A 67,376-nucleotide genomic window follows, 5' to 3' on the forward strand; every position below is an offset into this window, starting at 1 on the left:
AGAAACACACACCGGAAAACTGAGGTGGGATCGGGTGGCCCTTCTCCCGAAGGAGCCGCATGGCTGAAGCCCAGTGAGGGGAACGGGGTCAAGAAGGGGCTCGGCCGCCCCTTCCCGGCACAGTGACACGCTGTAAGGACGGGGATGTGGGGCTCGGGGCTGCCCCCGGAGCTGGGGGGGGCTGCAGGGAGGGCTCCGCTTTCCCCGTCCCCCTCGAAAGACAGCTACAAACACACAAAGAGAAAGGAAACCCTAACCTTAGAAAAGACACCGAACGCAGACGCCTGCGTGCTGGGGGGCGGCCCCGGCCCCACCGCCGGCTCGGCTCCCCCCGCGCCCCCTGCAAGCGGCCGTGGGGCCCCCCGGGCGCCTAGGAGCCGATGATCTGGCCGGACCACGTCTCGTGCTTCGTGTGGGGCGCCAGGTTGGTGAGCACCACCTCCACTGCCTGGAACTTCTGGTTCTTGGGAGGGATGGGGCACACCTTGTACGTCACCTCGTCCCCCTCCACCGGGACGTACTCCCCCTCGATGCTGCGGGAGAGGAGAGGGGAGGCGGTGGGACCGGGGCCGCGAGCCGGACCCCATCCCCAGATCCCCCAGCACCGAGGAGGGCACCCAACCCGTGACCTGCACCGGGGGGGAAAAACCCAGCTGCACCTTCAGGGACAGAGCGTCACCTACAGAGACAGCACCGCCCCAGCCCGTGGGTGTCCCCCAGGCACCCCCGGGGTGACCCGGCGCCGCTTGGACTCACTCAGACACGTGGACGAAGATGTCCTCTGTGCCGTTCTCCGGCGTGATGAACCCGTGGCCCTGGGAGCGCGAGAACTGCTTGCAGACGCCCTTGAAGACGGGCCCAGCGGAGGCTCGCGCCGTGCTGCGGGAGGGAAGGGACGGAGGCGCCTTGGTGCCAGCTCCTGGCCGTGGGTCGGCCGGGAACGGCTTCCCCGGGGGGAGCAGGCACCGCGCGCCCGGTACTTACGCGGAGTAGGTCCTGGTCCTCTTGGTGGGCAGCGGGCTGGGCAGGTCCCGCAGCAGGAGGTTGCCCCGCTCCCAGACGCGGCTGCCCTCGCGCTGGAAGGGGAAGGTGGGCCACACCGGGGACTTGGGCGAGTGCAGGGGTGGCACCGCCGGCGGGGCGCCGGGCTCCGACGACATGGTGGGAGCAGGGGGCTCCTCCGTCCTGCGGGCGGGCGGCGGCGGGGAGGGGGCTGCTGCCTGCGGCCTGGAGGGTGAGGGGGGGGCGGTTACAGGCGGCTGCTGAAAGGGCAAAGGGAACCCAAAGCCGGGTGCCTCTGCCCCGGGGCTCACCCGTGTCCCTCGCCCCGAGCTGGGGACCCCGGCACCCCCGTCCCCACCACTCCTCCAGCCCCACCGGGGTGTATTTGGGACTACGCCTGCGGGCACTTCACGCGCCGGGGAAGCCGGTGAGGTTTCGCTCTGCTTTCTGAGACGCAGCAGCCTCGGGGGGCCGTGCAGAATGGGGTCACCTCCGCTCCAAAATAAGCAGGTGGCAAGGACACGGGAGAAGGTTTGTGGAGCAGCTGCCGTGCTGGGGAGGGAGCGGGCGGCCCCCGTTCCCCTCACCCCGTTTGCTTTCCCAGCCGGCCTCGGCTCCGCTGCCCCTGGGAGCCCTGCAGAGCCCCACCACGGGGTGGCTTTCACGCCGCGGTCCCACTTGGAGCCCCCGCTGTCCCGCTGCCCTCCCAGCCCCCGTGGCACCGGGGCCGCCTCCTGCTGCGCGTTATCGCTGCCGGGTCCTTGCGGCTTCCCCAGCAGCTCAGGGACAATGGCGGGTCCTTAACCCGCACCCCGTGCCCTGAGCCAGCTGGCAGCACGCGCGGGGGCTGCCTCCCACCCCATCCCAATCCCTGCAGCAAACAAAGGGATGGAGGAAACCAAACGCACGGCAAAAAGCGCAGTGGGGACACAGGCACGGCCTCCCCACGCCTGCCCCACACAGGGAGGAAATGGGGGCACTGCAGGAGGCCAGCGCTCCGCGTACCCCTGCGCTGCCTTCGGGTTTCACCGAGGGCAGGTTTCCGGGCGGCACTGCCAGCCGTGCCAGCACACAGACCCCAGGCCACGTACAGCAGACAGGCAGGAGACGCACCGGCTTTTATCTGCAGACCCAAGGGCCCCCTTCGTCACCGTCTCCCTCCCTCCCGTGACCCCGTTTAACTCCGCACCCACCCCGAAGCCGGGCAGGAGCCCTTTGAAGAGGCCCCGGCCTCGCCACTCCCCGTTCATTAGCAGCAGCGAAGAACCCCCCTCCCCGCCTCACCCCCGATACAGATTTAATTGCTTTAATCACCCTCAGCCCGTCGGCCCTCCCACACGGCTCCTCTTTGTGCTCCTTCTCCTCACCAGGACCCACGGGACAGACGGACGGGCTCTGGGACGTGATGCCTCTGCCACCCGGCTGGGCCACTGCGTGTCCCCCTGCCATCGCCTGGCCCCTGTCCCCCTGCCATCCCCACTCCCCACCCATGTGGGTCATTTTCTCCCCCGTATGCTCCAGCGACACCTCACGCGGACTGTTCCCTGCCTCTCCCTACCACGTTTTCCCCATCCCTGGGGACTGCTGATGCCTCTGGTTCAGCACCCGGTGAGTTTGTAGGTCCATCTCCCCTGTCGAGAGCAAAAACCCGCATTTCTGAAAGAAAGCCCGGCCCCGCAGCTGGCTGCTGGCAGCCACCTCCCCGCTCCTGCCAGGGCACCCGGTGGCCGACGCGATTTTCTGGCCCGCCACCACCCCGGGGGAGCTGCCTCCCAGGTGCTCCACCAACACAAAATGCCAGGTTTTAGCATTGGGGCTTAATTCACGCGCTGGAGAACTCCAAGGACCCGGCAAGGGCTTCTCCCGGGGGCTGCAGTGAGGGGCAGGAGCCAGCAGGCTGCCTACGGACAGAGGTGAGCGTTCCGTTTAGCCATCCTCCCGTCCTCAGAGGAGGATGGCAGCCCCGGCGTCTCGCAGGTTTTTATAAACGCCGTCTCTGCCCGATGCTAATGAAAGCCTCGCTGCCCCCTCCCTTCTTTTTTGGTTACCGGATCGTGCCGTTATGAGCTACATTACAAGGCAAGCCATCTCCTTCACGTCCCCGGCACGCTGAAATCCCCTCCGCTGAGATGGATTGCTACAGGAAAAAGAGCCCAGGCATTTTCTGGGGATACACATGGAAAGCTTCCCCTCCCCATCTAAGCCAATCACACTCCCAACTCCGGGGATCTTTGCTGAGATAAGTCTCGCCTACGATACAGCCTGGTTAGCGCTAAAATATGAATGTCACCTTTCCGGATTGCTTATAAAAAGCTCCCTCAGTCAGTGCTCTGCAGCCGGGTTCTTGGGGAGGCCACGGGGAGAGCAAGGCGGCTGCTGGAAGCCAAGGGGAAGCCAGAGGAGAAGCCATCATGGAGGCTTGGGTTACCTTTGAGGCATACATGCATAATCATCGCTCCCAAAGACCACGTTTGGGGGATTTGGTCGTTTGTGGCTTGGCCGATTTTCAGATGAGAGCAGGGTCTGTTCAAAGACCTCATGCAAATGTCCTCATCCGCGTCCTTCCTCCCTCCTTTGTGGCTCTAACTTGCTGTCTGCAGGAATGAATAGTGCAGCCAGCCCCACAGAAGCACCCATTCAAGCCCCCACCGGCAGCAGCCCGCTTTAATAAGACAGCTTTTCGCCCGCCGCTTCCCCCCCACTCTCCCAAAGGGAGAGCTGCCCCCAGCTGATCCCAGCCCTGCGTGGCAAAGCCCCGGCTCTTTGCCCCCGGCAGCAGCGGCCACGCAGCGCTGCCACCCCCGGCGGAGTTATTGTCTCGGAGGCTGGTGGGGAATAAACAACACGGAGCAGGGAGGGAAGCGGCACTTCACCCTCGCACCTTTATCCGCCACCTAAGGAGAGAAAGCAAAGAGCGACACGAAACAAAACAAAGCAGCCTGGAAAGCAAACGCCGTGCGGGAAGTTCAACCTCCGGCTCCAACAGCCTGGGCGAGCCGGGCGGCCGTCGTGCCTGCCCTTACCTCCTCAGCAATCCGGGGCTCCCTGCAGCCGGGGCGTGCAGCGCATCAGCGCTCGGCGGGGACGAGCGAGCGCTCCTCGGCTGCCCGGCGATGAGCAGCGCTCTCGCATGTAGCCCGGCTCCGGGGGCTTTTCTCTCGCCGGCTGCCTGCCTGCCGGCCGCCTCCCGACGTCTCCGCGGTGCCTGATGTGCGGATGATGTGCAGCCCGCACACACGCATCCGCACGCCTTCCCTGACGTCAGGGCCAGGCCAGGGGGAGCGGGCAGGTGGGAGGGATCAGGCCGGGCAGCCCCGCGCCAGGCTCAGCGGAGAGGCCGCAGGGGGGCCGGAGGGGCTGGGGGTCAGCGTGGAGGGCCAGCATCGCGCCACCCGTGCCACCCGACACGTGCCCACGGCGGTGGCACGGCCGCACACGGCCATGGGGCAGCCCCACAGGCTGCAGGGACAAGGCGATGGGGGACAGGAGGCCCCAGAGAGGGGTCGAGCCTCTCCCCACATCTCCCCGAGTCGTGCTGCGGGCGTTTCTGCCTTTAAATCATCGCATCCCAGACAAAAAAGCATCGTGTCACCAGACAGCGAGCCCCCCGGACCGAAAGATCCTTTCTTTCCCTTCTGCCCTGTACCTACAGGGCTGTGCCTCAGAGGGTTATCTCTGCAGGCAGAGGCGGCGCAACGAATCGGCCCGAGACTTTCTCCCCTGGGGGCACGGCGCGGTGCGACCGCTGGCTGCAGCGGGGACGGGAATCAATTGTTCGCTGCGTCCGCTGGGGATAGGGCAGGGAGTAATGGGGCTTAAATCTCAAGGAGCAAGATTGATGCTAGACATTAGGAAACGCTTTCTAACGGGGCAGACAGTTAATTACTTGGATAGATTGCCTGGGGAAGCACTGGAGTCTCCATCGCTAGAGATTTTTCAAACCAGGCTGGGCAAACATCCATCAGGGATTTGGGGTGCTATCGGCCTCATTTTGGAGCAGGAAGGTGGCGTCTGTGGGTTCCACCACTGCTCATCACACTGGCTGGGGCTTTTCAAGCAGCTTTCCACGACAAAACACGAGTCCCATTCACTGCCTACGGATGCCACAAGGCTCGCCTGCCCAGTCTGCCCTCAAAACCCTGCAAAAGAAGTGGAGGAGAAACACAGCCACCTGCTTCAGCCTCTGGTCTGGGTTCCTCCTGAGCTCCTCTCCTGGGGCAGCTCTACCTCCCAGACACAACCAGCCCCGGAGGGCGTGGAGCTGGAAGCAGCTGGAGGCTGGAGGAGTGCTGGGGATGTGCACATGGGCTTGCCCTCTTCTTCCCCTGGTGTTTCTTTCGTATTTGTACAGCGAGTATCATAAATGCCTCGTCTTCCCCGCCCTATTTGTACACCGGGGCTAGCTGTGTGCCCAGCTGCGTGCGTCAGCCTGACCCCCCCGTGGAGTCCCCAGGGGCTCCTGCGGGGAGCTGGAGGTGCGCTGGGCTGGCAGGTGGCTCTGGGCATGCGCTGCAGCGGCGGAGGCAGGAAGTCTCGAGCATGTCACAGTGATAAAAGGAGACGAGGGGAAGCTTTGATCACGGAGTGGGGGTGCTGGAGACGCCTGCGGAGACAGAAGCAAAGGCAGGAGTGCTGAGGTCTTTGTACGTGAGAGGATGCGTAATTCCTTTGGAGTCAATCAAAGCCGGGCCGAAACAGCCTCGATGCAAATTGCTGCTCACCCCCTCCAGCGTCCCTGAGCCAGTTTTCCCCCAAAGCCCTGGGAACGTGGAGGCAGAGGAGAGCGTAAGCAAAATAATCTGGGGGTTCCTTGCGCTTTCCTCCCAGTTTCTGAGCCTTCAGGTAACTTCAGATTGTGTTTTCAAGTCTTCCTCTACAGTGGTGAGGATAAGAAATGCCTAGGGTTTTCCCTCAGCAGCAGAAAGATCCTTCTGTGATCTCTCGATTCAAGCAGCTGAGGCTTCAAAAAACAGCCACTGGGATCCCTGCTCCCAGATGTTGGAAAAGCCCCAGCACAGGGGCTTGGCCCTGCTGAGAGGCCCTGGAGACTTCACAGCTCTGTACAGAAACGTGTGAGCAGGCCCTGTGGGGTCGTGGCCATTTCTCGTGTCAGTGCTACTCGGACAGAAAGAAACCCCTCAGCAGGACGGGGCTGTTCACACCACCTCCAACACCAGGGCACCTCAGCTGCAGTGTGAGACCCAGTGTGCTGCTGAGTGCTACCTGCAACGGAGTTGAGACAACACCAATGTGTTATGGGGCAAAGTTTGGCTTTGGTTTGTACTTTTGTATCAGAGACAGTGCTTATGGCAAGGGCTGCTGGAAATACAGAATTCCTCTGAGGAGAAAACCTAGCTTGTAGCAGCCCAACATCCGTCACGTCAGCGAAGTCCCGGGCATGCACTGGCGTGGGGTCAGAGAGGTTACCTGAGGAGCCGAAGGCATTTCCTGCAGTGTTTGACTTTGCTGGTGGAGGCTGAGAAATTGCCAAAACGGCTCAGCTCTGGTGGTGTTGTAGCCTGGTGTCCTAAGGCAATGCAGCTCCTCTGACTGCGCCGCCGCCAGCTTTCTCTCCACACATTTGTTTCCCCGGGGCAGTATCAAAAATAATACCTGCAGTATCGAAAATATCACCAAAATACGTAATTGTGTAGAGAGGGATCCTGTTGCCCTTGCTGAGGAACAGCCTGCAGAGCCCAGCCCTTGTTTGCAATCAGAGAGCTGATACAGGATGGATCATGCTCATCCCAGCCCTAGAAGGGATGGCTCACTTGATGAGACACTAAGGAGCTAAGCACGAGACACACCAGCAGGAAGGGAGGCCGCATGGACCTACAGCTCTCACAGCTTGGATTCGGGGCTGTGGATCAGGCTGAAGGGAAACGCATTTGCTTTGTATGGGGCACCCATCAGACCCTGACAGGGCATGGCTGATGGAGACAAGAAAAACGTTAGCTGAAGGGTGGGTTAGAAATGCATGCAGGATATGGCTTTGTCCTAATCCATCCCATTCAGTCTCCCATGTTCTCCCAGGAATTCACCTTGCTATTCCCCTGAAGCCTTGCCCCTATTTAACCTTATAGCTCTTACATAGAAAATCATCCAGGGGGATCACCTTGCCAATAACAACACATTATCTAACTTCTGCCTCCTGCTGTGATCCCAAGGCTATTTCTTACCCTGCTGTCAGTTGAGGGGCATGCTCAGGACCTGATCTCTGTTCTGAAGACGTAGCTGCAGACACTTGCAAAAACTGCACTTCGGCCAAAGGTCAAACCTAGCACCGACTGCCCTGCGTGGGGCCAGGATGGAACAGCAAGGGATGCGGCACATGTGCCAGAGAAACTGTGCCGTGCTCAGCTGCCACCACGGCGCAGGAGAAAGGAGCCTTTGTGCAGCTCCTGAAGGAGGCCGAGCAGAGCGAGGCGCCACAGATCTGGGTTGAGGTGTCCTGACACCCCATACGCAGACCGGCCATTTAACAACAAAACCTTTAACGTCCTTGTGAGGCAGCAGTAATTGCAGAGAGATCAGGAACTCCTCAGCCGAGACAGGCGTCTCGTTAATAAGGCCTAGATGCAACATCGCACCCTCATTTTCCCCTTCCCGCTCATAACATTTCATGAGGATCCTCTCCCCAACGCTCATTACTGCCCCGCTCCGCGCTGCTGGGGGGCGCGGGGGCTGACACGCGTCGTGGCGCCATCAAAGCCTGCGTGCTGACAGGGCACTTCTCCCTTGTCAAGCGCAGCCGCGCTCGCTTCGCCTCGCCAGCCTATTAAATAAATACATAAATAAATAAATAATGCTTCGAGCAGCCTCCTTTCATGTCTCAGCCGCGGGCACTGCCCCTCATTTTCCACAGCCGCCCCCCCGGCTGCAGGGCGGTTGCCCAAAGGCGGAGGGCTCCGTGTGGTAACCGCGACGCCCGTTAACGGCGCCCAACGGCCACTAACGGCCGCCCTGAGGGGGGCACAAAATGGCCGCCGCTCCAGGCGGGCCGGGGGCGGGGCTCCCCGCTCCTCGCCGCGCGATTGGCTGTTCCCCACGTCAATCAGAGCTCAGTGAGCGTTGATTGGCTCCGGTAGGGAATCGCCTCAGAGGCGCTGCGGCGGGCGGCTGTGAGGCGGAGCGGGGCTGCTCCCCATGGTCGCTGTGTGGCCGCCTCCGTCCCCTCCTCCGTCCCCTCCTTCCCTTCCCCTCCTTCCCTTCCTTCTCCCCCCCGAGCTCCTGAGGTGCCGCCCCTGTTCCTCGCGTGGTCCCGGCGAGGCCGGGCTGTCGCCCCGTGTCCCCTCAGGGGCGCTGCCCGCCGGCCACCATGTTTGTGCTGGTGGAGATGACTGACACGGTGAGGATCCCCCCCTGGCAGTTTGAAAGGCAGCTGAACGAGTCCATTGCTGAAGAGCTAAACAAGAAATTGGCCAACAAGGTAATCTGCAGCGTGGTGTAGGCTTCGTGGCATCCCTCTAACAACTTAATTTTTTTTTCTTTTTCTGCATTTTTATTTCTACACGTGCACTGTTATAAAAGCTTTGGTATGAAGGCCGTCCCCACAGACTGAAATAAAAGACACCGGGACCAGAGACAGCCAGGTATCACCTCAAGGGAGGCTGCTGCTCTAAGGCCTCGTGCTGGAAGGGGAAGATACCGAGTAGCAGACAGGGCAGAGCATCATAGAGAAGTCACCGCTGTCTTGTGTGTAGGGCAACAGTATGAAACACAGCCTGAAAAACAAACACAAACCCATCTTGGGGCAATTAAGAAAGCCAGTGTAAATAAATTCAGAACGTTAATACTGGAAGAGAAATGACAGTGGCGGTACATGACTTGCTCAGTGCTGAGCACGGAGTGGAGGCAGGATCTTGGCGTTTGGCGCAGGCTGTAAGAAGCGTTGTGTCATGGGCCAGGAGCTCGCCCTTTCCCCGTGTGGCCCGTGGGACTGTGGTTAGCGTGCAGCTTTCAGCACGAGGCAGGTGCAGATGTCAAAATGCAGCTTGTCAGTGTGCAGGGAGCGCCAAAGAGCAGCCCCAAGCGATCTAGGGTTGAGGGTGGCAGATCAGAGGGACAGGTTATGAAATAACTCTTTCATCTGCTGATGACTAGTAGGTGCCCCAAATGTTGTAGGCTATGAAGCCGTGTTAGAAGTGGCAGAGAAACCAGGAGCTCTCATTTCTCCCCAGAGCCATTATAATTTAAGACAAAGGGAAGTCTAGAGGCCTTTGAGAACACAACCCTAGAGAGAAGCATGTTTGGCCTTTGGACAAGCACTGGGGCTGCTGAATTTTCTTTCTTTCTTTTGTCTTTTCTTTCCTGTGGGCAATTGTTTACTCTCATGGCAGGTCAAGTTTTTTAACCACTGAAAAAAAAACACTGAAAAATTCCAAGGATTTCTGTTTGTAGCAGTGCTTTTTCCAGTGCCAATAAAAACACACGCTCTTATAACACTCAAAGAAGATAGCAGGTCCTCCAAAATGCAGCATGGTTTGGGCTGGGGCTTTTGAAGGATTTTATTAAACCAGCCTCCCTCCCACCTTGCCACCTTTTTCTGCCTTCTTTTGAAGAGATGAATGCAGTGTATAAGCTTGAAGGGAGTTTACCTGGTAACTGATTTATTGCTTTTTTAATATTTTTTTCTTTGAACAGGTTGTATACAATGTTGGTCTTTGCATCTGTTTGTACGATATTACAAAACTGGAAGATTCGTACATATTCCCTGGAGACGGGGCATCACACACCAAAGGTATGCTCTTGTCCCGAGTGTAAACTAAATTCCCTTGTTAGATAACTTCAGCAAGCTCCTTTAAACTTAATTTCAGTCTTAACTCTATTCCTACTAGGAGGGCAAGAGGAACATGGCAGAAGTCTCTTTGCCTTTCTTTGGTTACAAATACAGATTTCAAGAGCCAGTCCTGCCTGCCTTCTCCTGCAGTCCGTATCTGCTCTGCAATTAGAGCCATAGGTGTTGGATAAGGAAGGCGTTAATTTAATTTTAAATGATTGGAGATCTCCAAATAGAAAATAATTTATATTAATCGTTCTACTTTTGTCAAATATTTTGTCTTTTTGAAGCTTATTTTGCCTGTCCAGAATTTTGAAACGTGTTTCTAATTATAGCATCCACACAACAGTTGATGCTGTTTTTCTAGCTGGAAGTTTTGCTGCTTTTTTGTTTGAGACTTAGACAGATCTGGTTCAGCATACATTTTAGGTGACTTTTTTTTGGTAATAATAAATGATTCATCTCTTTACTTTCGTCTTTTAGCAAATGTGAATGGAAAATGGAAGCAAACGCATAAAAACAAATTTATGTTTTTAAAGTTTGTTTCTTTAAATAAAATAGAAAGATGCATTTTTCTAGATCTAATTTTCAGTGTGGAAGTATTGCTTGAGTAAATGAAGTGTTTCCTTTTAGAAGGGAACTGGACTGATGGTGTGTGGCTCCCCTCATGTAAATTTAATGCCAGCAGAACTCACTCCCTACAAATAAAAGCTTCTCGAACACTGAGGAGGATGGCAGACTCTCCTGCTTGCTTTAATCTCCGTTCACTTTCTTAACTTTGAAATACTCCTTGAACTGAAACAGGATAATATGTTCTCTGCGAGTTTGCAAAGAAGTCTCCTGCTTTCAGAAGCTGAGATAGCCTTTATTATTACCAGGCAGCAGGATTTATTACCCTTTTTCTACTTTTATGTAGAAGAGAGGCACTGAGCATGGACAGCTAAAATGATGTTAAATAGCTCTTAAGTTTTCTTCTTTGTCTTAGTATAGCTTCCTTGTAATTATAAATACTTGGTTAGAACCATAACTGGATTTTTCACTGAGGTTAAATAAGATTGTTAGGGAATCTGATTGACTTTGATAATACTGTGTACCACATAATTTAATTGGAAGAAGATGTATCTTTGCTGACAAAGATAAATGGAGCAGAGGTAGTACAAGAAGTATCATTTCAGCTGATATTCTTGGCCTCCAAAGAATGCTAATATCATAAGTAAAGCAGAGGCCTGCTGCACATCCATTATTTTATAGTTTTATTCTGTGAAATTGAATTCTTGCAAGCTTGAAAAGTGGAGAACAAGATACTGATGATCAGCTGCTGTTATAATTTGTACAAATCAGAGCTCTGATTCCTGTTTTCCTGAACAAACTGGTGTCTGTAAGGAAGGTGTAAAAGATGCTCGATGCAGCGTTTTAGAGGGCATGTAGGATGTGGGATTTTGCTCTAATGGCTGCCACCCTGTGGAAGGAGAACGGTTCGCTTGCGTGGTCGTAACGTTACCGATCTGTTTTCTTTCAAGTGCATTTCCGCTACGTGGTCTTCCATCCCTTCCTGGATGAGATCCTGATCGGGGAGATTAAAAGCTGCAGTCAGGATGGCGTTCACGGTGAGCTGCAACTCGGAACGTTAGGGATGGAAGAGCTGCAGAGCACCTGGAGCTGCGACGATTTCAGGCAGCATAACGCTCTGTGTAGGCTGGCTGAAGACATGAGCAGCCTCTGGTGCTGCTCCCGTCGGAGGGTGCTTGGTAGGCTGAGCCTGGCAGCTTCCCCTGCGCCTGATGGTTCTGCCTGCAGCTCCCCTTCCCTTTTGTCACTCGTGTGCGTGCCCAAGAATAGGCAGGCCCATCTGGAGCTAGACTGGATTTATTTTCTCGCTTCAATTAACAACATTTTTTTTAAGGTGGTAGTATCGGATCGTGTTGGTCTGAAATACCTTCCATATAGTTCCATGAAAACTGACGAGTATTTCCTGTATCTGAAAACACAGCAGGGAAACATCTTTCTATCACAGATGATGAACTGTGTACTGTATGAAGTGCTCAGTTGATGAGTTGCCTTCTGTTATCGTAGGAGTTTTCCATGCAAGCTCCTCTCTGTGCTCATTTGTTAAGTCAGGACAAAGAGATTATCGTGGGTATGTTTATTGCTGAATTTAGGCAGATCTGGTCTCTAATAAGCCTCAATATCATAAAATCTAACAGGGGAGGTGGGATTGATCTGACTTTCCTTTGGTCTTCATTTGACGTGTTACTTCTCTGATTTTTGAGCCCTTTTCTTTCAGGGACCTCTGTAGCATCTGACTCATTTCTTGGAACCCTGACACTTCCAGCCCTGCTCCAGGCAGCCTTTTTCTTTCCCAGCGGGCAGGCAGACCGTGCCCTCTGTTGCTGCATGTGCTTCAGCTGGGCGGTTGCTTCACTGCCAACTGAAATGGAGCATTGTGACTCGAAGAATAATTCCTGCATAATCTCAGCTGTCCTTCCCAGGAGAGAATAAGTCTAGAAATGCATTGTAGGAATTGCTGCGGTATTGCATTGTTGCGAAGAGTCATTTCAGTCTTAATCAGATTCTTTTCCCCACAGTTTCTATTGGGTTCTTTGATGATATTATCATCCCACCGGAATCCCTGCAGCAGCCAGCTAAGTTGTATCCTTTGATCACCCGGCTAACTTCACGGCTTCACCTGAAAAGATAGTGCAGTGCTGGCCCAGCAGCCATTCACTGCCGCAACAATGCAGGTGCTCAGTGGCAGAGGCTGGGCTGCTGTGTCGGGCAAGTCCCGCAGGCTGTTATCACAGCCAGACAGGCCTCACGCCTATTAGGGTCTGTGGGATCACTCTGCCAGCTGATAGGAATGAACAGCAGCATCCCACAAACAGCCGCGCTATAATCCCTGCCTCGGCTCTTGGCTGCTGCTGAAGACAGGGCACAGGTTTTCCCACGTGGTGCAGTGTCTAGGTACATGACGTGTCTGATGTCCTTGCCTGTGGTAGGCAGTGTCTTCCTGGGGTTTGTTTGTTTGTTTTTGGGGTGGGGAGAAAAACCCCAGCTGTGTGCAGGAAAATCGGAGGTGAGGCCCTGGAATGTGCAGGGGGTGACCTAGGACAGTGCGTTGAAGCTCGAGAAGGGATTGGGGAAAGGCTTTGAATCGAGAGGATTCTCAGAACTGTAAGGAGGTGTTCTGCCAGGGGAAATCGTTCCCATCCTTAGCCCTTGGCGTGGCCAGCGACGAGGCAGAGCAGGTGTGGGTGTGGGAATATGAGACCGAAGAAGGGGCCCACGACCTTTACATGGACATCGGGGAGGAGATCCGCTTCCGAGTTGTGGATGAGACGTTCGTCGATACATCTCCCACGGGTCCGAGCTCTGCAGAGGCTTCCACCTCAAGCGCCACAGAAGAAGTGCAGAAGAAGGAGGCACCCTACACTCTTGTGGTAACAATGTGCTTAATTTGTAGAGCCGTGGAAACAGTGTGGTTTGTTCTAGGGCTAAAATAGCATCCCTTTCCCAAGGAACTGATGGTGTTAAGCTGACCACGAAGCAAAGAAAGTCACAAAATCAAAGGAGTGGGAAAGGGGAAGAAGGAGATCATTCTTGCGGTCGCTCTGTGCTTGCAGCGAGCTTTCACTGAACCACTGTGCTTGGTGGTTGAGCTCCCGTCGGGGAGGCTGAGTTAGGACGGAGTGTAGGTGCCAGCCCTGCAGGTAGGGCTGAGCACGCAGGGACCCGGGGCTGGGAAAACCACACCAAGGTTTGCACAGCAGCTGAGCGGCCCTTCCCAGGCCGTGCTCTGGTGTCAGACCTCCCCGAGTACAGTGCAGTGGAGAGGTGGGTGGAGGCCAGTGCGAGCTGTGTTTTCTCACGGTTGGGGTATGTCGGGGCACAGCCAGGAGATGGAACAGGGAAGTGCTTGATTCTGCAGGTGCTGCAGGTTTGGTGTAGCATTGATGAGGATTAAGGAAATTTGGATATTTGCAGGGCTGGGCTCTGACAGCGAGAAGGGGAATACTTCTGTAGCTCATAGGGGAGACTTTTTGTATTTTTATACATTTCTCCTGTATTCCCTGTGCAGTTTCCAATTGCTCACTCTTTTTTGCTCTGTGTGACCAGGGGTCCATCAGCGAGCCAGGCCTGGGCCTCCTGTCATGGTGGACGAACAGCTAGCTGCAGCCAGCCTGCTCCGCAGCGAGGCTTCCCGCTGGGGATTTGGGGGTTACGGGATCCTGCTGCTGCTCCTGGGAAGCTGAAAGAGAAACCAGAGCTGCCATCCTCTGCTTCCCCGTCAGCTTCCAGCCTGCCAGATCAAGACAGTCGCTTTCAAGAAACGCCTTCACTGAGCGGGAGAAATGAATTTGCAGGGACAAAAAGGCCTGAGCCCAGCTGGGGCTTTGGTCTCCTGCCCTGGAGGGAAAACTGGGGAGGTCTTTACTCGCCTGAGCTACGAAGGGAGTTGGACGTCAGTGAGTGAAAGCGGGAGAGAATGCTTGTCTAGAAGCATCGCTTCCTCGGGCTGACAGCTTGATCCCAGAGGGGCAGAATCCTGCCCTTTTCACAGGAGCTGGAGGAGAAACCCCAAAAGACTGGCGCTGAGAGGTGTGCTGCTGTGGAGGCTGGAAAGTGCTGCTGCTGGGGGAGAGGGGAAGCTGTGGTATCATTCTGCTGAGTGGGAACTCAATGCATGGGTGAAGTCCACCAAAGAGAACTGGAATGAGATCAGTTTACCCCAAAGCAACTCAGGCTTTATGAAGAGGACCACTGCAGAAAGCTGCAGGCTGCTTGTGGTGACGGGAAATACTGTACCAGGCGGGCTGTATTTGTGTAGGAGGGGCTCAACCATGCTGGAGTTTGAAAATTCATAATTATGAACTGAAATGGACCAGTGTTACTTGAAGCAAGTTAAATGTGTTTGTGGGAGTGGGTTAATACCAGAAATGGAATAAATAGTAGTAAAAACCCCACAGCCTGCCTTCCTCTACAATTCCTGGAGAAACTGTTCGCTTCCTGCCTAGCAGGAAGGGAAAAAAGTTGCCTCCTGCAGTCCAGCTACTTGGATTTCAAGGCAGACCGCGTTGAGTGTCAGGACTAATGCTTTGCTCCGCTCTAACAGCCAGTAACAAACAATTGCCATCAGCCTCTCTGACAGCAATGAAAGGAAAGAGGGGAACAAAACAGGGAGTAAAATCTATGCAGGGCCCCGTGCCAAGCGGGTGATGGTGCACATAATTACAAAGCCAGCCACGTTTGGCAGGAAGGGGCTGTAATTCCCTGGGATAGCGGCTCTGCTAACCTCCAACTGCGAAAAAAAAGCCTGAGTCACCAGCGCCCTCCCAGCAGCGCAGTTATAACCCCCTAATTCGGAACTGTTATTCCTGGTGCACTGCTCTAATTAAAAGGGAGCCTAGGATTCTTTAGGTTCACATAGTAACTGAGGTCCAGCTGCGGGGACAATGAGCTTACTGAGTGCTGGCTGTGCAGCAGTGCTCAGACACGCAGTCAACTAGACATGCTAGAAACAAACTTGGCAAAAAATCCCCACCCATTTGTAGGTAGAAATTTGGGTGAAGCAGGTTAGCACCTCAACAGCCAGAGGCTCCCATGCAGATGTTTTTTTTCCGCTTAACCATGTGGTCTTTGCATAACAATACAAAGCGGGCAGGTAGCATTGAACCTTCAAGTTCTTTCCCACCCTCTCAGCCACAGTGAGGGGGAAAGCAGGAGCTGAAGAACCGGATTACGAAGACAATCACACGAGGCAGAAGAGATGGTCACAGTCTTTATTTCCATTTTAAATCTTTAGCCATCAGTAAAGTGAATGGGCAGAAAACAACCAACCGAGCAGACAAACCCACTTTAGCTGGTTATTTCCAAGTATAAATAACTGTGGGACAACTGAAATTGAGCCAAAATAGAAAAAGGGAGCTGGGGAATTTAAAAGACAAAAGTAAGCCTGGTTGCACTCCCTTTTCATAGTGTCAGTGAAGAGGAAGTACCATAACAAAAAGGAAGCTATGGTTACATTTGATCAGACATTTATTCCAACAGTAGGCATGGAATTGCACTTTCATGAAAAATGCCAAAGCTGAATCGAGTCCAGTGCACTGGGGGCATTGTGCGCACTTAGCTTGATTTCTGCTGCAGCTCCTTCATTCTGTTCAGGGCACTGCCAGCTTGAAACCACTCGATCTGTGACTCGTTGAAGGTGTGGTTCAACATGATTGTTTCTTGGCTCCCGTTGGGGTGCTTGATGATGCATTTCAGAGGCTAAGGGAAGAAGACAGCTTTTATTTTCCCCCTTCTTTTTCAAGGGAGCAAGTTAACTGAAACTTCTCACAGGAAAATCCCCACATGTTTTTAAAGGGCTGAAAACAAACTGGTAGCTCAGGGGTGGTCTTAAGAGAGAAGTGTGCTTGCAGTTCCTTCTAGGGAGCGCTCCTGCCTTAGGTAGCAAGCCCAAGGATTCAGAATATTGTACAAGGACTTCCCCAAGCAGAACATGATCTGATTTTGACCATAGGCATCATGGAGCATCTCCTCTGGCTTCCAGGCCACATGGCCCATCAGTGCTGGTGCTGCTCCAGGCCTTCGCACATAACCACGCTGCTCCCTGCCATGGGCACATCCCTGACCCTGAGAGCCGTGACGAGAGGTGCAGGCACTTACCTTTCCAGGAGCAAAGTCTGCCAGCCCCACGATGCTCAGCTTGTCCACAGGATGAATCTTGTTGTAGTCCGCCGGATCCGCGAAAGTGAGCGGCAGCAGGCCTTGCTTCTTCAGGTTGGTTTCTGCAGAGAACAAACGGTCAGGTGTACTCGTAACAACTTGCTGCAGGGATGAGGATTACTTCCCAGCTACTCAGTGCTCCTCCAAGCAGTATTCCAACAGTAATTACAACCTTTGTAACAAAATCAGTGTACCCGCTGTTTGTGGCATATCTAAGTGGGTATCTAACAGGATTCCTGACAAGAACAACCACGCTATCTGTCAGCAGATAGTTCCTTCCCGTAGGTGTTGAGCCCCGGGGCAAGGTGAACATCCCTGCCGCCCCGCCAAACACGTCCTGTTTATGCACACCGTGGGGGAAGCGCAGCTCACCGTGGATCCTGGCAAAGCTCTTGGTGATGATGACCCTGCCCCCCAAGTGACGAGGTTCCAACGCTGCGTGCTCCCGGCTTGATCCCTCACCGTAATTTTCATCTCCAATAACTGCCCATTTGACACCCATTTTCTGTGACAAAAGAAGATTGAGACTTCTGCAGCCACTCAGGTGAGGAATTAATGAACACAACCCCAACACATCTGATGTCAAAGCAACACTGCTGACGTTGCTGTGCTATGATATGTTCTGCCACGAGGCTCCCCTTGGTTTTAAGGAAGGACAGAACTGGAGGAACTAAGTGCTTCAGAGCAGCTCGGTAGTGCTGTTCTGGCTAACACGGGCTGAAGAGGGTCGCTCTTGGGCTCCAGAACAAATCCTTGCTGCCACCTTTCCTTCTATGGTCTTGTGCCAGGTCAGCATTCACACCACCACGATCCCTGCTCTACTTCTGGAAGTCAGAGAGGAAACTAACTTCTGTCTACCAGAAGAACCAATCTGAGACCGCTGCCAAGCTGTTCTGAGAGTGAAAGGACATTTCTTGGTGTTCCAGCCCAAGCTTTAAAGAACAAAGGGGACAAGAATAGAATCTAGACTAGCCGTAGGTGAATTCTTTAGCTTCACACAGTAACTGAGGTCCATCTGCTCAGATAAGGAAGTGAGATTTAGACATAGCCTGGTGACACCAGTGCCTTGCAAGTTGTGCAGTGTCTAGAGGTGTTCTGCTCCCTTCACCTAGGGTTACTGGTCCCCTTTGGTCACAATATCCTCTGCCCCGCAGCAGGCAGGGACAGAATCCCCTATAAACTGCCACAAAGTACGTCCCAAGGAAAAGGCTCAGTGCTGAATGAATTCACAGCTGCTGTTACTTGAGCAGGAGGGTGAGATCCTCGGTCTTGGCACAGAGCACAAAGTACAAACACCCTCCCAAAATAGATGCTCCAGGAGACAGCCTCACCTTGTAGTAACGGGCTGTGTCCGGGACCGGCCCAAACTCCTGGGTTAAGGCGTTCCGCACGGAGTTGGCTTTGCCATTTTCAATGTTGATGGCGCCAATGAGCAGGTTGTTGGAGATGTTGTCCAGGTGGCCACGGAATTTCAGCCACGGCCCAGCAGCAGAAATATGGTCAGTGGTGCACTTCCCTTTTACCTAAGGGGTAGTAGAAGAGATCAGTCTCTTAGGATGAATCAATGATTTGACCATTCCTCAGCACTTTTTATTCTGAAGGACCTTTGCATCTCTTTTTTAAAAGCACAAACCCAAGACAGCTGCGTCTGTCATAGAATCAAGACACTTAAAGGCAGGTTTTGCAGGTACCAACAGCCATTAAGTTCTTCCTGGTACAGCTCAACCTCTCTGTTGGAGGAGCTCAGCAAGACACCAAAAGTGTTCCCTCAGAGTTCCCAGTCTGCATGGAAGCCCCCTCAACCTGTAAGAGCAGAATTCCCAGCCATAGAGAACAAACAGCCTTCCAACTGGCTCCCACAGCGTTTCCAAAGGAGTTGTGCGTGTCAAACAAGCACAGCTCAGTATGGAAGCGCAGCCCTTGGGAATACCTGCGGCTCTCTGCTGCTGAGAATCAACAATTCTCCTGAAGGACAATTCCTAAGGGACTGCATCTCAGCACCTATCACTCTGTTAGCTGAAGCTTTCGTCCTGTTAAGTCACCATGGAGAGTGAAACGAAACATGTCTTCAGTAGGAGACTGAAATGTGATGTTTAACTATTGTGAAGTAACTATTTCTTTCTGTAAAATGGGAAGATTACACAAATACTGGTGGATGAGAAGATCCTAACGACCTAATTTCAGACAAAATGCATCTTAGAACAGTCAGATATTAGAGATGCTGATTAGTGGCTATAGCTGGGACAAATTCTCCAAACTGTGTGGTATGGGTAGGATCATATTACAGGGTGTGACAAACTTCATTTTTCATGGTATTAGCTAACGACTAGCCCCAAATACAAAAGTCTCTTAGTCATAATATGTAAAGTATCAGAAGGAAACACCACCACAAGGGAAGCAAGACCCTTGCTTCCCTTCCCACAGCAAGGCAGGTGTAGGGGAAGGAATCTGTCAGCTCAAGGCATACCCAAAGCTTCTATCAAAGCTTCAGTCCATGTGCAAATCCCTGTTTGCCCAGCCCTGTCACAGTTGGTGTTCCCCTGCTTTGCTGCTGACCTTGATGAGGATCAGCATGTCTTCTAGATCCTTGCCATCCCACTTATCGAAGGGCTCGAGGAGCTGGAGGCGCTGGCTGGTGGGGCTCACATCCACGTGCTGCCCGCTGCCATCCTTGGGAGGGTACTGATAGGTGTCCTGGCCTGGGTCAAATTCCTTCAAAAGGATAAAAAAGGAAAGGAAAATCATCAGTCTCAGCCATCCCCAACAGCATGTGAAGAGAACAAGCCAATTTTAACATTAAAGGCAGTGCACGGGAGTTCCCCTGCGACATGTGAAACACTGACAGCGACAGGCCTCCCCTCCCTCCATCTCCAGGGTGAGCAGTTACCAGCTTGGGCAGCTCGTCTGCATCAGGTGCTTCAAGTTTAAACTTCTTCCCATCTGTTCCTGTCAGGTAATCTGTCTCAGGGTTAAATTTCAGAGTGCCAGCAATGGACAGGGCTGTGACAATCTGAAAGAAAAACATCGATTTAAAGGCTTAGTCTTCCTCCCATCTCTTCATTTGAAAGTCCTGTGCCTAACAAAGCAGCCAGAAGGCTCTCGAAGTTACACACCTGAACTTCTCCCCATGCCCCCTCCGGCTGTCTCTTACCTCTGGGGAGGTCACAAATGCATGAGTCTCTGGGTTGGCATCATTGCGACCTGTGAAATTCCGGTTGTACGACGTAACTATTGTGTTTTTCTCTCCTTTCTTTATGTCCTTCCTGTGAAAGAAGGAAACGCTCGTCAAATCCAGAGGGAATATTGCTTCTAGATAACTGGCTGCCAAAATCCCCAGGCTTGGTTGTGGCAGCAATCACTATCTTTGGAAACATGAATCAGCGCACACATGTTTTCCTCCCCTAAGCACAGCCTCAAAACCAAGGACAGTGCAATGCCAAGTCAGACACTGATTCCTGGAGTAGTTTGTAGCCCATGCTGTGCACTGCTGAACTGTCTGAACAATAATCAAGTACATGCCCTTGGACATGCCACCATCAGTAATGACAGAGCCAAATGAGCAAGTCTCTCCCATGTCTCCCATCTCTTTTATCAGGATTTTCCTCACAGCCACTCCAGTGACTGAAGGCAGACCAATCACTCTTCCTATTTTAGAAGGCCCACACAAACTCCAGCCCATCCTCTCAAATACAACTGATCTCTCTCCCCATTTCTCCCTATCAAAAACCTATAGACGTGGCCATGCTTCAACTTCACTCATCCAAAGGCTCAGCATAAATTTGCAGTGTATTTCTCCTCCTCCAGTGCGTATCAGGCAGCTACAACCAATGGCTAGCGTGTTTCATTCCCCGTGTGTGGTATTTACTATCAGATTTGGCTTCGCAGAGCGCTTTAGGAGCTGAGACACAAAGCTAGCCACAGCTCTGTCTTTCACTTTACCTGTCCCACTGGCCAATGCAGGGCCCACAGGCATTGGCAAGAACCAGCCCTCCAACATCTCGCAGGATTTGTGCCTGGGGACAGACAACAATTTCATTACTAGTAGAAGGGAAGCCTGGAATACATCTCTGATGTTGTTCTTTCAGAGAAAGAGGACGCTCATCTTCTAACAGAAAGCACCAAGCCTGAGAAAATTCCTCTTCTCATTTCACTTGCAAGTTTCGAGTAATTGTCATAAATACAGGGGGGCTGATGCCAGGAGAGCTGTAAGTTAACGCTGGGGAACAGCACAGGAAGATTTACCATAGAATTCCTGTTCTCTGCCTACTTTAAACTCAGCAAAGAAACAGCTCCTCAGAGACGTTTCACTAAAGCTGGTCTAATTAATTTTCAACACATTTCCTGGCAGTGTAAGGAGTGATTTGCTAAAAGTGCAGGCAAACATGTGCCTGCTCAGTCCATTCAGCAAAGGATCCAATCAAGAGGGCAACTGCTGGAGAAAAGTACAACTGCAGACAGAAATAAAAAGCTGACTTATGGACACACCTGTGCATAAAGACTCATACAGTTGATCCCCAAGCTGTGACAGCATCCAACACTTAATAAATAGTAGAACCAATTAACACATCATTATATTCTGCTCCCCACAGAAAAGGGGAGAAGACACATGGTGGTTCCTCTAGGGAAACACTGGAGTTTTACCTTATGTTTAGTCTAAACTGGGACCTACTTCCCACATACACAGGTTTGCTCACATCCCAAGCTGTTCTATAAGGAGAAGAGTGGATAAACATCGCAGGTCAAAACACTGCCTGGGTAGTGGCAGGAGCTAGGGGCACAGTAACACAAGGCTGGTTGCTATATCAGTCACTGCACCTCGAGCAATACGTGAGGACAAATTTAAGAGGTTTCCATTAGTCACTCCCAGACTCCTGAGTACCCTCTGGAAAAGTTTAACCTTTACTGTTAGGACCTGTGAAGAGCAGCCATACTCACGTAACCGTCTCTTTCAATGGTGGCTCGGATCTGCTCTGAGCCTGGAGTGATTGTGAACTTGGATTTGCACTTCAGCCCATGCGCTAGCGCCTGCTTTGCCACTGCTGCAGAGCGCCCCATGTCCTCGTAGCTGGAGTTGGTGCAGCTGCCAATCAGGCCTGTGGTGTTTGACAGACACAGGGAGGTGGTTAGTGCAGCCCTGCTTGCTTCTCCCTGCGGAGACCATCTCTCAGCAGCAAAAACAAGAGACAAGCTCCTCTTCCACTGACACAGAGCCTGAAATATTTTCAGGTACAAGCACTGCCAAGCCTCCCAGCAAGATGCTGAGGTCACAGGCAGGCAGTCCCTCAGGCTCTGGAGGCTGTAAGCCAGAACACGTTACCTGCTCACTAGGCTGGTTATTGTTTCACAAGGTCAGAGTGCCACCTATGTGCACTTTGGTTAGGCAAATTACCACAAAGAGATACTCTTTTAGGAAGAGAGAAAAGGCTACAAATCAAGATGAGAAGAAATTGAGGAAGTGATTAAAAGAAGAGGTGGGTGCCTCACCACGCATATTGAATTTTAAATTTCCCAGCCCTTTCAACTTCCACCTCAGAGCCCACTGGTCTTTCTTCACCTCACTTATCTTGGTCTAGACCCAATGCACCGTTTAGTTTTGGTATAGGCATTCTGTAGTCCTTGGGTAAAACATCCTTTGTTACAGCACGAAGATGACACAAGGACATAGCGATGCACTGACAGCACTCTGATGCTAACCAACAAAGAATAAAACTCAGCTTTCAGCTACTGCTGCTCTTGATCCTATTGGTAACACTACTGAATAACTTGTTTCTACCTGGGATGTGGCCTTTACAATGCACTTGCATTCTATTCATTCCCACCCTGAGCAATTCCAGAGAAGCCAGGGAGTGTAGCAGCATCCACACCTTCCCTTTAGGACAGCCAGCATCAACTTTACTACAGCCTGAGAGCTCAACAGCCTGCTTGGGGAATGCACGGCTGTGCACCTCACAGATCTCTGCTGAAAGCCTGTTCGTGGATTTGACCAAATGTGTAACATGTAATGTTCCTGGCAACCCAATCTTTTTAAAATTTCCAACAAGGGGAACAATTTGCCTAGCTCCTGAGATCAAAATCCCTCCAGCTATCCCAGATCTAGGCCACATGCGAGAGGCTACTCACACCTGAGAAAAAAATAAAGAGACTCCTCTTTCCAGCAAATTCATACGCCTATGTAGAAACAACACTGCAACAAAGTCAAAGGGCACATAGCAGTAATTAAAGGCTTAGATCCCAAGCTGTATGACCAGCTGCTTATCCCAAGACAGCAACATTTACGGCACAAAGATGAAGGCAGAGGAAAGAGCAAATGCTACCCACCAACTCTGATATCAACAGGCCAGCCCTCCTTTTCTGCCACAGCACCAATATCTGACACAGGGTGTGCCAGGTCTGGAGTGAAAGGTCCATTGATATGTGGTTTCAGCTTTAAGAAACAACGACAGAGTCAGAAATTACAGTAGCCAGGAAAAAAAAAAAAAACAGTTATGAAAGAATTGATTTGCTATCTGGAAGCTGCTTAAACAGGACTTGGCTGCCTGAGCAGAAGCTGTTAGTGGAACAGATCTCAGTGTTTGTTACATGTTTTAGCACAGCCCGGGGAGCTGCATCCAACTCCCAGCTCAGTCCTCATTCACACGAGGCAGTCTCATCATGACATCCGAGATGGCAAGCAGCAAGGAAGCCTTACCTCACTGAGGTTGATTTCTATCACCTGGTCGTATTGACAACCAGAATCCGGCACCAGGTGTTGCTTGAATTCATCTGCCAGCGCAGCTATGTCTGGAATAAGAAAGAAGGGAGACCTGAAAAACTGCAGCAAATACGATGGAAAAGAGAAAGACCAGAACAACTGAACATAGGGTCCACCAGTACTTCCCCAGGCACTTCAGCTACAGACTCCCTGCTTGTACACGCAAGGACAGAAGCCACATCAGATGCTGCTCCCAGAGAACACCTTCATTCAAACCCACCCTTCTACTCGCTTCAACCCCCAAACCCTCTTACCAGCTCGCCCAGTCTTGCCCAGGTATTTCTTCATCCGTTCGTTGTAAGGGAAGATGGATGTGGTAGCTCCAATTTCAGCCCCCATGTTACAGATCGTTGCCATCCCTAGCGAAGGTGTGGGAGAAAAGACCACAGGGTCAACAAAATCCGAGGCCACGCAATTCCTCAGAAGTCAGCTTATGGAAAAGATGGCGAAGCCAAGAGAGATCAAGTGCATTAGGCACAAACCTAACTCCATGGCAGACAGGATTCCAGACAAAGATTCCAATGACAGAAAACAGTAAAAAAAAAAAAAAAAAAAAGATTAAAAAAATCACTTGTGGCACTGGGATCACCCACGCCTTTCAAGGACACAGCAATGAAGCTGTATGAGTTGCTGTTTTATGTTTAAGGAGTTAGAAGCAGGTATCATAGGTCAATGCTCTCTGATTCAAGAGAATACAAATCCTAAATTGCTCTCAGATTATAAAAGCCAAGTATTCCAAGTAGCCAAGCATTATGAATGGAGAGAAGCCCAGTTTAAAGCTACTTTTCAAGCCAAAGGAAGGGACACCTCTCTCAGTTTGGTCCTGACTAGTATTGTTAGAGACAACTGCAATATCTGCTGGTTCAAATTCAGCACCTGAGACCCACAATTTCTTACCACAAGTCTCCAAGTTAAACTGCTGCTTCCTAGTCCCCCTCTGCTCTGCTTTTCTGAAGCTTTTTCTTTAGCAGCTGTCACACATTTCCCCCCTGCCCCAACCTATTTCTCTGCTCTACTCACACCCTATTTTAGGCTGAAATGAAAATATCATCCTTTACTACCCCCAACATCTCCATCCTCTAAGCATATGGTGAAATACCTCCATCCCTACTCTCATCCTGACAGCACCCTCTTCCAGGATTCCTTGCAATTAACCTCTCAGCGTTCTCAGTCACAAGAAGATTTAACAGCAGTCCAGAAAGGCTTTTCACCTGTTACACCGCTCTCACCCCACCAGCTTGCAGAGAAACAGGCTCCCAGTTCACTGTGTACCGGTCACCCAGCCAGGCTGAGGGAACATTTAACACTTCTTGCCCAGTTCCCTTCCCCTCACACCTACCTCCAACAACAACCCACTCCAGATAAGATTCCTGGTGCCTTACCAGTGCAGGAGATTGAATCCACACCAGGCCCATGGTATTCGATGATGGCGCCTGTTCCACCCTTGACCGTGAGGATGCCAGCCACCTTCAGGATCACATCTTTAGGAGAACTCCAGCCAGAAAGCTTGCCAGTCAGTTTTACACCAATAACCTTAATAAAATGAATTAAAACAACAATAAAAAATGTGTACTGGTATAATTTCCTTCCAGCAGTCAAGAGAATTCCTCAGGCTTCTTTCTCAGAATCTGGGTGGTCACCAAAACACAAAGGAGAAAATCCTGAAATACCACAGCACACGCACAGGGGCTGAACCTCCAGTCAAGGCCAACTGAAGACAGATCACCATTTGCCTACCTCTCTCAATCCCCAAATTAAGAAGGCTGGAAACAAATTTCCAAGATGCCAACAAACCATAGACGAGCTGTTTGAGCCAGCGTGATTACAAACCAGACTGTTAGTGGCAGATAGTGCCTTACATATGTTTCTTACCCATTTTACATCTCACGCCCCACATAGAAGATCAGTGTTCCTTTTGCTCCTACCTTTGGGCACTTAAGCTCCCAGGGGATTCCTGCCATGACATCCACAGCATCAGCTCCACCCACGCCAATGCAGATTCCTCCCAAGCCACCTCCATTGGGGGTGTGTGAATCTGTGCCGATCAGCATAACCCCGGGATAGGAGTAGTTCTCCAGAATGATCTGAAAAGAAGAATTGATTGTTTGCTTGCTCGTTTGTTTGGAAAGGAGAGGGAAGACAGCAAGAAAGCCAACAAGAATATAGACTAGTTTTTATGTGCAGGTTTCAGTAGCAAGAAATTTAATTTCTTTCAGACCATAAGTTCAGTTGTATTTCAACCCCCTTTAGGGGGATGCATTGACTGAACAAGGTACCGAGTCTTGGCCCTTGCTCATCCCAGGACAGTAAGAAAACTTAAACAACGATCTTCTCTTTTTCACTGGAACACCCCTTCCTTTCAGTAACCTTTGTTAGGGCTCAGGAAGCTGTTCCTTAGTCTCCAAACCCTTGATCAGTTGCTGAGCCAGCCAGTTCACCTGTCCAGCACTAACAAGGCTTTTTGCAGACTTTCATTATTAGCAAAACCACAGTCTTTTACTGAAAAATGACGACTTTTCTATAGTAGTAAGCCAGTTAAGAATTCAAGCTAATGAACTTCTTACTGTTGGTATGTGCCATACCAACATTATGTACAGCCTTTTCTGGGAAGCACAGAACTCACAGCACATCGTACAGAACAGCCTGGGCAGAATTACAGCAGCCCTTTATGGTGGGCAAAAATCTTAATTTTTGCCTGCAGTACTTCCACCTTTACATACGCGTGCAAGAAAAGTCAATTCCAAGAGCTGACTCTGAAGCTATACAGTATGTCCAATTTTCTCCAGCTTTTTTTCCCTCAGAAAGTGACCCACAAGAAAGCTGGTAACAACAATAGGGAGCTATGTTGCCACATGACAAGTGTTGTGTGTGGTTTCAGGGCAGAAGTAACCTGAGGTGATCCCACAACCTTTTGGGGAGTTCACCTGTTCCATCTCCTTTCTCCATTGCGTCACACCAAGCTAAAGTAACCCTAGGAACTCATTCCATAGCTAAGAAAAGACAGCAGAGAGCTCTTGACTGCACCTGGTCACAAGTTCCCTGCTGACAGGATGTTTAACAGTTATCTGTTCTCCTCTCCACTCCTTTTGCCTGTGCTGCACTTCAACTTTTCCTACCTGCAATTCAGGAACAATGGAAAATGTCTCCTAGACATCCACAGCAAATCAACCAAAATCAAGGTAGGGAAGTCCTGCTAGAGGTGTTGGGTTTAAAAAACAAAAAGCCTCATCATGTGCTAAGTTCTCTTGGGATGGTCATATTCTTTTGAGGTGCAAGTGGTACAGCAAGAGAATTTCAGACCTGAAAACCCATTGAAAATTCCTTTGCATTTTATTCAATTCAGATAGCAACTAGTTATGTGTTGCTGTTCTTGAGTTCTTAAAGCTGCTCTCTCCTGTTTTTGTTTTTTTTAAATGGAACCAAACACATACAAAAGAGCCTTAGAAAAGGTGTATTCCAAAAGCTTCCTTCCCTGCTCCTGAAAGGAACCCACGTTAGCCCTAGGTAGCTATTTTCACACCATCACTTCACTCTCCCAGGCGTACCAAGATGAGCCAGCTCACAAACAGTTAAGATCTTTTGATTCACGTGGCCTGCTGCTGGTGCTAACTAATCACGCATCAGGTTACACTTTGACAAAAATAACCTTTCAGTAAAAACATTGCTGTCAAGATAACTGAAAGGGAGCAACGAGAAAGTTCACCTGCCTCAGAGAAAGCGAGTGGTTCCTCTGACCTGGTGAAATTCTCTACGGGTTTGTACTTGAGCTCTCCCCCTACCATAAGGGGGAAGAGCCACTGGATGTTTAAAGGCTACAAACACACACTTTACCTGGTGAATGATTCCCGACCCGGGTTTCCAGAATCCCACTCCATACTTGGCACCAGCTGTTGCTAGAAAGTTGTACACCTCCTGGTTTATATCCTAGTCACACAGGAAAACACATGGTGTTAGTAACACATTTTGTTCTTTGGCAGATCATGAGCTCAAACACACTCCCATCTTCCCAAGCCTGTTCATAGTTTGCTCCACAGTTTTGCAGCAGCTAGAGGGAGGTGCACATCGCTCCTAAAATCAAAAGAGATCAAGGCTCTTTGCCAGTCAGTTGTAGCAGGCCACTTGATTTCATCCAACTTGTAGCTCTACTAATGCATCTTTTTTAGTTTCCAATGTCAAATCACACAATTCAAGGCAAACCCTGCCAATGAGGCATTGGAGAATGCCCTGATCGTTTCTTCTACTCTGAGGGTATTGTAACCTGGTTTTCATTCTTCTTACCCCTCCCTTCCTTTTCTACCAGCTGTTTCTTTTGTTTCATGCATGCTTTGCAGACATTTCAAACCTCCTGATAAGCATTTCAGCTTTATTTTTTACGGATGAAGAAATGGAATTGGAAGTTGCTCGCTGCCAGGGGAGCTGGTGGGTGTCGTTTCTCATTTTGCTGAGTCCCCTGCTCAAGGCTCACACAATGATGCCTTTCTTGCTGCGCCACCACTGTTATTCGTGGAGGTCACACCATGAAAATCGCTTGTGAGAATACCCACGGTTGCCAGGGAAGTATGACAGTATTGTGTCCTGATAGTTCTTGGCAGAGGAGCGGCAGAAGAGATAAGATAAGCGCCAGGAGGAGGGAGTTCCTTAAAGACTGTTCTCAGGCAGCTCCGCTTCAGAATAAAGAGAAAGGGGAACTGGAGATAATGGCAGAATTGTCTCAGCACACATTTGCTGAAGTTTCCCATGAGGCAGCAGCAGTTCTTTAAGCCTCGTATTCCACTGGGAGTCAGGTCACTTCACTCTGTTTGTGCATCCCTCCCCCAGTAAGGCACGCTGATGTGCCAGGAGCAGATCCAAGCCACCCTGTGGCCTGCCAGCATTCATTACGTGCCAACTGGCAGCTTCAGAGGCAGAACCCAGTCAGAAGAGCCGCTGCTCAGAGCGGGTGGCAGACAAGGAACGCTGCTCAGCTCAGGGCTGCAGCCAAACACCATTGCACTGCAGAGAACAAATGCGGGAACAGGGGAAAGACAGGAGGTGAGGGAAGAAAATCAAGTCTTATTTAGTAAGGTCCCAAATTCTTAATCTCACAACTTGGGCCCGAGACAAATTGTAGAATAAAAACTCCCCAAATTTACTCTTGAGTGGTTTACACTGCTTTACTCTAACCTAGAGGAAAAAGCCAGAAGTACTCTGATATCAGGAATTTCTTAGAATAGATACGGACTAAAATCTTAAAAATGCAGCTGAGCACCCACAATGTGTTTAGTACAGATTCTTCAGTTTCAGTATCAGGGTCCAAGTCAGAAGCCTCCTGGCTTTGATAATGGAATTACGCTATGCCCACTTGGAAAAGAAAAAAAAAAAAAAGGCTCCCCACACATCCTTGCTATGCTAACAGGATATTCTTCCCTGGCAGATTTGAGGTGCTATGTGGGACAGAGGTGAATGTGTTTACATTTGACAGAACCCCCTCAGGAGGAATAAGCAGTAAAACTGTTGGGGAAATGTTTAAAAACAAACAAAATCCATTGAACCAGAAGTTGGACAAACAACATTGGGATTCCCAATTAAAACCCTTCCTGCCTGTATGTACATTTATTACCCATCCTTGCTGGTCTTGAAAGCTGCAAATGCTTCAGGAAGCACGAATCACTTGCAAGTGGTTTGGGAAACAGAAGGAGTTAGTTGCTCCCCCTTCACAGGATAAAGCAGTGCACTGCAGACATGCTCAGGAAGCTTTTCATGCTGCCGTACACAGCACAACTCCCTAGAGTAACCCACCTTCCTTTCCTACCCTTTGAAATAGAGTTTTCTTTACCTGAAACATCTTCTCACTCTATGGAACACATATATGACTTGTGATTCCATCATTAGCAGATTAAGAGCTAGTGCTTCCTGTTCTCATGGTCCTTTAAACCACGTTGTGGATGAATCTCTGGTGAAATCCCCCCACAGCCCTGCTTATGCTGTTTCTTTACTGCATCTGACCTATCTACCGAGCTAACCACCACAGCTAACCTGCCATCATGCCTGACTTTGTGGCTGTCCTGGAAAAAAATAAAAAAAATAAAAAAAAACCTTCCCTAGACTGGAAAGAAGCTTTCAAATGGCCTGAATTTAAGTCTCTGCAACAGTCACCTTGGCCCTTCGAAGATCCTTTTCACCACCTGACTGAGCTTCTATGAGGTGATCGCAGTGGATGGTGGAAGGCACGGCCACTTTGGGCAGCCCGCTGCTGATGAACTGCAGCATTGCCATCTGAGCAGTGGCATCCTGCATGGCCACGCGATCCGGCCGCAGGCGCAGGTAGGTCTTGCCTCGCTCGATCTCCTGCTTGGCGGGGTCATCCAGGTGGCCATATACAATCTTCTCGGACAAGGTGAGGGGACGGTCAAGCCTGGGGAGACAACAGAAGAATTTGACATCCGCACGTTGTGTGCTTCAACGTTTGCCCCTTTAAGCATGTAACAGAGCAAAGGTACCCTCTGCTTCCCTTTACCATTCTAAAATACACAAAAACACAGCAACCTGCACGGTTATCTTACGGATCTAAAATATCAACTGGTAGCTGGCTGAAACAGGTGCTTGGTCCAGAGAGTTCAAAAGGATACAAACCGAGGGCACTTTGTGCTTTCTTTTACAATCTCCCTATACAGCAAAGGAAACTTTGACTCTGCTCATTTCTCAAGGTCATACTTCAGGACAGCAAATGGGGAGGTAAGAGAGAGGTCAGACTCAATTCACAAGTACCAGATCCCACAGCAAGGAAGGACAACTAAGCGGAGTTTTGTGAACACAGACCTGTTGTCCTGCAGGCTTCTGACTGGCTGTCTCAGCTGAGGAGCCTATTTATGTCAGTGGTGAGATCTTCTGAGAGGTAACTAAGTAGACACAACGACTTGAAACGAGAGTTACCACATCTAACAAAGGACGCAGAGACCGAAGGACATGTCTGACAAGCCACTGCCAAGGTAAGTGGAGCAGGAATGACAACTCAGCAAGCCTCTATCAGCAGATTAAGGTCACCATGTTTACACAGACTATGAATTCCTAGCCCTCCTTTTTGTGCCTAACGCCTACAGCGGCACATGGGAGAACGCTCACCGTCAAAACAAGGTGCAAAGGAGCATTAGCCTGCAGTGCCCGCTGCCCACACGCTGCTTCCCCAGACAGGCACAAGCGCCAATACGAAGGCGGGCATTAAAAAAAGAGGACAGAGCCCTTGCTAGCGCCTCCTCTGCACTGACCTGGTTCTCTACGTGTCACAGGGCCTCATCCTAACCTCCAACCCTCCCCAGTGCCCCACACCACTGCATGAGACTCCACAACTCGTGTTTCACTACACTGGAGACTGCTATGGCTCTGAGCTGCTCTCCCCAGGAAATATTCCCTTTGCCAGAGCCCTGTGATGTTTTTTTTATTCCCCTCCTCTCTCTCCCATCGCTGCAGAGCTAAATTCTGTGCACTGACCCATCCTTTCTCCCCCCTTACCTCTTACGGACGATGTTGATGTTCTTCTCCAGCTTTTCATAATTTATGTATTCATTAGGCTCAAAGTGGCTCATGGCCACCTTGGCGCGCTGGGACAGGACAGGTGCAACATGGTAGCGCCGTATCCCACCATTCAAGGCATGCTGGAAAGAGGAGAGCGTTAGTGCTGCAACCCTGCAGAAGGAATCCCTCTAGCATCAATAAAATACCTGCTTTCCAGTTGTTATACCTGGAATTTTACAGGAACAGAAAGTTTGCAGAGCTTTTTTTTTTTAAAGACACAGGGAACATTTGATGACACAGTGCTACATGTTGAGTTAACCAGTGAGACATCAGGTTAGCCAGCTAGCGTTTACCAAATTATTTTGTATTCCCATCTGAAGCACAAGACGCCTTCTGTTTTTGTACGAAATCTTCTTTCAGGCAATTCTGAGATATTCCCTAAGTGAACAACAGCTGGATGTACTCCTGAGGTATTACAGGCACAGTGGAGAAGAACACATACAGCTTCCAAATCTGTACTTACTCGCTGGTACTGAGTTTATACGGAAGGATGGGCAGACAAAACTGTACGGAGCTGAGCAAATACCTTTTTGCTTCAGCATTACATATGAAGCCCCCCTTGCGGGGTCTCTGCACCCTGCCACAAGCACATTGTTACGTGCTGCATAAGGCGAGCTGCATTTTAGCGCTAGCCAGAGCGACTCTTGTGCATGTGCTCAGTTTCCAACACACCACGGAGCAGGAGAGGCAAGCTGTGGACCAAACACTTTTGTTTCACCCATCTGGCTGCGGGGACATCCTCACCTTGCCCCACAGGTGAGCTAACAGCAGGATGGATGAGCTACACCACAGGTTCAGCAGGAAACGCAACCAGAAAAAAACCGTCCAAATGTCCCTTGGCCGCCTCCAGAGTGAACCAGTCCCCTAGCACACGGGAGGAGGGCAGGCTACACCAGGTACCTGTCCAGCACCTGACCTAGAGGGAGCAGGTCAGTGCCAGGGTCAAAAGGCTCTCCCGCAGCTGTGAAAACTGAGTCAGAGGGCAGCCTCCACAAAAACTCCCAAGGATTTGGCACATGCATTTCTTACATCCTTTGGAAGTCTCTGTCACCGTTGTTTTCTGTCTGTTTCCAGACTTCCAGCAAGAGTCCAGACTTCCTCCTCCCCCAGCGTTACAATTTAATCTTACTCCCATGTTTCCTATGCCCCATCCCTGGAGGTGCTCAAGGCCAGGCTGGATGGGGCTTTGGGCAGCCTGGGCTGCTGGGAGGTGTCCCTGCCCATGGCAGGGGGTTGGAGCTGGGTGGGCTTTGAGGTCCCTTCCAGCCCAAACCAGTCTCTGATTCTCTGATCTTCTACTTTACACTGACAAGACTTAGTATGTATGATCACAGCACCAGACCCTGGTTTTGCATTACCAAAGATGCTAATCAAATCTTTAACTGTGTATTTTTTCATTTTTCTCTGTGAATATTTTTCCCCCAGTTTTCTTTCTACCAGCATTTCAAAAACTGCCAAAACCAGCCATGATCAATTAGACAATACCACCAGCTTTTAATCCAAATCTTGTTTTATTGCCCTTTTGATAACATTTACCAATGTCTTCCATAATAAAAAGTTCAGGAGATCTAGGGGAGATCCTAACAGCTAGCACACTACCAACAAGGGTGTGGTTTGTTTTCTTACCAAACAATCCTAACCTTAGATATCCACCTTTCTGTAGGAACAATATAGGTCTACGGTATTTTAGCAGCCGTGCGTGGTTTTTGTTAAAGAAAATCCGAGGTGATCACAGCACTACAGGAGAGCATTGCTCTCCCAGAAGCGCAAGAGAAAGCGGTCATCAGATTTCACTCAGCTGCACTTCATGCTCAGAACTTCCAGAACATATCACACGTGCCAGCAGGGAGCCTTCTCCTTCTCCCACTGGAGGAAAAATCAACCAAGCAACAGCTTCATTCTCCCTGTTGCTTTTTACCTAGCAGCCACGCAATTTTTGTCTTTGCTTAGTTCTGTTTATTTGTATGTTATTTTTTAAATAAACTTCAGCATTTACCCAGAAAGAAATAATGCTGTGGACAACACCTTTACCTTATGAGATAGCCTTCCTATTTTGAAGCCTCCAGCTGCTGGAGTGGCTGGAAGACACTGAGGGATTTCACCAACATTCATGGAAAAAATCATCTCTTCCCCAGGCCAGGACAGGCATTTTGTTTTAATGCAATGATTCCTTTTTTCTCCCACAAACTAACCCAACTGGCATAAATGATCAGCTGAGTTCCTCCATGTCACCCCATAAACTGAAAGCTACGTTTCACCAAAATTCAGAGCACAGAAGGAGAGCAGATTTGCAAGTTAAAGTAACGGTGGAGGCTTGGCAGCATTCTAGTCTTGCCTGGGACCAGAGCTGATGATGATCAAAATCTGAAGCAGGGCTCCCCAAAGATCTGAAGAGAGGTGCAAAGATTTTATTTCAGATAAAATTCAGAGAAAACCTTTTCAGTTTGAGTACATATGTCTATACACCTTTGCACTTCACGAAATGGCTGTGTGAAGTTTAGTATTAATCAGAATGCTATATATATTAGTCAAATTCTAAACACAGAAATAGAAATTCAAGGTAGTTGACTTCTGTTTGATCCCCACCACAGCTTCAGAGCACCAGACATGGAAGGGGAGAGAAGTGAGCCCGCTTGAGAAGGATCCCAGCTGGACATGGAAGCCTGGAAAGCTGAGGGTCTGCACCTCTCCTTTTTCCCCCGTATCCTCTGAAACGGGGTGGCAGAACTACAAGATGAAGTCACCAGACCAACAGCTTCCAGCTTCACTCCCCCTCCACAAAAGAGGTGGTGGTTTGTGGGCTTTGGTTTTGGTGAGTAGTGACTGGTGCCTTGAGACCACTAGCCAAGGGAAGCGGGCAGGCAGTGCTGTTAAGCTCTGGACTGAGCACCCAGCAGGCAGCTGCCCAGTGATCTCTTCTCATCTGGCGTTGAATTTGTTTTCCCTGCACCAGCGTCCTTTATCCACATTTCAGTCAAGGAAACCACTGCAGGCCTCCTAAGTCCATTGGTATTTTGGTAGGCGAAAAGCTTCCTCGAAAGACACGGAAAAGCCAGCCTATTACATGGGTCATTCATTTGAAAACCTAAAGAAGCCAACTCTTATCCATATAGATTTTACAAGCTCATCTGAGAGCTAGCTGTCTTGTGTTTAGCTCACTGCAGCGAGTGGTCCAGATGCAAGACTGAATTTCTGAAACTCGCATTTTGGCACCAGAGTAAGTCCAGTAAGTCAAAGTTTGTGGTCAAAAGAGTAAAACTATGCTATGAGCACTCCTATCCCAGAGCCCTCCTAGAAATCCTAGCTGAAACCCAAAAATACCATCTTTCCTCATCCCCCCAGTCTAAGAACACCAGCCAAGTTTCCAACATTGGCCATGGTACAGCCTAAAAAACTGGTACAGTATAATCAAAATCTAAATGCAGTCTGGTTTCCCAGACCCACTGCCAAAAGGCAACCAAAATTAGCAGCCTGAAGATCAGTCCAACTCTAACCAATGTTATTTTTTTTTTCCTTGCCAACACACACAAAGCTCACCAAATGTATGTGAGTACTGAAACTACAAGACCTTCAGTGAAACCCCAACCACTTCAGAGTTTTGTACTTCTCTCAGTCAATCCCCAGCCAACGTGGCTCAAGAAATGGAACGCTGCTAAAAGCATCTTTCAGGCAGGCATGAAAAAGCCCTCAACCCTTTGAGGCTATTAGAAGAATTGTGCTATAAATAGGGCAGTCGGCCTGAACCAGGTTAATTCCAATTTATTTCTCTGAGATAAGCTTCCTACAGAGTTCCAAAAGCTGTTTTCGGAGAGGCGATGAGCAGAACCAGCATTAACAGCACGTGCCACACTCAGTGCTGACATTATCACAGCGACTGGCACCATCATCTACTTATGCATTAAATCTCTAAGGCTGCTAAACACAGGGAAAAAAAGAAAAAAAAAAGTTATTTGCCTACTACAGTGATCAAACAGACAAATGTTTGATTACAGCCAGCTGATTTTGTCCTTTAGAAGGATACACAACTGATAACCCAGGACAGCCTAAATACTGAATTCCACAGGGTCACAGCGCTATCACAGCCCTGGTTCTCTGTCACACAGCATCCACCTTACCAGCTGTCTGCCTGTTCTCACGTGGCGATGCACCATAAAACGAGAACCAATTCATTATCCTAATAAAAGCCTGGCCTTCATTTTATAACTAGCCATTTCTGTCCAAAGTGCAAATTAACAGCTAATTAAGGACCAAGGATGAATGCACCGAGTTGACCAAAACAGTGCCGTTCTCTAACTTTCACTTAAATAAAAAAGCAACTCTTAAAACTCCTACCTCTAAAGCAGCGAGGTATTAGAAAATAGGAGTTAAGCTTTGTAAAATGCTGTCAGAAGGCTGGAGCCGAGCTATCCCTTCAGCCCCCTCAGCACGCTCGCCAAGGTCACAAGAGGCAAGGCGAGGCGTTGAAGCGCCCCGCACCCTCCTGAGGGGCACACGGGCTCCCCCACCCCATTTAGCAGCCCTAAATCAAGAGAACGACACCCAAACATTTGGGGGGGCAATCATTTAGGAACATTTATCCGAGCAGGCCCCGCGGCGGGGAGCCGTGAGGCGCGGCGTGAGGCGCGGCCCGGCGGCCGTTAGAGGTCACGGTGGGCTGGGCGGGAAGAGCCGTTAGGGGCGGCGGTTGGGGCTATTGGGGGAAAAAGCAACGCTTTTGGGGCCGCTTATAGGGCTGTTATACATACATATGCATATTTATATTTATATATATATAATATTATTATTTTTTTTCCACAGCGTTCCTCGCCGCTTTTGTCGAGACCCCCCCGCAGGTCCCCACCGTGCCCTCACCGCCCCCCCCTCCTCCTCATCCCCCCCTCAGCCCCCGGCCGCGGTCACCTTGCGCTCACCTTGAGGAGCCTCCGGGCCGGCCCCGAGCCCCCCCCTTTTCCCCCTGAGCCCCCTCCCCGCCTCCCCCCCGGCCCTTCCCCGCGCCGCCCGCCGCCCCGCCGCGCCCCGCTGCCCCCGCGCCCACGCACCCTCAGGCTGGCGGCCAGCAGGCAGTACGGCGCCATCTTGTGCGCTCCGCCGGGCCGCCGCGCCCCGGGACCGCGTCACCCGCCGCGACCGGGGGGAGGGAGGGAGGGAGAGGGGAGGGGAGGAGCCGCGCAGGTCCTCGCAGGGCGCTGCGGCTGCCTCAGCGCGCCCAGGACCCGGCAGCGCGGCTGAGAGGCGCGGGGAGGCGGCGGCGCCATGGCCAAGCACCACCCGGACCTCATCTTCTGCCGCAAGCAGGCGGGCGTCGGTGAGCGGCCGTTAGCGACCGTTGGTGACCGTTAGCGGCCGTTGGGAGCCCCCCGTCACGTCCCGCGGGCGCCTCACGGGCGGGGCAGCCGCGGCCCGCGTGTGAGGGGAGCCCCTCCCCACCCCCTTCGCGGAGCTTAAAAGATTAATTTTAATTTAAGTTGATATCGGTTGTGATTAAAGGGGGATAATGAGTGCAAATTGCCTCACCGCCAGCGGCTGCCGTTGGCCCCTCACGGCGCACCTGAGCTTTGGTCTTCGCCCATGGGCCTAGGAGGACGCGCGTTTTTTATCACAAATGTTGTGGTATTGTCTCCAAACTCTGCGTTCTCCTTTAAAAAATGACTGCCCGAGATGATCAATTTCAATTCAAACCCATGTTCATATTCTTCTGTGCCTTAACTAAAACTCATATTTATATTCTTCCTCTTCTACACTAACTAATACTTTTTTACTCTTTTTCTCCCTACAGCGATTGGAAGACTTTGCGAAAAATGTAAGTATATATACTTATGTAAGTATATAAATCTAAGTATATATACTTATGTAAGTATATAAATGTAAGTATATATACTTACTCTCCCATATATAAACAGTTGAGAACCCGGTGCTGTGGTCAGAGCACCCAGTTGGGTTTGAGGATTGCACTCTTCTTGCTGTGCCGCTAACGTGGTGTTACAAACAAAAAGCTGGTGGCCAAACCGCTCCTTGGGGTGGGAAGAGCTGCTTGTGTGTTCATCCAAGTGTAAGCGTGTAACTCAGTGAGTGCTTACAGACAGCGCTCAGATAGATTGTCACAGATGTGTGCTGCTCTAGAGTATGTGCTGCCAGCGTTTCCAGTGGCTGCAGTTACAGTGACTTCGTGATTGATTCCTTGTAATCTGGAATGCAAACGATCAGCTTGATCGCTACCAAGGAGGAAAAAAAGAACACATTTTTGGAATCTGACTTCACGCTTTGAGAATGAGAAATGGATGGAGAAAAGTGTCTAGAGATAGAACAGATAAATACATAGAGTCAAGTGCCAGTGCTCAGCTGGAGAAGGGAAGAAAGAGCATGAGCAATCATTAGATCCTTGCAGTGGCAGAGTAACAGATGACTAGTTCTGAACTCCAAATTAGCGTGAAACCACGCAAACTGAGTAGAAACAGTCCAAAGCAACAAAATTGTTTTCAGAAATACACAAGAGTTAAACAGATTCCCAGTGGTAGTAGCCGAGGGCTGTCAGGATGGAGATTTATGAGCAGGTTAGATGAGCTGTTTGTGGGAGTAAGGATTAGATGCCTTGGGAACCAGTAATAAGATACGAAGCCTTTCATCTCTAGGTCAGTGTTTTGGATCGGGTCCAGCACAGCAGACTGTCAATGACATCTGATGGCTCTTTGCCTGTATGATAAGAGTGCTTGAATTTCACTCAGTTCCTTGTGAGAAAGCAAGAGCAACTCTGTGAAGTGGCTGTTTATGCCAGTTTGCCCTTTCTTTGGCCTTCTCACAGATGAAGGATTAAAAGGACCACAAGTACAATCTCTTAACCCATCTCTCTGAGGATGGTAACTCCAGACTTTTGTTGATGTGGCTCTGTGGGAGAAGCTTACACTGCTGCAGCATAGGTAAGGACACCAGGCCTGTCAGTCCGGCATTTTTTCACAAGTGAAAAAACAAAGAAAAATTGTAGAGTAAAAGTACGGGTATGAGCTAAGCAGGTGCTAACTAATCACAAAAGACGTGTCCTTGGGTTTCTTCTCTGGATGTGTATATGCAAAATTAAAAAAAAAAACACTCAGATATTGCAAGCCCTTGTTCCTCTGAAGTCCATGTGCGAATCTAAAGTGGCACCCTGTGCCTCTAAAATAAATTTCTGTAGTCCAATTATATTGTCTTTGAGTGTATAGGCAAGTTTAGGAATCTTTTTTTCTGCGGGGCGGTGCAGAAAATGATGTTCTGTAACCAAAGACTGTTTTACTTTCAGGTGATGGGAAGTGTGTGATCTGTGACTCGTACGTGCGGCCCTGCACACTTGTGCGTATATGCGATGAGTGCAACTACGGCTCCTACCAAGGGCGCTGCGTGATCTGCGGGGGTCCAGGAGTGTCCGATGCCTACTACTGCAAGGAGTGCACCATCCAGGAAAAAGATGTATGTTGTCATCCAGCCCTCGGCTGAATGGGTTATGGTTTTCTTTAATAGCCACGCTTATCTTTAAAGGGACTTCGAGCTAGTGAGATTAGTGTTGGGACGTTGGACACTTGGCTTCCACTCCCAGAGTCAGCGCTGCTTTTCATTACCTTGTACTTTTCTTACCCTGTTGTTAGTTCCCAGTGATTGTAAAGGATTTTGAGATAGCAAGCAGTGCCCTGACTCTCTGCAACCCAAAGAGTTCACTTCCTCCACGCGCTGCTTGTTACCGTGTTCAGGTGTTATCTTACTGGATCCCTCAGCCTGGCTTTTATTAGGGTCAGAAGTATTTCAGACACTGCAAAGGCAGGGACAGGAGCAGCTCCTCACGAAGAGTCTGTCAGCTACAGACCAAGTCATGTACGGTACTGTTATGCAGCTGAAATCACCACCCTGTTTTCCTTTGGATTACAAGTAAGGAGAGATCTTAGTGCCCCTGTCCTTGCTCCACTAATTGTCTTCTGCCAGTTACATTTTCTTGTGTAATTTCAGTGGGATATGACTTTTTTTTTTCTTGTCTGCAGTGTCTGCGTTGTAATCATCTCTTTTTCTGCCAACACTTTGTGGTGTAACAATCCCTTATTTCTATAATCAGTGCTGTTTAATCCTCTTGTCCTGCAAGATAGCTGCTGTGCATATGGAATGAGGCAGCTGTTCATCCCCGTAGGTATTTGTTAACATCTATCTATCCATCTCAGGGAGTGCAGGTCATGAAGAACTGCAAATGAGGTAGGGAGAAGCCCGAACAGGATGCCTACAGTTGCAGTATGCCAGAATATGGACCTGATAGAGATTATCTCTTGAGGGTTGTTTGGTTTATGGGTTGGGTCCTCTGCAAACACAGTCTCCAGCACACCCTAATGTTGACAGAGAACACACTGAGAATGGTTCTGATTGATTTAGAGAAACACGCTCAGCTGACTGAGTCGCTGCTTTCATTTTCTGCAGCACCCACCTGTGTTTTCTCAAAGGTCTGCAGCTTAAGTCAGGATGGGGGCAAGCCCTCATCTGAATTTAGGCGTTAGATCTGAGGAGACTGTAATCTTTCTTAGTTATCTAAATGTTGCATGTGGGTAGAAATGCTGCTGCTGCCTCCCGCATTTAGAAATGCTGTAAGAGCTCTTGGTTTTGTTGACTTACCTGTGCAACCAAAACACCTAGCTTGATAAGTCAGCAGTAAAACAGTATTTTTTGTTTGTTTGTTTGTTTTTTTGTATTTTTACCAATTCGTATTGATTTCTAATGGGTATTTTTCATAATCTAGGCTTACCTGTACGTTATCATGCCTGGTTCAGGTCTGAAACAGTCAGCTGCTCTGCAGGGGAGGGTTATAGAAATACAGAGCTGGAGGAGCAGAGTGGCAAGTCAGAACTGAGGTGTTCTGGTAACCGAATGAAGGCTGCTGGGGGTGCTGCATGTCACGACAGTAGCTGCACAGGAAAAGCAGGTGGACAAGAGCTCTGTACCTGAAGCTCTGCCAGTCCAGGGTTTCACATAGAGCACTCAATCTTCCTTCATCCTTACGAGAGAGTCTGAACACGAAAATGAAGCAAGAAAGCAGACAGTAAAATGGAGGAGGCGGAATGCTCTTGGGCACGGCGCAGAGGGTCTGGTTAGTCGTGGTTTGTTCTGACAGAGGGAGGAATTTGTTTCATCTCGGTTCTATCTGTGGGTAAGGGCCAAGATCCCGCCTTGTCATCCAGGGCAGCTGCGAGTTGCAAAATATAATCCTTTCTGGGGGGACAGGAGCATGCTCATCTGCTGCCTCCGTATGAGGAGGTGGAAGAACGAACAGAGCCCTGCAATAATGCTGTCAAGTTTGTCACAGGCTCCCTGCATTGTGGGAGGCAAGGCTTGGAAGAGTCCCGCTACCGAGGTTCAAAGTCAAATAACGAGGCAGTAGCTAGAGACAAATCATGGCAGGTGATTTCTCCCCCCTCTCTTGTTACTTCTGCCACGCAGCCCCTCCCCGCCAGGTTGCCTCTCTTGCACAGGAGCCAGTGTTGGTGGCACAGCTTGGGTGCAATTTCTGCAGTGGCTGACATCTGCCCAGAGGCTTTCTAAATCTAATCCACTCAGGCTTACACAACAGCCAAGGACACGTGTTCCTCTGCCTGCTGGGCCCCTCAGCTGCTCTTGCCAGCCACAACATTTTGCCCTCAAGAGTTACGCAGATGCTGGGCTCAGGTGGCCTGCTGACAAATGTTCCCTGCTATGCAGAGACGTGCGTGGCTCTGCCTTGTGTTTGCAGCCGTGCCCCTGAGGTGGGTCTCCCCTGCTCCCCTTCTTTTCTTGTGGCTTTTTTTTCGTATCATCTACTGGAATTCAGGTACAAGGAGTCAGCCATGTGAAGCTGTCCTCCCCCGAGGTGGCCACGCAGTCTCTGCAGTAATCAATCCAGCCCGCAGGAAATCCGAGATTCAGTTCTGCTGTCGCAGCTGAGAGGGGTCTCTCAACGCAAGAACAGCTTAGTGACATCTCAAGCAACAAGATTCTTTGTGGCTAAGGAGGGGAAAGGTTATTCCTCTGGGCCCTATAAACCCTCTGTATCCTAATTTAGAAAGAATCCAGTCTTGAGGCACTAAGCATCCTTTTCATTAAACTGCTGATGTTATACGAGCTGTTTTCCTTCTTCACCCTAAAAGCGAGTGTCCTAGAGTAGTGTTAGAGGCATTCATCCTCTTTGTTGGGCTCTTGCTGGTAATAACCAGAGCTGGAGGGCAATTCACTTACAGAGGTCTAAGAAATGTGTCTTGAGGACAGTGTGGGGAGGGATGGAACTGGGAACGTACTGGAACTGTGTATGTGGGGATGAGGTTGTGTTTCCCATGACTCCTACCTTACATCCTCTTCTCTTCCAGAGAGATGGTTGCCCCAAGATCGTCAACCTGGGCAGCTCCAAGACGGATCTCTTCTACGAAAGGAAAAAGTACGGATTCAAGAAGAGGTGATCCTATCTGCTTGCAGCTACACCTCCTGCCGGGTTGGCGAGAGGGCCTTGGAAACCCCTGGACTATAATTTTATCAAAAACCAGCTGATTACATTTATAAATTCGGTCATATGCTTGGAGCTGGAGAAGTCACAGACTCAGTGGGGACCAAAACCTAATGAGGACTATCGGAAAGAGCAAACGCGGATTGTGTCTTCCCTTCTCAGAAGCTTTGCTAATGGCTGTCCCGGCTCGCTAAAAAAAAAGCCCTGGTGAGCAAGTATTTACACATGGAGGAGACCAGCTCGGTAAAACGCAAGTGCCCTTTCTGGTGTGGGGAAACACCCTGTGTCTGTTCTTACCACCCCTCCTCTCGGTCGTTAGAAATCGCTCCGCACACCAGGACTGGAGCACAGCCCCGTGTGCCCGCTCCCCACCCTTCCTCCAGTCCATTTCCAGGCTGCCCTGTTCTGTAGGGAACCTGGCGGTGCTTTCTGAGGGAGAACACAGCTCTTCCACGTTTCCTTTGTCAGATTCATCCAAGGCCCTTTCTGTAACCGTTCTTGTAGGATGCAAACCAATAAAGCTTCTCTTTTTTTTACTGTAACAGAAGGATTTCTCAGGTTTGCTCTGTGTTTAGCCTCTCCAGAGCTTTCTGGGGGCGCGTGGGCTTAGCCCAGCCGGCACTGCCTGGTGGGTTATCTGGGTTCGGGCAGCGGCTGCTTGCAGCCCGTGACCTTGCTGCAAGGAGCCTCGGGGAACGGCTGTCACTTTTGTGTGCGTGTGATCCCAGCTGCTGAGCGTTTTGTCCCGCAGCGCGCGGATCGCTGAGCTGGTAACCCTGATCCCGGCTGATACGGCCGGGGATGTTGTTTCACCGCGCAAACATCCAATCCCTTTCTAAAACCTACTAAGCTATGTGACTCGCCGTCCAGTTCTTGTGAATAAGTTAAAGCCATTCCCGCTGTAACGGGAAACCAACTATTGTGTTCTGGGCCGTGAGCCCCATGCCTGCTGAAAACCAGAGGCTGCTTGGTTGTCAAATACCAGCGCAGGCTCAAAGCAGTCTGTTTGCTCAGCAGAGAGCTGGGAACGGCTGCCTTTATGCAGAGGCATCACTGAGTTCCCTGCTACCGCGTGCGTGCCCCAGATGGTTAAATTAGGGGCCTACCTCAGCGTGCCCCGTGCTCGTTGAGGGTTTCATAGTCAGAGCAGAGTGTGCCCTATGCTAAGGGGATCCTCTTTGTTCAGTCTCAGGCTGTAGAGCCTGCATAAGGCCCCTTCTGGGACTTCAGTTATTCCCCCAAGGCTAGAACTGATTCTTCCAACTCCTCTGTGTTTTAAGTGCCTCTTCTGCCTGCTACAGCTGTTCAGGTGTTTCAGCCAGGAGTGAAAACAAGCAGGCAAGTTGTAATCCTTCCATCCTTCCCTTAAAAGTCATTTCTTGCTGCAGCTGGCTGTAGCCATGACAGGTCCTACAGCTATCTCAGCTGCTCCTCCCTCCCCACAGCTATTCAGTGTCAGTTTTTCTCCTTCAAGCTTTTTGTAGTCCTGAGAGCGTCTGTGTGTTTCCTTCTCCGCATCTTGGTTCCCTTACACGGTTTCTGGTTAATTTTTACTAACGTGGGTGCCGTTTGCCAAGATACTCAGTTCTTGGTTCTGTGGTTCCTGGTTCTGTGGTTCCTGCAGACCCCTTTTCTCAAGCTGTTTCAGCCAGAATAAGCAGCAAGCTCTTGCTCCTGGCTTGCAAGCTCGTGTCACGGCCGTTCCCAGCTGTGGTAAGTCCCCTGTTTCTTTAAAACCGGCGCATGACATGCAGATTTTGTTGTACCTGGAACTTTATCACTTTGACCAGGAGTTATCACTCACCCTCAGTCAGGCCACCCAGATTACCACACGAGGAGCGCAGACGGCTTGGACGTATCTTTTCTGCTTTCTTCTCTTTCCCCGGAGTTTCTAAGCTGAGCGAAGTCATTCAGCGAGGGCGGAGAGCAATGAAGCTTGAATTACTTCTTCTGTCTGTTATCGCCCCTGGTGCAGGGACCCCGAGAAGATCTAATTTTGGAGCAGCCCTTGTTCCTGATCACTTAGCAGGATCAGGCAGCCCGGGGTTGCTATAGAGATCCGCGATTCCCCGTCCCTTCCCCCAGCCCCAGAACGGCTGAGCACACTTTATTTTCTTGGCACTGGCGGTGCCCTCACGCTGCCGGGTGTATCGGCCCGCGTCCTGGCAGCGATGGGAGCGAAGCTGCCATGTCTCGTTGTTCTGAGTCACTGGGCAGGTGGGGAGAGGGAGGGACAGGCTCTTTTCCCTTTGCCTTGTTTGCTCAGACAGCCCTGGGGAGAACGCCAAACGTTGCTCAGCTCAGTGCAGCACCGCTGCCTTTCTGGTACTTTCAGGGCACGGCCAGGACGTTGCCCTAAAGCTGCTCCTGCAGACAAGGGCAATGGATGCAGTTGGGTAGCTGGAAAAACTCAAGTCTTGCTTGCATGGTAACATTTCTGGTCTCCAGTAAATGAAACCGAGGCACGGCCACCAGGAAGGTGCAGTATTTGTTACCTAAACAGATAAACAAAGTGAAACTCGTTGAAACAGCTCTTGCCCGGTACAAGATTTCCTGGCGGTACCGAGGACCAGAGCACGTGCTAAAGGGGAAGCCTCCGTGCTGGGGTGGGGAATGGGGAGCGGGACATGAAACGTGGTGGCGGCTCAGCTCCCGCGGTGCTGGCTGTGAATCCTGGTTGTGGGGAGCTAAATGCTTTCCTGCCGTTACTTTTCTAGGTAGCTACTGCATTTTTTTTCCCATTTTTTTTTTCTTTTAATCCCAAGGATGTTATGTAATAAGTAAAAAATCCTTTTATTTCAGCTGTTTACACTGGGGGGGAGGAGAAACATGGGAACTCTTGGCCTATTAAGAAATTGGCCTCTGTTGCCAGTACTAACAAGGCATCGCTGCCTTTTGAAATCGGGATGTTCCCTGTGCCGTGCCTCCTCTGACCAAAGACCAGCTCTACGGTGTCACAACTTCCAGCTGAGCTCAGCAAATAACTCTCGTAACACACCTCCAGCCCATTGAATCACCTAGACCGTGTCTTGACAAAGCCCTTGAGCCTGAAGCACCACCTTTAATAAAAAAAATAAAAATAGAAAATTAAGGTAGGTAAATGCCCTGAGTCCACCTCAAGCTTTCCCTGGGGGAGCTGCATGGGTGAAATCCTGTTTCAGAACCCTGATCTGCACAGGAGCTGTTGTTTTCTCATTATGGGGATCAGCTGGAGTTGTCATTTTGCTTATGTCCATAGCAGGGGACCAAAAAAAACCCTAAATTTCCTTGGGGTTGTCGTGTGAGTCGAATGCGAAGAGGATTCGGGAGCTGTTAATTATGGCTCGAACCTGCCTGCCCTTCCTGGTGCTTGGCCAGCCGGCAGGCCTGGCTCTGCCCCGGCGGCTTGGCGATTCCTGCCCTGTCCGTGTGCGTGTGACCGGGGAGCTTGGCCTTGACGTAACAGCCAAATGGCCGGGAATGCGGCAGCGGATACGGTGACAGGGCTCCTCCGGTGACAGGGCTCCTCCAGTGACAGGATTCCTCCGGTGACAGGGCTCCTCCACCTGCGTGCCTCCCAGCCAGCAGATAATTAAAGCAGCGCGGTCAAGGCGCAGGTATTTTAAAGAGCCCCAACGTGCAACGCCCTCTTAGTAACACCTTAGTAAAACAACAATAGCATTTTAGCAACGTAATTGCCTTTTTTTTTTTCCCCTTAATGGTGCTAAAAATAGCGCCGTCATCTTAATTTCCTGGTCGCTGCCTGACGGCAGGATTTGGTTTCCAGCTGAGCGAGGGAGCGTTAGACAAAATGTGCTCTTTCGTAGCTAAATTCCCCTTAAACCAGAAGTGATGAAAAATAAGGCTGCTCGTAATAGCTCTTATAAATCTTCCCCTTCCCCTACAGAAGAAAAATGGTCCAAAGTTGCCTGTTATTTATTTTTTTATCAGTGAGAAAATGAGCGATGGTGGCCGCTGTTGCAGCCTAGAAAGGACGGTGTCGAGAGATTTCTTAACAAATTTCTTAACGTGTGGCGTTGGGTGGCTTCAAAAGCCCTCTTTGGTGGCAAATCACCAAAAACCCCAAAGGCGGGACCCGAAACCCCTCAGGTAACGGGGTCCTGAGGGAGGGAGGAGAAGCAAATCCCAGAAGGGTGCTGAAGGTGTTGGTGGAAGTGGGGCAGGAGAGGAGCTCAGTATTTGGTGTAATTTGGTGTAATTTGGTATTTTAGCGTTTGGGGGACAGGTTTGGGGGAATTGTTTAACCGGGGGCTCAACCCCGGGCCCAGCCGCTCCCTGACAGGGACCCGCCATGAGGCGGGGGCAGCCCCCACGCCCGGGAACTACAACTCCCGGCGGCCCCCGCGCCGCGCGCACACCCCCGGCGTCTCATTGGCTGAGGCGGCGCACCAATCCGAAGGCGCGGCCGGGCCGGGCCAGCCAATGGGAACGCTGTTGCTAACACGCCGCAGTTATTTTTAGCACGGGGGCCGCTCGCGCACCTTGCGGGGCCTTCGCCGCCTCCGCCGCGGCCGGGCCGGCCCTGCGCTGGGGGGCGGAGGGGCACGGGTGTGAAGAGACAAAATAGTCCGCGGCGGGGGGAGTTGTGAGGGGGGTGTGGGGGCACGGGGGCGGCTCCAGCGGCTCGGGTGCGGCCCCTGAGGGGGGCTCAGGGCAGGGCTAAGCCGAGGGTCAATGCACCCCCAGGAGAAATAATAAATGAATAGATGAATAAATGGATGAATAAATAAATAAATAAATGGATAAATAAGTGGATGAAGGGATAAATAAATAAATAAACCGATAAATAAATAAATAAAAAAGCGGTGGAGGAAAGGGGTAAAAAAAAAAAAGACAGACGCGCAGCCTCCCCCCAATCCCCAGCCCCCCCCCCCAGCTCGCTGAGGGGCGGAGGCAGCGCGAAGTAGTCCCGGCCGGTCCCGCCCCGCCCCCCGGGGCCGCATCACGCGGGGCGCAGCGCGGATCCGTGCGCGGGGTTGCTAAGGGTGAAAGTTTGCCGTGAGTTGGCTCACTCGGGGCCAGGGCGCGGGCGGCTCCGGGCCGAGGCGAGCCCAGGCCAGGCCGGCAGCAGGGCAGCGGCAGCAGCACAGGGCAGCGGGACCCGCACCTCACCTCAGCGCCTCGGCCCCGCTGCAGGGAGGACCCCGCCCCGCAGAGGAGAAGCTCCGCACAGCGCAGCGCGGCCAGGAGGCGAGGCACGGGGCAGGGACCCCCGCACGCAGCCCCCACAGAGCCGAGGACGAAGTAAGTGGGGGCCGGGAGCCCCTCCGCGGGCTGGGCCGGGCGCTGCTCCCCTCACCCCGGGGCTCCCTCAGCAACAAAAGCGCCTCAAAGAGGGGGGGGGGGGGGCACAGACACACAGCGGCTGGCGCCGTCCTTGGGCCGTGCCCGGCCGGGGGCTCCGGGCCCTGCTGAAGGGAAGGGAGGAGGAGGAGGAGGAGGAGGGGAGAGGGGGGCGGCGGTGGCTGCGGGCGGGGCGCATGAGCCGTGGAAAATTTTGCGCCCTGCCCCGCCGAGGCAGAGCCGGGCCGGCGGGCCGGGCCCCCCCCCCCCCGCGCGGGGCACGCCGGGAGCTGTAGTTCGCAGGGGAAGTAGGTCACGGGCGGCGGGGCGGGGCGGGGGGGCCGCGCGGACTACAAGTCCCAGCGTGCCCCGCGGCCGGCGGGGAGGCGCCGCGGCTGGGTCACCGTTAATGGCCGCCGGGCCGCCCCCCTGAGGCGATGGGGATGGGGGGGGGGGGGGGCTGGGGGTAATTAACCCGCCCTCATCAGCGCTAATTGCACAGCGGGACCCTCCTGGGCGGGAAGGGAGGGGAAGGGAGGGGGCAGCCAGCAGGGCGCTCGTCTCCTTGCTGCCTCCTCGGGGTGAGGATTCAGCACAGAAATGCCCAAACCCGGCTGTCCCCGGGTGTTTGTTACCACACAGCCCCCCGCAGGCAGCTCGGGCCCCACGGGGGGGCTCCTCGGGGCCTGCCCGCTGCCATTTGCTGCGGGAGGGGCTTTGTCTCAGCACCTCGGCTCCTGAAGGCGGCACCTCCCTGCTGCTGGGCCCTGCAGAAAGGTTGGTGAGGCCCCAGCGCCCTGACACAACTCATTGCACCTCAGGAGATCCTGGGGGCAGGAGTTAAAGGCAAGGCTTCGCTCCCGCACTTCCATTCTCTCATTGCTGTGTCTTTCCTCCCTGCTGAGTTAAACCCGAGGGGGATCCCTTCCAGACACGACCTCGTTGTTGGCAGACTCGAGGTGTGGGATCTGCTTTTGGTGGCCGGAGTCCTTAAACTAAGCCTCCTTGGACTCAGATTAGTACTGAAAAAAAGCCACCCCACCATAGAATCCACGCCCTGATTTTTTTTTTTTAGTAATAAAGCCTAAAAATACTTGAGGGTTTCCTTAAAATGTGCTGATTTCATTCTTTTCGCCCACTAACCCTGACCAAGCAAACAAGTCTGGTCGGTCCTTCCGCCTCCTGACCGAGGTTGGCCTGGGTACGTGGCCGTGCTGCCGGGGTTCCCGGTCCCTCGGGGACTGCTGACATCCGATGTTTGTGCCCCGTCCCCACCCCCAAATAGTTGGCACAGGACGTAAACACCGCTGAGTGCTGCGTGAGAGCCTCCCAAAGCCCATTTTAGGAAGGCGGTTGAGCGCGGCGTTGTCTGTTTGAGCAAGGTGAGGGCAGCTGAAGGCTGAGCAGCCTCTGAGTAAGCCGCCAATTAAAAACTGGATGTGCTGCTCGCCCGTGGAGAGGCGTGTGGGCCGCTGGAAGTGCGCTTCCTTGTAGCATAGCTGTGGGATTCGTTTGCTTTGGCTGGGCGGCAGAGCGCGGTGCTGACCTACCTGGGGGCTTCGTGCTCGGGCACACACTCACAAATCGGTGTGTGATGGGAGAGCTGAGCCGGGTGGCTTCACACCTGGCTCCTGCGGGTTCTCCCAGTTCCAGGGACTTCCTCGGGAGGGAGGGAAGGAAGGAAGGCTTCAGTCATCAGCGAGCAATTTGGGGTTTCATTAAGCAGGTCCTGGGTCCTGGCACAGCTCCTCCTGCTCGGGGTTGAGGGATGTGAGCTGTGGGCAGGCTGTCGGCACCTACGTGTCTTACGGCCCTGCCCCCATCCACATTAAGCTGGGATTTGAGGCTCGTAGGTGGGCAGAGCCTCCACCGGGCACACTTAATCAGATCCCTCTGCGCTTGCCAGCCAAGGGGGAGTAAAGGCAGCCTGGCAGCTGGCGCCTCAGCGCTCCCCTTGCTCCTTCTCCTCCCCTCCCTGTCTGTGCCAGCAGGGCGCAGAGCTCCCCGAGGAGGGGCTGGCCCCGCTGTCACGGTGCCCAGCGAGTCACGAGGCTTTTTGGGGGGTGCTCGTGGGCTCCGGCAGGGCGCAGGTGAGCCCTGCTGGGAGCTGCCGCGGCCCTGCCAGAGCAGCCAGGTGGCCGGCCCGGTGTCAGCAGCGCTTGGCAGCGAGGTGAGCGTAACCCACTGCCGAGAGCAGCTCCACCCCTGCTCCTTCTGTGCAGGACCGGTGAGGCTCTTCCCCACCAGCAGCTCTGTCTGGGGGCTGGTGGGTTCGGGCAGAGCCCTGGCGAGCAGCACTGCTCGTTGTGCAGCCTTCCCGTCCCGCTTTTGTTGGTGGAACAGCGCGGCCGTTCATCTCAGCAGGTGGGGAACTGGGGAACCGTTCTGTTTTCTCACCTCCATCCTTCTTTTCTCCTCTCTCCTCCTAGGTCTGCTCGGAGCCAAGCCCCGTCTATGTGTGTGTGTCACCTCGGCTCTTTCAATACGCTGCCCTGACTTGCTTGCTGCGGAGGGAGTATGCATCTGGAGATTAAAGTTGCTCTGAACTTCATCATCTCATACCTGTACAACAAGCTGCCTCGGCGGCGGGCGGACCTGTTCGGCGAGGAGCTCGAGCGCCTGCTGAAGAAGAAATATGAGGGGCACTGGTACCCGGAGAAGCCTCTGAAGGGCTCGGGCTATCGCTGCGTCCACATCGGGGAGACGGTGGACCCGGTGGTGGAGCTGGCTGCCAAGCGCAGCGGGCTGGCGGTGGAGGACGTGCGCGCCAACGTGCCCGAGGAGCTGAGCGTCTGGATCGACCCCTTCGAGGTGTCCTACCAGATCGGCGAGAAGGGCTCTGTCAAGGTGCTCTACCTGGACGACAGCGAGGGCTGCCAAGCCGCCGAGCTGGACAAAGAAATCAAGAGCAGCTTCAACCCCGACGCCCAGGTGTTCGTCCCCATCGGCAGCCAGGACAACTCGCTGTCCAACTCGCCGTCCCCCTCCTTCGGCCAGTCGCCCAGCCCCACCTTCATCCCGCGCTCTGCCCAGCCCATCACCTTCACCACCGCCACCTTCGCCGCCACCAAATTCGGCTCCACCAAGATGAAGAAGGGCGGAGGGGCCGGCGGCGGAGGGGGCGGCGCGGCGGGGCCCGCGCCGCAGCCCAGGCTGCTCCGCTCGCCCACCACCAACCTGCTGAAGCACAAGGGCCTCTCCCTCTCCATGCACTCTCTGAACTTCGCCGGCAGCGCGGGGGGCCAGGCCCCGCAGTCGCAGCTCTCCCCCAACGCCAAGGAGTTCGTTTACAGCGGCGGCTCGCCCGGGGCCGCCGGCCTCTTCTTCGAGGGCGAGAGCCAGCCCAGCAGCGTCCCCCCGGCCTCGCAGTTCGGCGCCGGTACGGGCGGCGCCTTCGATATGGCTCAGGTGTTCGGCGGCAGCAGCAACAGCCTCTTCCTGGAGAAGTCGCCCTTCGTGGAAGGACTCAGCTACAACCTGAACGCCATGCAGTACCCCAGCCAGTCCTTCCAGCCCGTCGTCCTGGCCAACTGAACCCCAGGAAGGAGGAGAGTATTTGGGGCGGGGGCGGGAGGGGGGAAACAACAACGACAACACACACACACAATAAAAAGAGGGAGAACAAACTAGAAGTATACAGAAAATACTCAAATCTTATAAATATAGCTTCTTGGAAAATGAGAGAGCCCAGTGTTGTTGCGCTGTGCTGGCAACGCTCCTGAAGCACCGACTTGTTTTTTAACTCAGTCCCCGTGCTTTTTTCCTACTCCACTTTTTTTACTCCTCGAACGAGCCCAGGGTTGTTGGGTTCCCGTTCCCCGGTGCCGCTGGCGGGGCGGGCCCTGCCCCGCAGGTCGGGCTCTGCGTGTGGACGGGGAGCTCCGGCTGTGCCCGCGGGCTCAGGGCATCGCGTTGCTCCGGGCGAGCAGCCCCGTGGGGCACAAACCCCGGGGCGGTGCTGAGCCTTCGCTCCGAGTTCTCGTTGCAGGCTGTGAATTTTGTCTCTTTTTATCTCGGAGAGGGGGCTCCTTCCTTTTTTAGGTTGAGAGGCGGCACTGTTGGAGGAGAGGAAGGGCTGTGCTGTGGGTGCTGCTGTCTCGAGCGGTGCTGTAGGAGCCTGTAGGGTCCCGCAGCCCCCGGCACGGGGTGCCTGGTGGGGCCAGGGTCCTGCAGGACGGAGGCCTCCTTGGAGGCTGTGGTGGGAGTATGGAGAGGGCGAAGTGGAGAGAGATGGTGATGAGACTCCAGTCTTTGAGGTTCTGTGTTTTAAAAGAGAAATAAGCTCTCTGCTGCCTCCCGAATCTTGGGTTCGGTTTTCTTTGACCTGTGTCCTTGGAGCACCCTCTGAAACCCACCCCTGTGGCTGCCGAGCCGGCGTGCTCTCCCAGGACGCCCCTGCTCAGGGCAGAGGGGCTCCACCTCGTGCTTGCCCCTCTCCTCGAGCCTCCCCGTAGCTGTGCTGCCAGTGAGCCTCCGCGGAGGCAGCGGGGCTGTCCCGGGGGGGCTGCTGCTCCCCGGGCCCCTTCCAGGAGAGCTTCACCTCGTGGGGTGCCTCGGAGCTATGACCGGCACGGCGGCTGGGCGAGGGGAGCGGAGCCCGGGCGGCCTCCCCAAAACAGCCTCCAGAGCTAGGGCAAGGGGCTCGGGGGCAGCCGTGCTGTCGGGTTTTCCTTTCTTATTTCCTTTTCCCTCGGGTTTTAACCCCCCGCTTGCGGATGTTACCACTGCCACCCCTCCCTCTCCCCGGGGGCCGCAGCCCCGTGGGACCTGGCTGCCCCCACGTCCCCCCCAGCGTCCCCAAAACGGCGAGCCCCTCGCTGGCAGAGGGCGAGAGGGGAGAGGCGAGGTTCCCCGCCTCCTGCTCGTGCGCGTGAAGCTTCGATGCCGCTGCCCCGCCTCTCACACCCGCGTTAAAATCCTAAAAACCATGCTGCGAGTGGAAGGAGGGAGCAGCCCAACCCCTCCGACCCCGAAAGGAAAAAAGCGTGCTTCAGAAACGTTCCTCCAGCCTCAGGCAGCAAGGGAAACTAACGGCCTTTTCGGGTCTTTTCTAGTCTTGGATGTAGGCGTTCAGCTTCAATTTTATTTTTTAAAACCTGCACTAATTTACCTGGTTTCTTAGGAAGAGAAGAGAGAATTTTTTTTTTTTAACTTTTATTTTTTATGGGTTTGTGTTCTTTTTGTTGATGTCCGTTTGTATTGAATAATTTGCTACATTTGTAAAATGTAAGAGGTATATATAATATATGTATATTTCTAACGTAAAAAAAAAAAATTGTAATTTTTTTCTTTTCAAGATTTTTTCTTAAAAAGAGGAGAGAAAAATATTTTTTCAGGAAAAAAAACTTTAGAAAAAAGCGGTGAAGAGTCCTGTCTCCCCACTCAGCCTCCCTCCTTTCCCTCCCGCCCCTCTCCCAGGAGCGAGCCGCCGGTTGCCTCGTGGAGAGAGCGGGTGAGGGAGGACCACGGGCCCTGCGGGGGGTTTCCGTGTGCCTGGGTGTCTTTCCAAGAAGGGGGCTACTGAGAGGAGGAGCCAGGGGGTTGTTGTCTTTATTTTTTTTTTTCCTTTTTTTTTTTTTTTTCTTTAGCGAAGGAGGAATACAATCAGAGTTTTGTATTCAGAATGTTGTGCAATATTTTGGAACGGGACATTGGTGTGTCTAGAGATTTAGTTAAAAACAAAACAAAAAAAAACTAAAACAAAAAAAAAAAAAACACACAAAAAGGTTGATCAAATCTGTACAGTTTCTATTGTTCCAGATTTTTTTAAGTTTGTATTAAAAGCATGATATAATAATCCTGTGTCGTCTGGTGCTGCTCGGGGGGGACCCTCTGTGCCTGGAGGGTGTGGGCAGGGGGGTGCGGGGTTTCCTCGCAGGCACTGGGTTTGGGGGAGCTCAGCGGGGGCTTTGCTGTGGTAGGAGCAGCCCGGGAGCTGCAGATCGCTTCGGGTTTGCCTCTGGGGTCAGTGCTGAGCGAAGGAAGCCTCCAGCTGCGGGCAGAACCCGTCTCCCATTCTGAATATTCATCCAAAGCGACTTACAGCAGGGAGGGCTCAGATCTGGAACTGAGAACAGACACTGTTGACTGTATTTTTTTTTCATTTTTGTTTTTAACCCTTCATTGCTCAGCTTTAATGGGAATTCCTGCAACGGGAGCTCCTCCTTTTTAGCAGGAGGATGTGGGACGGCTGCTCCGTGCTGAGGAAGATGCCGAAATGCCTTCTCCTCCCCACTTAGCCTGCAGCCACCTTCTGCTCGGGAATGGGGCTCCTCAAAAAATAGCAGAAGGGAGCCCAGCTGAACGTGCCTGAGGAAACAAATGGTGCTGGTCCTGGCAGCGGGCATCCTGCCCTCAGCCCCTCTACCCTGCATTTCTTCCAGAAGAGCTTTGCCCTGGGATTTGTGAGCCTGAGGAGCTGGGTTCCTGCTCCCGCAGGCTGCACCCCATGGGACTGCCACACTCTGCTGAGCGACAAAACTCTTTTTTTCCCCTGCAATCATTTACCTGAAGCCTGAGCACCTCTCGCCCTTGGACGCATTTCTGGAAAGGGGAACCTGTGGCTGTGCCCTCCCCATCCCTGCCCCGTGTGCCCTCTCTGGCTGCCCACAGCAGCTGCTGCAGGAGCCCAATTACTTGCCCAGGAGTTGCCACAGCCACTGGCAGCGGCCCAGGGGCTAATGACAGAGCAGGCGGCAGAGCCGAGGGTTGCAGAAGCGTGGCTGGAGCCGAGGGGAGCTGGCTCGAGCGGCTTGTTCAGACCAGTCCCCGCTGGCCACCCAGGACCGTGGGTTTTGCAAGGTGGATTCCTGCTTTGTTGGAAGTCTCCAGAACACCCTGCTGCCTTTGAAGTATGCCTGCAGCTGCGTTTGGCTCTGCCGCCCCTCCCAGGATGCCCCAAATTACCCTGGGATTCCCGGGCTGACCGTACCCATGACCACTGGTTTAGGGAAGGAGGAAAACCCATTACACTCCCGAAGGGTTTAATCAGAAGCAAGGCAGCAATGGGGCATTGCCACGTGGTGGGTGCTGATGCAACGCGATGACAGAGGGGCACAAATGGCCCGGCCTGATGAAAGCTGGGTTTGTCCTGCTGAATTCCTGCGCTGCGACTGCTGCAAACGGCCTGAGGCACTTGGGAGCCGCTGACCAGGGGCGAAGCTATGCAGGGGAGCTGGCGGGGAGGAGAGGAGAGGCTGCAGGGTGGCAGCAGAAGCTGCAGAAGCACAGGAAGAGCTCAGCAAGAGGCCTGCAAGATGACAAGCAGGAAAAGCTTGGCGAGACTCCTGAGCAGGCTGCAGAACTGGTTAAAAAGAGGCGCAGGGCTCCGAGCAGAGCTGCTGGTGCAGCCTGACTCCGGCTGTGCTTACAGAAGCGGGAGGTTGCGTGCTCTTTGTAGGCAAACAGGATTAGCTCAAGCCAGCTAACGCCAGCAGTGGGTTCGCTTGCTGATGGAAACGTTGGGCACAGGCGAATTGCTCAAGCCAAAAGGGAGGCAGGTTTCTGGGATCTGCCGGCTGCTGTTGGCTGCCGTGCGCTGGGTAGTGCAAGGGGCCAGGTGCAGCTCAGTTTGCTTATGCTCAGAGCAGCCGGGATGCTTGAAACCTCCGAATCTTCTCTGTCCCGAGCTCTTGTCCTTGCTGCCCTTCACCAGGCCTGCGTCTCCCCTTGCACTCAACATCCACCTGAGTGCCAGCCCCCATGCTGGCTGTGAAGAAAAGGGGCGAAAGCTCTGCTCCTGGGCCTGTTTCACCACCTGGATGCCTCTTCCTCCAGCAGCTCCAAAAATGTCTTCAGGAGCGCCCCTTGTCACGGCAGCACAGCCCCAGCCTGAAGCAGCTGCGTGGCCGGGGGCGTGAGGGCCGCCGCGTTGCGCTAATAACCATAACTCTGCGCTAATGCCGTGCCGCGGGAGGGAAGGCAGAAATGAGTAATTAACATGGTGGGGAGATAGGCAAGTCATGGGAGCATTACTCAGGCGCAATTGAGCCGGGAAGCTGCGATTCAGGGCTCCGCTATGACAAAAATACCTCGGGACTGAGCTCACCCGGCTTCGCCGCCGAGGTGCCAGGCTGTTGGCCCACCTGGACACGGGCTGCCCGCCGCCGGGCTTCGTCTCACGGCCAGGAAACAGCTTCAGGGTGGAGAGGACTTTGGGGTGCCTGTTAGCTTGGTGGTGTTTTTTTTACTGCCAGCTCCGGCACTGCTCTGGCCCGCGGCCGCCACGAGTGGTGAGCGCAGGGCAGAGAGATGAGGCAACGTGGGGAGAGGGGAAAGGACAAGGACAGAGCAAAAGAAATGCTAAGAGCAAAGTCTACCCAAGAGAAAAACTGCACGGAGAAAGCAAAGGAGATGGAAGGAGGGGAAATCCCATAGAGGGAGAGCTGGAGGAGCAGCAGCAGCCCTCTGGCACAGTGGGGCAGAAAAGGGGTGCAGGAAGGAGCAGGGCCCGGGAGGGGAACAGCTCCCACACCGGGCACACCTCTCTCCTGCTGTTACTGTCACGTCTTGGAAAAGATGAGCCCGGCTTTTTCTGGAAATGCTTATTGAGCAATTAGCACAGGTATTTTCTCTGGCACCTGTGTGACGCTTTCAAACGAGATGTTTTATGTTACCAACGAGAAAGGCGGTCCTGTGAGGGCTCGAGGAGGGAGAAAACTCTCCTGGTGGCCTCAAGGGATGAGAAGATCCCCCTGAAGGGGCGAGTGGACCAGGGGAAATCCCTTTCACAGGGAGACACAGCTGAGATCATCCATCTCGCTGCTCCACAGGTGATCCCCGTGCAAAGCCCCGCTCCTTCAGCTCCTCTCTGCTCCCTGCCAGGCAGGACGCCACACTCACTGGTGAGCTGCCTTCTCCATACCCTGGCAATGCCTGCTCTCGCCTCAGCTGGCTTGTCCTTCCGCTCAAACGTGGATGTCTGGGGGTTGTAACTGCCTCCCCTCAGCAGGGCAGGATGGTGGCGAGGCTCAGCCTAACCCCGGCGTGTCCCCGGGACCTCGGGTACCTGAGGCTTGTGCGGCGCAGCCCTGCTACTGTCGGTGCCAGGGGGAGAGGAATTTCCCCAAGCCTGTGCTCATTCACAGGCCAGGCCCCTTGGCGGGCCGGGCTGAGTGATGCTGAGCCAGGAAGGGCATTCGCTGGGGCTTACTCATTGCTCTGGGATGTCGGTCCTAATGGAAAACATCAGGGAGTAGTTAGAATATGCCATAAATATTTACTAGTGAAGACATCCATTTCCTAACAGTTGCTGGAAGCCTGCAGCTGCCTGAGGTTTCAGGAGGAGGTTCTGGCTCCCGCTCCAGCACCGGGAGAAGCCGAGCACCCCCCGGTGCCAGCAGCGGCTGCAGGTGATGCCTCCCCTGCTCTGCCTGACAGCCCACGGGGAGCAACACGGGCACCTCCTGGACAGCACGGCGGTTTCAGAAACAATTTGGGTGGCTCGGCCCTCCAGGTGTCAACTCCAGGCCCCGATGGTGCTTTCTGCCTCAGCCCGCGGCACGTGGCTGGCACTCGGGAGACACGCTTTAAGCAACTGCCCCGCAGTGACTCACGCGCTACCCAAGGCGGCCTGGCTGCCGGCTCGTGCAGCGTGAAAGCCGGCGATCCTTGGAAGCAGAGAGGATCCCGCAGCGAGCAGACATACGGCTCAGTTCCTGGCCAGAAGGTGGGAGGGGTGGAGGTGTTTCTGCAGGAGATAGGCTGGGAGGCTGAGGCGCTGCCCTCCTGACCTGCCACCACACACACAGCCCTGTTTGCTCTGGAATTGCCCCAAGTCAGCAGTGTTCGTGGCTCTGGGCTGCCCTAGAGGTAGGGACAAGGCACATGGAGCAGCGCCAAGCCCAGGCAGGGCCAGCCTGGGGACAAGCTGTGCTATTTTGCCCTCTGACACCCCGGCCCTTCCCACAGCCCACTCACCTCAAGCAGCACAGCCAGCTCAGCGGCTCCGATCTCCTCCTGGCTTTGGCAGGGCTGGGGGCTGGGATGCGCCAGGTAAATGTCACGTCGCTCCCAGCCTGCGGACATGCCTGCGTGTCTCCTGTTACGTACCTTGCAGTGCAAACGGGAGCTGGGAGGCCTTGGGTCATGCACACATGGTGTATGACAGCTGAAAAAATGAGAAGGGGACTTTTTTTTCATCTCCTGTCCATCCTTTCCCAGCTCTTCCTTCAGCCCCAGCCTCAGTCTAGGCTAGCCATGCAGGGGCAATTGGTGCTAAGCCACTCCTGAGCAAGGCCTCCCGTTGCCACAAAGGAACGAGCAGAGGGTTGGTGGTACCTGGCAAAAGCATCCTCTCCCTGCACCTCCCTCATGCTGTGTCCTCACCTGTCCCTTCCTCTCCAGCCCCTCTCCTCACCCATTAATATTCCCCTGCCTTCCCACCTCTCCTTCAGCCCCCTTCTTGCCTCTCCTGCCTTGTTCTCTCCCTGTAACTTTAGAAAGGTCACTCCCTCCTCCTCCAGCTGCCAGGTTATCGCAATCCCTCCAAGCAAAGTGGAGGGGACCTCAAGGGGAAAAAAAAACTTGTCATGTGGAAATGTGAGACCCCAGTGCCACCCTTTCCATCAGAGAGAGGGCAAGAGACAGACAGCCTGGAGCAGGGGCGCACGGCGCCTGACACAGCCCTGTGGGTTGTCTCCTGCCGACTGTGGTAGGCAATATTAGTGGGCAATATTGGTGGGAGGTGGATGGTTGGACCAGATGGACAAGAGGTAGAAGCTGCTGTGTACTGCAACTTGGGCTCCGCATGGAGGTACTAAGTTCAAGGACGTGCCTAGCAAAGAATTTTCTGGTGAGACAAACCACTTCAGAGAGTATTGCAGAGGCTGGGCTAACCATCCGTCTTCAGGAAGGGTGGATTTAACCCGTGACAGGTACCGAGCCCGGCCATTAGGGGAAGGGGAATTTGGCAAGCAGCCATTGTGAGTGCGTGGCTTGCTTAGTCTAAAACAGGAAAGGCTGAGGTGGGATATGCTCTGTGCATCATAAATACACGCTAGGACAACAGTCTCACCCATACTCCTAGAAGCTCATGTGGATCATAAATGCATTGAGACTTAAAATTAGAAAGAAGTTCCTGGCCAGCCACGGAATAAAATCCTGTGACAGCCTGGCAGGCTGGAAGGTGGGCAGAAGCCTAGTTAAGAAATGCGGCTGGCTGGTAGTGACTGGATGGCAGGGGGAGAGAGATTCCTCTTGAGGAATGAGCCATCCACGTCTGAAATGCTGAAATAAAGCCTGCAGTTGTGTCCCCAGGCCTTGGTGTGTAACATCCTCTTCAGGTGATGTGTTACTCTGCTTCCGTGTCCGCCCGGATCCTCGAGGAGGCAAAGCGGAGGTCACCTCTCTGCCTTTTGGGTTTTTAGGAAACTGTTTCATTTCCTTCACCTCTGTAACCTCCCCGGCCAGGGCTAGCCACAGGCGTTGGGTGAGGCACGGAGCAGGAGCAGGGCCGCTGCCGAGGGCTCTTAGTCACACGCTGGGTGTGTTGGTTTGTTTTGCCCACGGGCTCAAGACAAAGCCAGCTGGAGGGCCGGGAAGGCATTTCCCTCGGGCTTGGTGTGCTGGGGCTGCCTGGGGAGCCTGGGCAGTTGCTCACTGCGGGGAGCAGAGCCCTTCTGCGAGCCCTTGGCTGCCTCGTCCCCGCTGCGGGACCGGGGTCGCTGCAGACACCTTTGCTCTCCCCTGCGCCACATTCGCACCCTGCAGTGCGAAGCGTGACGGTGGGCAGCAAGGGCTGCGTTCAGGACAAGGTGCCCAAGCGCTCCCTGTGCCCGGACGCGGGCAGCGAGCCCACAGATGAGGGCAGGGCTCCCAGCAGAGCCGCCTCGAGGTGCGAGCCCAGCGCTGCCCGCAGCCGCCCGGCTCCCCTCGGCTCCACACGGGGCCCTGCGCGCTGCCCCATCGCCACCTGCCGGCGGGCCGCCATCATGGCGCCGCCCCGCCGCCATTTGGCAGCGCCCGCTCCCTCACGGCCGGGGTGCTCTAGGGGATCTCCTGCCACCTCTTGTCATGGGAAGGGACACCAGGGGGATGTTAAAATGCGTTAAGCTATGGCCCAGGCCCGGCCTTGCTGGGTAACAACGGAGGAGATGCCCTGAAAACAAGTCTAAGCTCTGGTTCTTCCTCATTGCCAGTGAAGACGTGGACAGGGGTGAAAACACCACACCTGTGCACATCTCAGCATAGCTGTATTTGACAGCAGAGCTCTGCAAGGGCTGAAGATACCAATTCCCCCTGTCATCAAACAGATGGGCACAGGCAGAGGAAGTAGTTCTGCTTTTTTTTGAGCAATTCTGCACTGTCAATGAGGGTGGCAAGCCCACAGCTCGCAGTGCCTGCTGCAGACCGTGCTGTGTCCCAGCCCACAGAGCGCTCAGAGGCCCTCACCAGGTCTGGCACCCCCACGCCAGGCTCTGATGGACACTTTCTGCTCCCCCAAAACGGTGGCACACCACAATTCATCCACTCCCAGGAACCATTTTGGGTCAGCAGGCCTCGGGAGTACTAAAAGCATTGAGCTCTCCACGTGGTGAAGCTACTTGTAGGGCACACGTCCTTGGCTCTGCCAGTTGTCCTGATCTCACAGATTTTGGGGAGACTTGTGCTATGTGAGGCAGCAAGCACATAAGACAGGTCCTAGCCACCAGCAAGGCCAAAAACCTCACGTCCCACAGGAGGCCTGTAGGCTTGTACTTTGACCGAGTCAAGCTTAGCTTCAGCGCGAGATGGATTTGCAAGTGGTACCTTTTCCTGGGCTGCAGCAGTGTCCCAAAGGGGAGTGTTGCACTGGAGTACTCACTGCTTGCTTAATTGAGGCTGCATATCAGTCTATGAGAATGCCAAGGAAGCTACTTCTCCTCAGTTTAATCATTTCACATATATATAGATAACATATAATGCTTTAGGAGCAAACAAGCAGCCAGCAGGATAAAATTAATGCGCTGACTACAAAGACTGAAGCTGGCTGAAGCAGCTGCTCCTTGGGAGGAAGCAGCTTTTCACAGGCAGCGTTCTCAAGCACAAGCTGGCTGAGAAGCATAGTGGCACGGGTGTGCACAAAAGTCTGGAGTGGGGCAGTGCAGACATCTGGCCCCTCACTATTGCTGGCTACAAGGCTTCCTGCCACAGCACGCTGCTTCTGTGGGGCTCACTCAAAGGCTTGCTGCTCCAGGGCTCAAGCAGGACTGGGTTGCTAAGCCTGTTTTCTCACAGGCTGGAAGCAAATTTCAGGATTAAGGCATTCAAGAGTCAGCTTTGACCTTATTAAACTTGTGATCAAGCACAAGAGGGGAAAAGTACATGAACTCACTTCTTGCCACATCTGGAATACCACCAGTGCATTTCCTTCTACTCTGCATAACAACCCATGTTGCCTTTTTGCTATTATTTCCTGGGACTGCCCTGCTCCACACACCAACATAAACGGCCAACTTCTGGCTTGAATCTCTCCTGACTGGTTCACTCCATTTCCTTCCATTGCCTTTTCATTCCTCAGCCCTGTTTGGGTCTCCCACGCAGCACTGATCTCCCTTACCACCTCTCCCGACTGCCTTCTCCTCCCGGCATCTGGGACAGGGCAAATGACAGCCTCCTGCTCTGAGGCCTCTTTCCACAACCGTGTCACCATCCCCTCTGCCTCCCCTTCCAGGACAGGTGAGGGGCTGTGCTGTCATACTACAGGTAGTGTTGGTTGGGGAGCCTGGTATATACACAGGGTCTCCAACAATGTTCCACCTAGCAGCTGGGATGCCCACCCTGCTGCAGGTCCTGCTACTTCTCCACACAGTGGACTGCCTCCCAGCTTTGAATATCAGCAGGGAAGGTCTCAGCCTGGTCTTGGTTGATTCCATTCTTCTTGTTTGAACAGGGCTACAATGCCATAAAAAGGCTGAAGGGGAATTCAGGGGCAAGTGGAAGTTGAAATCACTTTTGCCGCCTAGGCACTTTTGCCTCTCACAGCCCAACAGGCATCCCGGCTTTAAGAGTTTTATTATTTGAAAGCCACAGAAGATACTTAAAATGTTTTCTTCGCTGGACACGTCTAACCATGTGCCACAACCAAGAGCAAGTAGGAGCAGAGCAGGACAGAAGGAACAAAAAGGAACACAGTTTGAGGCCTGAGGTCTGCAGCTCCCCCTCAGCACACGACAGGAAGGAGGCTAAGTAAGATGTTGCCTTTTTTCCATCTTTCAGATCACTAACAGCTACAAACAAGAGAAAGCACTTTCATTTCCTGAAGGGAACTAGCAATACAATGTGCAGAGTTGGCACATTCATCAACTCACCCCCCACCCACCCTAGAGAACATACAATCTCCCTGAAAAGAAGGCACTGCATAATGCACAACATTCATGCTGCTGCCAGCTGTCCTCATAACAGGGAACAAACACTGAATATCTTCCACTGATTCTAGTATTAAGGCCAAGAAACGCCAGAAGGATACATCCAACACATCCTTGTATCCACTCAGTTTCTGCTGCAATTCCTTGATTTGGCCAGGTCACATCCTTGACCTTCAGTACATGGCACAGGTCAGGCTCCTCCCTCTAAACAGCTTTTAGCTTTCATGCACAAATGGCCTGAGTCACTAATCATTCCGTGGCTCTGGAAAATAGCCAGAGAGCAGCAACTCATTTACACTTTCTTCCCACTCCGAAATTATACGAACTTATTTGCTAATCCACCACGGTAAGTTGCAGGTAGTCATCTTCACGTATACATTTCAAGATTATCCTGACGAACAAGAGGCCGAACCAGTCTTCATGGACCTTACACAATGCCTTGACTAGATACTTCTTCCCTCCCTCAGTGATGAACACCCACGTGGATTAAATCCCTGCCTGCACAGGATTTTTGATCCAACCATCTCCCCCCTTTCATCCTTCCTGTTTGAAATATGACTGCTTTCTTACCTGTGACCCCCATCACTAACCATAAAAAATACTTTTAACAAAAGCAAAGAACCAAACTATCTTGCTGTATTTTCTCGATATGCTAAAATACTCCAGCTGCACTATAATGCCAGTGATCTCATCTTCCCTGAGTGCGTAAATCTCAGGTAGAATTATTACAGACCATAAGAGGCCAAGGAAACTGAATACATCTTTCTCTGGAAGCTACCCTTTCCAGTCAGACACCGAGCATATAGAAGGCATTTCTTACCCCTCCTTTCCACTAGGTTAAAAAGGGAAGGAATGAAAAAAAACTGTCCTCATATTCAAGACTTATTTACTCTAAACTCCGCTTCTTCCCATAAAAGAAAGAAAACTAAGCTCTGATTATTTCAAGGCTGTAGTCAGCCCCAAAGTAACAGACAACACAAGGACAAAGTTTCTGCAGCTAACTACTAGTTGGGATTTCTCCCCCTACCTGTAAGAACTCAACATAGAGTCACTACAGGAGGACCAAAAATGGGGTGGGGGGGATAATAATAAACATTGCAATGTTTTTGAAATCAATTCATTCAGGAAAAAAAAAAAAAAAAAAGAAAGAAAGGTGGAATGGTATACCTGTTACTTTCACATCTGCTAGTTAACACATGGGAAACAGCAAGAGACTAAACACAGAAAGTGGTAGATATGACACAGCTGATCAATTTTAATGTGAATTGCAGGTGTAATGCTGGCAGGTTGAGGTGTACAGCACACAGTACGCTATCTAGAGAACAAAACTACTGAATCTCAGTGTAGTGGAATATACATTTTATTTCTTAAAAAGGAAGGGTACTAACAGAATTTAATACAGTCAAAATTTTACAATTTTAAACAAAAGCTTTTCTTTTTCTTAAAAACCAGTTATGAGCAGAGAGGTGAGAGGATTTAAACTACTCACAAAATCCAAGCTGAAGACTTTGAGAATTCAAATCTGTGGTTTATACATTTAAAAAAGTGTAATAAATGGAAATATAAAATAATATCAACTCTGCAACAGTGAAATGCCCTTTCCTCATTAGACTGCTGTTTAAGCACCTTTATTTTCACCTATCAGCTGCCAGGAGTGCGTAGGTTTATGTACAAAATAAGCAGTTTGGGACAAGAGATTCATATATAAATTAAAATCATTTACGGCAATACAGTTTTACCCAGCCACTACACAATCTTTATGATCTCTTTCATTCCTATAGAATCTTTCAGTCAGAATGATCTCAAATGCACTTTATGGACTGCTTTGAAGAGCAGCTACATTTGTAGGAATTATTTAGACAACCTCAAGGAGTAAATACCCAAGAGATTAAGCAACTTAACACGCAGTAAAATTAAGATTAGATTTATTATCTTTATATAAATACTGTGCACATTTATCATCCCACTGAATGACTGGGACAGATCAGTGTCACGTCCGAAGCCAAATGCAATATTTCTATCCAAGAGGAAACAGAATTTCAGGCCAAATCTAGCAGGTAGGAGTTCCCTCAGACTATTGAGTTCAAAACTGAATGCCTCTGAAAAAGTTTTACAGGAACAGAATTTTCTGAATAACCTGCATATACGTTTAGCTATTTTATAGCCTAGAAACATGGGTGGGTGGGGGGAAGGAAGATGTCGTCATCTCTGCCCACTACAAAAGGTGCTGTAGCTTTGTCATTTATGGAACGCTGCAGAAGCAGCTGACACCAGATAGGAGACTGCTCCAGTGCAGCGTTAGAGACAAAGAAGTTATGTTACGGCTGGAGAAGGCGTTACCACAGGCTGATCTCCTAGCTGAAGGCCAACGGACCAGTCTCCTTGCCACCTCCTCCACAACCAAGCGTTCATACTTCCTAGCAGACTGCTCACGATTCTCACTCCACTGTTGTTTTTTTCTTTTAACACAAGATAGAACAGGTCATGAAAGCTGATGAAAGTTCCAGCTGTGCAGCACCCAGTGAACATGCACTCAGCAAAACTTCAGGTCATTAATCACTTTCTCTCTCCAAATCAAGACAGGATACCTGTGTCAGCTGTGCACATAATACAACTAATGTATGTAAGATGTAGACCATCTAGGCTACAAATGAGCTCCAGTAACAGTCACTCTCACTGTTTCACTGCAACTTGCTGCAGTCTGAAGGATGGAGACAGAGCTGTTTAAGCCAAAAGAGAAAATACTTTAAAAAAACCTTTACTTTTCCTCAATCACTAAGTGTTATGAGTCACTTAATATTGCCACTTTCCAAACGCTACTCACAAACAACAAAATTAATTGGTCAGCTAATGGGGTGGGAAGAATAGTTATCAGTGTCATCAGTGACTACCATTAAAGAAAGACTGGACGAGAATCAGTTCCCTCAAATTCTCAGTTTCTCTGCTTAAGTAGCTCATTTTTTAAAACATGTTTTTCTCGATAGAAAGAATCACAACTAGACTAGAATTCCACAACATCAATCTTGGTTTTGATTTCTGTAGTTCTCTAGGAAAAAAAAGTAATCCCAAATCAAGCTACATGAAGCATTAACAATATTCAGATATTACAATGGAAGCACTTATTTATTACTTCATAGAACAGATCAGTTTTAAAAGTGTATTTACATGTTCTAAGTTATACAAAATACAGTATTTCAATAATCATGTTAATCACCATATTTTAGACAACTTCACATAAAAGTGCAAGAGGATGCATCCTTCCATGATCCTGGCCAGTAGCAAGCAGCCACCTGCAGTGTTACAGATGAGAGCTGCTCTTGTGCTCCCTCGGGAAAACAAATCCCAGCATACCTTCTCACTGAGACATAGCTGCAGATCTAAGGAAACATTCAGGCAGGTACACAAGCAAAGTTTGTTGAGACCCACAGACCAAAATCACATGCCTTAATTTACTAGATGTATGTGAAGTACATTTTTTACAGATGTTGTACAGCAAAGGGCTTCTGCTCATGCCTTAGTTGGGAAAATGAAGTAACAAGGGTTTTGGCTATGTAACAGGCACCCAACTTACATTTAATATGAACAGCCTTATAACTACAACTGACAGTGTGTTAAGGACACAATTCTGCAGCTGACTGCCTGGGCAGAGCTTCACATTCAAGAACAGATCCTGTGAAATCCACATGGCTCTCTACTGATATCGGGCTCATCCCATGCAGAACTGATACCAGAATTGAGGCCTTAAAATATTGGGGCTTCAGATAGTAACTCCCTCATGACACAGCACTATCAGTTCACATGGGCAGCTCAAGTCCCAGTGCAACAGCACACTTCGTTCAAGCAACAGCAATTTTTTCATGCCTTTTTGCAGTAACTCTCCCTATCTGTATATTCCTTTCACTTTCTTCTGAACTGTGGAAACGAGATCAAGAAAAGGAGATTCCAAAACCTCAGCAAGTACTTCTCTCCTCTATGATGCTAAACTCAGGGGACCCAAATTGCTATAGAATTGTAAACAGTAAGGCTTCCGTTTTAGCAATCTGATTCAGGTCAGTATCTTGCAGTACTCTTATTTTCCTGCTTTCATTCTTTGCTGCACTTGCCAGGTATACTTATGGTTACCTATATGTGTATCTTCCTCAAATGATTCCATTTCCCCTGTGGCTGCTTCAGTGTTAAGAAGTCTGCATTCCAAAAGGGACTTACTAGGGGACAGTATACTACCAAACTAAAAATAACATTCTGTATGACAAATCTGCATTATCAAAAATTAAAATATAATTTCTCTGTTAGCATTATATTAGCATCTCCACAGAAGCTTAGTTAAGCTTATTCTTTCTACCCTTTTCCTAGTCTTTTGTTGCACGTTTATCCATCTTCACTGTGTTACAGTGGCAGATATACACGTCAGAGTAATTACCTGAAAATCTAGAAAGCTGGCCAGTATCTTGTAGTAATGCAAAGGCATTAATTACTAGCATTAATTATTTTGCTGCTTATGGATTTAGATGCGAGTTACTAAAAAAAGATTTATGCATTAAGACAAATTTGCATTTCTCATCTTGTGCTTATTAGCAGAAACAGTAAGGATGAACAAAATCCTATCTGGGTTTTTATAAAGGTCCAAGATGCCTTCACTCTCACTAAAAATGAAGGCATCTGATCACAAGGAAGAAAGCCATGTTATGCTGAAGAGGTTTGCAAGGCTAAGCAGCAATATTGTCTTCTGTGCAAGTCCATTATTTCTACTGTCTTAAAAAAATATATATAGTCCACTATTTCTGCTGTCTTAAAAATATATATATTTCCCCTCCACACACATAAGTAGGCTTTTTTTTTTTTTTTACAGTATTCCCAAAGCTGTTGCTGTTAGCCTTCCACTACACCTCGCAACTTGAAATAAATTTGGTAAGATTAGTAGCAAACCTGCAGGTAACACTGGAAGTGATTTCTACAGCTATGATACCTTGGGCTTTCAAAAAGCACAGCAGGTAAGTGGAAAATTGTCCAGAATTACAGAAAGTGTTACCCAAAAACCTGCAAAAAGCCACACAATGTTCTTAAAAAAATAACAAGCATTCCTTCTCCCAGCACAAGCTTATAATACATTTTTTTTTCCACCCAGTCCACGCAGGAGTGAGGAAACAGATTTCAGATTGTCTGAACACCAAAACTCTATGAATGAACAAGTGACAGGATCAGTTTACCAACATTACACCCGCAATCTGACGTACATACATCTGATCCCAGCACAGAATGCTCCAGAGTAAAGCAAAGATATCCATAACTCCAGTGCTTGCTACAACTTCATGTTCACCACATCGGAAGAAAGCTTTTTTTTCCCCACCCCAGTAGGAGTTAATGAGATCTTTGTTACTAGCTTCAGTAGGAGCAGATCATGGCAACAGGTGAAAGATTTAACTCTTTGGGAATTTTTAAGTACAAAAATGCATTATTACAAGGAAATCTAACTGTAGATTAGAAGACCATGTATGAAAACAATACTGCATCAAGTGTATTCATCACTTATTCATAGTCAATTTCTTCTGTAAAATAAGACAACACATTGCCAACATCTCATCAATGGTTTATGAATTTTGAAAGCTAGTGCTGTGCAATGTCTGCTTGGTATGAATGTACACATGTGAAAACTGCTCCCTTTAATGGCAATCCCTGCAGTGATGCCAAAAGGTGCATTCCCTTTATTCCCTCCCCTTGGAGATGGTCCCTTTGATGGATGGAATGGGGTACACTGGCATCAGGCACACTTGCAGCCTCTACAGAGCACGTCCCAAGGTTAGAGAACTTCAGACTAAAAGTGCCAATTCAGCATCTTTTAACACAAACTGAGCTAAAAGAACATTGGTCTTACGATCACTGTGAGAAATGCATCCCTGTTATCACTTACAAATAGGATAGCCATCCTAGTCAAAGAAACATGATTATTAGATAATAATTCTGAAAGGAGCAGCATGCTCTGAAGCAGTAAGCTTAACTTCCTGAGACTGCAAAAACTGAGAAAGGAAATCAGCACTGCACATTTTTTTTTGTCTGGAAATACCTACACTCCTTTTGTAGTTACTATCTTCTCATCTACCATTGAAGATCCTTCTTAAAAAAATTCCCACTATAGGAGTTAAACCACACACTGATTTTCCAGTTTTGCAACCTGTAGAGACAATCACAGAATGTGCAGATTTGTACTGTTCTACAGGGAAGTACAAGAATTTGCTAACAGTCTCCTGTGAAAGAAATTAAAAAAAAAAAATCTAATGAACATCCACTGGTGGTTTCCATTGTATAAACTTTTGATACAACAGGAAAAAAAACCAGAATTGCACATACTACTCTCACCAAATATTTTGCTGTTAAAATAGCATAGTATACTGCAAAGCCAGATCCTGTATACAATATATGTGTTTAAAAGATGTTCCTAAAGCAGTAAGACAGCAAGACCCAACTGAAGGA

The 67,376-nt window shown here is 51.3% G+C and overlaps 6 protein-coding genes and 1 long non-coding RNA gene across 14 annotated transcripts in view; 4 read left to right on the forward strand and 3 right to left on the reverse strand.

The window, feature by feature from the left end:
* Positions 1-239: 239 nt before the first annotated feature.
* CSDC2 (cold shock domain containing C2) lies at positions 240-7,875 on the reverse strand. Of its 4 annotated transcripts, none has more exons than XM_068669060.1 (6): positions 7,182-7,875; positions 6,430-6,615; positions 5,174-5,605; positions 985-1,227; positions 757-879; positions 240-533 (listed from the first exon to the last, which is right to left on the reverse strand). In XM_068669060.1, the coding sequence occupies exons 4-6, from the start codon at positions 1,158-1,160 to the stop codon at positions 371-373; spliced, it is 462 nt and encodes a 153-aa protein (XP_068525161.1). In that variant the 5' UTR covers positions 1,161-1,227; positions 5,174-5,605; positions 6,430-6,615; positions 7,182-7,875; the 3' UTR covers positions 240-370. The 4 variants fall into 4 exon arrangements, with proteins under 4 accessions (XP_068525161.1, XP_068525162.1, XP_068525163.1 ...); XM_068669061.1 differs by having other exon boundaries at positions 5,174-6,225; XM_068669062.1 differs by lacking the exons at positions 5,174-5,605; positions 6,430-6,615; positions 7,182-7,875 and adding exons at positions 2,317-3,896; positions 4,026-4,157.
* Positions 7,876-8,087: 212 nt separating this feature from the next.
* On the forward strand, positions 8,088-15,863 carry POLR3H (RNA polymerase III subunit H). Of its 2 annotated transcripts, XM_068669070.1 has the most exons (6): positions 8,097-8,431; positions 9,646-9,742; positions 11,302-11,388; positions 12,367-12,430; positions 13,011-13,218; positions 13,895-15,863. In XM_068669070.1, the coding sequence occupies exons 1-6, from the start codon at positions 8,321-8,323 to the stop codon at positions 13,946-13,948; spliced, it is 621 nt and encodes a 206-aa protein (XP_068525171.1). In that variant the 5' UTR covers positions 8,097-8,320; the 3' UTR covers positions 13,949-15,863. The 2 variants fall into 2 exon arrangements, with proteins under 2 accessions (XP_068525172.1, XP_068525171.1); XM_068669071.1 differs by lacking the exons at positions 12,367-12,430; positions 13,011-13,218; positions 13,895-15,863 and adding an exon at positions 12,066-12,360 and having other exon boundaries at positions 8,088-8,431.
* On the reverse strand, positions 15,545-36,004 carry ACO2 (aconitase 2). The gene is made up of 18 exons (XM_068669067.1): positions 35,846-36,004; positions 30,744-30,886; positions 29,391-29,649; positions 27,087-27,179; positions 25,181-25,339; positions 24,638-24,788; positions 23,510-23,614; positions 23,193-23,284; positions 22,823-22,928; positions 21,440-21,597; positions 20,444-20,517; positions 19,656-19,767; positions 19,392-19,514; positions 19,061-19,216; positions 17,836-18,027; positions 16,877-17,009; positions 16,445-16,566; positions 15,545-16,045 (listed from the first exon to the last, which is right to left on the reverse strand). The coding sequence occupies exons 1-18, from the start codon at positions 35,879-35,881 to the stop codon at positions 15,902-15,904; spliced, it is 2,358 nt and encodes a 785-aa protein (XP_068525168.1). The 5' UTR covers positions 35,882-36,004; the 3' UTR covers positions 15,545-15,901.
* Positions 35,974-41,827, forward strand: PHF5A (PHD finger protein 5A). 2 transcript variants are annotated; one of them, XM_068669073.1, is made up of 5 exons: positions 35,992-36,111; positions 36,583-36,606; positions 37,606-37,720; positions 38,080-38,246; positions 41,147-41,827. In XM_068669073.1, exons 3-5 carry the CDS (start codon positions 37,681-37,683, stop codon positions 41,234-41,236), a joined length of 297 nt encoding a protein of 98 aa, XP_068525174.1. In that variant the 5' UTR covers positions 35,992-36,111; positions 36,583-36,606; positions 37,606-37,680; the 3' UTR covers positions 41,237-41,827. The 2 variants fall into 2 exon arrangements, with proteins under 2 accessions (XP_068525173.1, XP_068525174.1); XM_068669072.1 differs by lacking the exon at positions 37,606-37,720 and having other exon boundaries at positions 35,974-36,111.
* A 1,056-nt stretch (positions 41,828-42,883) lies between these two features.
* LOC137849456 (uncharacterized) lies at positions 42,884-44,945 on the forward strand. Of its 2 annotated transcripts, XR_011091883.1 has the most exons (3): positions 42,884-42,993; positions 44,083-44,372; positions 44,522-44,945. It is a non-coding gene; the product is annotated as an uncharacterized lncRNA (long non-coding RNA). The 2 variants fall into 2 exon arrangements; XR_011091882.1 differs by lacking the exon at positions 42,884-42,993 and having other exon boundaries at positions 43,519-44,372.
* A 1,314-nt stretch (positions 44,946-46,259) lies between these two features.
* On the forward strand, positions 46,260-52,360 carry TOB2 (transducer of ERBB2, 2). The gene is made up of 2 exons (XM_068669069.1): positions 46,260-46,524; positions 48,993-52,360. The coding sequence occupies exon 2, from the start codon at positions 49,081-49,083 to the stop codon at positions 50,095-50,097; it is 1,017 nt and encodes a 338-aa protein (XP_068525170.1). The 5' UTR covers positions 46,260-46,524; positions 48,993-49,080; the 3' UTR covers positions 50,098-52,360.
* A 9,890-nt stretch (positions 52,361-62,250) lies between these two features.
* The window catches only part of TEF (TEF transcription factor, PAR bZIP family member), a 21,762-nt gene continuing 16,636 nt past the window's right edge, over positions 62,251-67,376 (reverse strand). For both annotated transcript variants that reach the window (XM_068669074.1, XM_068669075.1), the window contains exon 5: positions 62,251-67,376. This exon is cut by the window's right edge and continues 1,995 nt beyond it. The gene's annotated coding sequence lies outside the window, so the exon portion shown is untranslated.

This window comes from Anas acuta, chromosome 1 (assembly GCF_963932015.1).
Source record: "Anas acuta chromosome 1, bAnaAcu1.1, whole genome shotgun sequence".
NCBI classification, from domain to species: Eukaryota; Metazoa; Chordata; class Aves; order Anseriformes; family Anatidae; genus Anas; species Anas acuta.

Excerpts from the sequence above, each read along its gene's own strand:
- CSDC2 (XM_068669060.1), bottom strand. The coding sequence starts at position 1,160 with ATGTCGTCGGAGCCCGGCGCCCCGCCGGCGGTGCCACCCCTGCACTCG. Across the intron at positions 880-984 it reads AGGACCAGGACCTACTCCGC|CACGGCGCGAGCCTCCGCTG; the intron begins GTAAGTACCGGG and ends TCCCTCCCGCAG. Across the intron at positions 534-756 it reads ATCTTCGTCCACGTGTCTGA|CATCGAGGGGGAGTACGTCC; the intron begins GTGAGTCCAAGC and ends CCTCTCCCGCAG.
- TOB2 (XM_068669069.1), top strand. The coding sequence starts at position 49,081 with ATGCATCTGGAGATTAAAGTTGCTCTGAACTTCATCATCTCATACCTG.
- POLR3H (XM_068669070.1), top strand. The coding sequence starts at position 8,321 with ATGTTTGTGCTGGTGGAGATGACTGACACGGTGAGGATCCCCCCCTGG. Across the intron at positions 12,431-13,010 it reads CTGCAGCAGCCAGCTAAGTT|CGACGAGGCAGAGCAGGTGT; the intron begins GTATCCTTTGAT and ends TGGCGTGGCCAG. Across the intron at positions 13,219-13,894 it reads AGGCACCCTACACTCTTGTG|GGGTCCATCAGCGAGCCAGG; the intron begins GTAACAATGTGC and ends CTGTGTGACCAG.
- PHF5A (XM_068669072.1), top strand. The coding sequence starts at position 36,060 with ATGGCCAAGCACCACCCGGACCTCATCTTCTGCCGCAAGCAGGCGGGC. Across the intron at positions 36,607-38,079 it reads TGGAAGACTTTGCGAAAAAT|GTGATGGGAAGTGTGTGATC; the intron begins GTAAGTATATAT and ends TTTTACTTTCAG. Across the intron at positions 38,247-41,146 it reads GCACCATCCAGGAAAAAGAT|AGAGATGGTTGCCCCAAGAT; the intron begins GTATGTTGTCAT and ends CTTCTCTTCCAG.
- ACO2 (XM_068669067.1), bottom strand. The coding sequence starts at position 35,881 with ATGGCGCCGTACTGCCTGCTGGCCGCCAGCCTGAGG. Across the intron at positions 29,650-30,743 it reads ATCAACATCGTCCGTAAGAG|GCTTGACCGTCCCCTCACCT; the intron begins GTAAGGGGGGAG and ends TTGTCTCCCCAG. Across the intron at positions 24,789-25,180 it reads GGGAGCTTAAGTGCCCAAAG|GTTATTGGTGTAAAACTGAC; the intron begins GTAGGAGCAAAA and ends CATTTTATTAAG.